At 33.3% G+C, this 68,452-nt stretch overlaps 4 protein-coding genes across 6 annotated transcripts; 2 read left to right on the plus strand and 2 right to left on the minus strand.

The window, feature by feature from the left end:
* Window positions 1-12,929: 12,929 nt before the first annotated feature.
* Window positions 12,930-28,383, plus strand: LOC108903483 (suppressor of cytokine signaling 2). Of its 3 annotated transcripts, none has more exons than XM_018705689.2 (2): window positions 12,930-13,198; window positions 26,283-28,383. In XM_018705689.2, the coding sequence occupies exon 2, from the start codon at window positions 26,319-26,321 to the stop codon at window positions 27,129-27,131; it is 813 nt and encodes a 270-aa protein (XP_018561205.1). In that variant the 5' UTR covers window positions 12,930-13,198; window positions 26,283-26,318; the 3' UTR covers window positions 27,132-28,383. The 3 variants fall into 3 exon arrangements, with proteins under 3 accessions (XP_018561205.1, XP_018561206.1, XP_018561204.1); XM_018705690.2 differs by lacking the exon at window positions 12,930-13,198 and adding an exon at window positions 15,350-15,484; XM_018705688.2 differs by lacking the exon at window positions 12,930-13,198 and adding an exon at window positions 22,170-22,354.
* A 5,255-nt stretch (window positions 28,384-33,638) lies between these two features.
* Window positions 33,639-39,185, minus strand: LOC108903403 (intraflagellar transport protein 56). The gene is made up of 9 exons (XM_018705568.1): window positions 39,168-39,185; window positions 38,978-39,118; window positions 38,531-38,931; window positions 38,350-38,479; window positions 38,152-38,298; window positions 37,914-38,093; window positions 37,691-37,859; window positions 37,127-37,479; window positions 33,639-33,971 (listed from the first exon to the last, which is right to left on the minus strand). The coding sequence occupies exons 1-9, from the start codon at window positions 39,183-39,185 to the stop codon at window positions 33,831-33,833; spliced, it is 1,680 nt and encodes a 559-aa protein (XP_018561084.1). The 3' UTR covers window positions 33,639-33,830.
* A 540-nt stretch (window positions 39,186-39,725) lies between these two features.
* On the plus strand, window positions 39,726-40,908 carry LOC108903431 (cytosolic Fe-S cluster assembly factor NUBP2 homolog). The gene is made up of 5 exons (XM_018705604.1): window positions 39,726-39,901; window positions 39,950-40,038; window positions 40,087-40,268; window positions 40,339-40,510; window positions 40,617-40,908. The coding sequence occupies exons 1-5, from the start codon at window positions 39,791-39,793 to the stop codon at window positions 40,828-40,830; spliced, it is 768 nt and encodes a 255-aa protein (XP_018561120.1). The 5' UTR covers window positions 39,726-39,790; the 3' UTR covers window positions 40,831-40,908.
* A 4,503-nt stretch (window positions 40,909-45,411) lies between these two features.
* LOC108903448 (actin, cytoplasmic A3a) lies at window positions 45,412-47,478 on the minus strand. Its single transcript, XM_018705642.1, has 2 exons — window positions 47,367-47,478; window positions 45,412-46,809 (listed from the first exon to the last, which is right to left on the minus strand). Exon 2 carries the CDS (start codon window positions 46,792-46,794, stop codon window positions 45,664-45,666), a length of 1,131 nt encoding a protein of 376 aa, XP_018561158.1. The 5' UTR covers window positions 46,795-46,809; window positions 47,367-47,478; the 3' UTR covers window positions 45,412-45,663.
* Between the last annotated feature and the right edge of the window lie 20,974 nt (window positions 47,479-68,452).

The following is a 68,452-nucleotide window of genomic DNA, read 5'->3' on the forward strand; positions in this document are numbered from 1 at the left end:
GGCCGTATTTTTGAGATCTACTTTTTCTCTTATAAACGTGGGTCCGCAAATGCTTAGTTTTCGATATACAAGTTATTAAAGCTTTGTATTTTTTTCGATTTCTTAATTTCGGAATAATTTCTAAACAAATTTGAATTTTGGCATAAAATTTGGGGTACGGGGGATTTTTAGGGTACTAAATTTAAATATGTAATTGCTTTTGACGCTGCTTGTAGAGGGCGACCTATAAGGGTACACTTGAATTAAATTGGTCCTAACTTTTTTGCTACCCTGTATATTGACGTTTCGTATTAGTGTCTTTATTCCCCTATCAATTTTAAGCAGAAAAGATACACTTGGTCGAAATATCTCAGACCAACCGTTTCCGTTTTTGAATTAGTCTGTACATAAACTTGTAACATTATTTTTGCAATTCCTATTCAAATCCGAGAGATTACGCACCATTTCATGGGCACCCTGTATAAATACTTGAGCTATAAAATTTAATCTTATTTTATATTTTTTAATTTTAACCGTAAGGTGTACTTCCTTGAGCCAAAATTGCCAAATTCCAGGACGATATCCTATTCTTATGTGGTCACTCAACATGTACTGTGTATTTTTTTTTATTGTTTTAAATTATATATCTTCTAGTTAGTTCGTGTATCTTCATGAAGGTACACGAACTAACGACAAAAACCAAGCATTTGAATTTGTTTCATGCTTTTCTAAATTTTTTAATTCATTGAAATTCAAGTAGGTAGTATGTATTTTTTAATCAGCTTTCTTTATTTCTCCCCAGATTTAGGGAAATTTTGTGAAATATGGCAACGCTGCTGTTGAAGTTTCTGTTGAAGTGAAAAATTATTTTTCAAAAAATTGTCTTGTTATTAATTTTTGAATGACCTCCCTGTACAGTTTCTATGGATCAGAAATAGATCGATTACTTATGAAGTGGCATGTATCTCCGTTTTCTTTCGGACCACGGGGATTCTTTAGTTCGCGTAGGCATTATTTCTAAATATAAGTCTGCCCACTTCGAAGATGACTCTCGAAGATAAATCGTTTGTCATTAATTATAAGGTATATTTGTATGTTTCAAAACGGATTTTTGAAAACACACGGGAGTGTCGTTAAGAGAGGTCTGGTAGGTTCGACTTGTTCCCAAAATGTATCCTTAACAGCGTTCTCAACCAGCACAGTGATTTTCGTTTATTTCATTCACGTAATCAATTATGTAAGATATCTTCAACTTAGTTAAAAAAACAACAGACAGCTGGCGTTTGTTATGAGATTTTGTTAATATTGCATTTGACATTGTCAATTTTTTTAAGTACATTCTTGGAATGCTCAGAAAATATATATACCACAAATTATTATACGTATAAACTTTATTTAAACAATGATTACGGTAATTAAAGTAATATACATCAGCACAAGAAAAAATATTACAACAGAACATTGTTAGACTTAACTTGAAGGGAATTTTAGAAAAATATTTTAATTTATTTGAATTAGCTTAATTACCTTTATAATAAAGTAAAAAGAGTACAGTCTTGAAATAAAATACAAAAAAACATCTCGGAGTAAGTATAAGTTTTGGAATCGGGAATTCTTGTAATATAATTGAACCTTTGTCTTCTATATCATCGATCGTTATCTTTAGTAGCTCATCTCTTCTCAAAGCTCCACAAACACCAATTATTATTAAAATGACCTGAAAAGTTGTCCGAAATTAGTTAAATCCTCCGATTTATATTAATTTCAATTACTTTTTCTAGTAGAAATCTATTATCAAGTGCTTCTTGTAAAAATCTCTCACTTTCCTGGACTTTTTCGGACAGTTCCAACTGATTTGATTTTCAAATATGGTATTAGTTTTGTAAATTTTCTGATATTTACATTTTTTTTTTGGCATTCAGTGTACTTTTTAACATGGAATGGGTACTAAGGAACTACAACGTAACAGAAATTTTATTGTTTGATATGTTCAATTGACCCTAAAAAATGATAAAACCGCGGAGTGCTACCTTTTAAAGGGGTGCGTTTTTGAGAACGAAGTAAAAAGGTAGGTGGTATTTTCAGTGTTTTCAGTTTTACTCGAAAACTATGCATTTTTTCACTATAGTTGTCACCAGAAAAGTTGTAGCAAATTGAATTTCCTATCGAAATGAGACCTTCTGAAGTAAAAAAAACATATTCTTAACAAAAATGTGCCCAAAAAACGTATAAAAAAAGCGTTTTTTTTTGGTTTTTGGCCCACAACTTTTTTCTGAGAGGAGTTAGGTATAGGCATTGCTTCACAGAAAAAAAAGTTGATGATTTTTCCTTTAAAATAAGCGTTTAAAGTTGACTACTTTTGGGATTTTTGGCCAATTTTTTTGAATTGATATCCACTATTTTAGGAACTTTTGGCTCTATAAAACTGTAATTTTAAGAATTTTTTAATTAAAAGTACAAAAATAATTAAAAGAATTCGAAATTTTACAAGATAAATATGATATAATATAATTGTTGTTTAAATAAATAAATAATAATATCCAATCACCTAGAAACTTATTTTAACTTTCACATTCACAAAAATAAATTTATTAGACAAAGTAATACCGAAAGTAATAAAAATTTTATAAAACTAAGAAAAAGTATCGTTGGTTATATTGACATATCTCGGTTGATTTTAATTGTACAAACTTCTATCAGGCACCATTTTAAAAATCTTGGAACCAGCTTTCATTTGAATATGGCATTACATATAGGTACCTAAATTAACTCAGAAAAAAGTTCTAAGACGAAAATCGTCAAAAAAGGGCAAAAATTGGCCAAAAATCCAAAAAGTAGTCAACTTTGATACAATGTATCTCGCTTTCTATTAGTCGCAGGTACTTTTATAAACGCTTATTTTAAAGGAAATAACATCAACTTTTTTTTCTGTGAAGCAATGCCTATACCTAACTCCCCCAGAAAAAAGTTGTGGGCCAAAAACCAAAAAGAAAACGCATATTTTCGGGTTTTTTTACTCTTTTTTTGAGCATATTTTTGTAAAAAATATTTTTTTTGACTTCAGAAGGTCTAATTTCGATGGGAAATTCAATTTGCTACAACTTTTTTGTTGACAACTATAGTGAAAAAATGCATAGTTTTCGAGTAAAACTCAAAAAACTGAAAATACCACCTTTTTACTTCGTTCTCAAAAACGCACCCCTTTAAAAGGTAGCACTCCGCGGTTTTATCATTTTTTAGGGTCAACTGAACATATCAAACAATAAAATTTCTGTTACGTTATAGTTCCTATCTAAAGTACATAGTCAATAGCCTATTAATACCGCTTGAGATACTTTTTTAATTTTCTTCCAACTACACCACCCTTTGGATTCGTTGTAGGCAATCTTGACGATTTTTTGGGGATTAATTGTGAAACAGCACTTTGTGCTTGATCCAATGCATCCCCTTGTAAATGCTCGTCTTCACTTTCCGAGCTCATTTTGAATTAAACACTTAGAATATCAATTACAATATATAATTCTCACACTACTACTTTTCAGACAAATAATTTTTATTGTTTACTAGGTTGCTATCATTATGATAGTTGCCGCGCCTAAACCCTCTTAATTCAAACACTGTTCAAACGATTTTTTATTTCATTTTTCTCGACACCGTGAGTGTATTTTTTCCTAAATGTTTCTGTAAAAAAATAGGTTTAATATTACTTTGTGCTCCTAACAATATACTTTTCAAACAACGTGCGACAGAAAAAAATATGCTAAAGTAGAATAATAAATCCATTTAAGGTTTTGTGAAGTTTCAGTTTATTTTAAGCAATGTATTTATTTGCTCCGTTTCAAGAAAGAAAAAGAAAAAACAATTGAAAATGAAACGGATTTTCTAAAAACCTTTTTTCAATAGAAATATATTTTTGAGAAACCTGATACACTCACCCAACCTTGATTTTAAAACTTGTTTAGTTTTTCTGATAATTTAACAAACAAAATTCTTCCAAGAAATCCCGCTTAATTTAATCAAACATATAATTATGCACAAGATTACATTTTTTGCGTTTTATTAAAAAAAAACTTCGAAGATAACTCGACATTTGAGTGAATAATCGTAATACTTTTAAAAAATTTAAAATGAACATTCCCACAATAACCCTCTCCCAGTTACGCCTCTGTCTGCAAGACCATCCCCATCGCTTTCGTAATGTCAACTTTTCTTTTCTTTGTTACAGGCACATCCTGTCGAATTCGCTGCCCAAGTCGATGTCGTCCGATGAAATCTGATTCCAGGTAAGGCGCACAGATATGATCGGCGAAATGCAAATTCGAAATCAGATACCGACGCCGAATTTTATATTTCCTCGAATGCCAATTAATATTAGCCACTGGTTGCCGGCGTAGATAAGGTTTCACTTTCTAAAAATAAGCAACGGAAAATAATTACCCGAATCGAGGTTGCTTCGACGTGGAAGGCTTCTGAAGGAGGCTAACGCAAAGATTGCGCATGTCGTTCCTTCTGGGAACTCGGGAGAAAGTCTATGGGACGTTGAAAATATGTATATCGATAAATCAAATGGTAGGTTTAACTATTTCTGATTGGTTTTGGGTTTTTAGCCCACTACATTGTCGAAAGGTTTACAAGAATTAACTCATAAATGAACTAGGCATAGGATTCTCTCTCTTTATCTCCTTCAAAAACTATGAGACAAGAATAAAGATAGCAATCTGAACACCAGCAGTGATTTTCGCAAGTTCCTTCGATAAATTTCATCCATATTTTGTATTGATACCGATTGAAAACGAAATAACGAGCGTTCAAATAAAAACGTGGTCGAAGTTGGCTGACACATTGGACGTAGGGAGTAGCTTATAGCGACCAACTTAACCTCATTTCTCAACGAGCTGTATAGCAGCTGTCAGTTTCAATAACGTTAATGACTATATAACTTTATTTTAAAAAATAATCGTGATAACAATAACAAACAATTAAAGGAGCTGCGGAAAGTGTCCCCCTCCTTGTTATAACAATAAATTAAAGCAGCTGCTGAAAGTATCCCCCTCCTTGTTCCAAGCACTTTTCACACCTGTTCCTCAAAGAATTAAAGACATTTTCTAAGATACTCGGGGTATTGTTAATTTCACGAATCTTGTCTATAAGTCGAGCCTGCAGATGGTTTAAATCAGGAATAGGCAGTTCAAAAATAGTGTTTTTAAGGTAAGGCCACAAAAAGAAATCACACGGCGTAATATCACATGACCTCGGTGGAAATTCATGTTCAGCATTGAGACTTATTACTTAGTCGATTTTGGAAAACTTCCCTCAACATATTCATCGTCTCGCCTGCCGTATGTGCCCTTGCGCCATCTTGTTGAAAGTAAAAGTTTGTAATTTCGTTTTCTTCCAGCTGGTTAACAAAAGGAGCGATAATTTCTTCTCTATACCTTTGCCCAGTAAGAGTAGGTACCATTAAAAAAAATAGGTCCATAAATCCTCCTTCGATTGAGAGCACACCAAACTCCAATTTTTTGAGCGTGTAGAGGGCCCTCGACAAAAAAGTTATCTGGTTTTTCAGAAGACCACATTCTCATATTCTGTGAGTTTACGTAACCACTTAAATGAAACCAGGCTTCATCAGAAAAAAAGGTGATATTATGAAGTTCACCGTAGTTGTTTAAAAACCATTCACAAAATACAGCCCGTCGCGGAAAACGGAAAATCAACTTCATGAAGTTCTTGCTGACAAGTTAAACGATAGGAGAACAAACGCAAATCTTTTTTTAACACTGTGTGGCAGGTACCGACTGATACTCCCACCATTTGTGATAAAACACGTACAGAAGTTCTTGGCGCATTTTCCATTATTTGTTGGACATTTTCTTTTAATTCTTCAGTCCGCTTTTTAGGTCGGCCGCTTCTTTTCTTGTTATACTGCCCGTTTCACGAAAAACATTAACACAACGCTGAACTGCACTTTGAAAAATTTTGTACTCAACAACGCCGGGAAATTGATTTTGAAATTCTATGAAACATTCCTCAATAGAATACTTCCATATTCCATCAATCTTGCGTCCATTTCTAAAGTAGGACTCTATGATAAACACTTTTTGTTGTTGAGAAAACACCATTTTAAACGCCTTTTAAAACGAAAATATTCAAATTGATAGCGGCGATATAGCGCTTTGACAGATGACGTTTAAGTTCATTTGCTATACGCTACGCCCTACGTCCAAATTTTCAGAACCAACTTGACCACGTTTTTATTTGAACGCTCGTTATATACATCTTTCTCCAACTCACAAAACTATGACATTTCTTGACTGTCAGAAGTCTCTAAGGTTGACATTTTCAACCCAGAGTGTGCCATTGTTACTGAAAACACTTGGAAAATCGATAAACTCGCTTTACAGCAATGACAGCAAATCTGCTAAATAAGTAATGACACTTGGTGACATTTAAATGTTTTTCCACAGCCAACCTACAGCTAACTGTCGGATTATATTCGTCTCTGTACTTATGTTCAAATATCTCAAAATCGGTGGGATTTAGGTATAGGAAATGCTTATACCAATGGAAAGAGAATTAACAGGTGCATCTACTGGCATTATAAAACACAGGGTGTTCTATTTAAAATAAGCGAGTTATTAAACTTTCAATTTGACACAATTGGAACGAGTTCTTTAGCCGCCCTGTGTAACATGCACCAACTTTCGTATATTCCAGATATTTGGACACATTTTGGTATTGACCATCTAAAATTTCAGCTTCCTATCATAACAATTGGAGGAAATAGAACCGATTAAGTGTAGGTAAGTTTGTTTTTTTCAAAAATTTTGAAACAGTCAAAATATTTCAAAAACTATTGAGTTTAAGGATAAAGTAAGGTTATGAAACTTAGCTTAAAAATCGATGTAGAATCCAAAAATTAAATAAAAAATTGTATATTCCATTTGAAATAAGCGAGTTGACGTCTACTTCCGGTAGAACCGGAAGTTCCACGGCGACGCCAATATTTTCAATCGATAGAACATTAGGAGAAACCCCCGTACATAAATTTTCAGAATTCCAGTACGCGTAGTTTTCCAGAAACGTCTAATTGAAGGTCTATCTGGAACACCCTGTATACAAAGATCTAAATGATTCAATATTTTTGTTTGGCCTAAATTTTCCTAAAATTGGGCTCATTTTGCAGGGAATTGTAAGGGCTACGTAAACTGTTGAGTTGATCTTTTTTAAGCCCTTCATTTTTAAGTTTGAAAGGTTGAAAGGTCTCGAAAAGGGTGGTTCTCTCATTCATATGATAACTTAAAATGGCGATATCTCGATTAATATTAATTTTTGAGGAATAAAAAAATAAAGCAAAATCTTCAGCAGAAATAAAGCAATTTTTTTTACTCTTGTATCTTTTTCGTACACCCTTTAATTTTTAAGTTACAGCGTAAAAATCGATTTTTTTCAAAAATTTGAAAAATTAACATTTTCAAAAATTAAGTTTTTTTTCGAAATCATGCTTTGTAAGTGAGCCAAAGACTCAAAACATACTCTTAGAACATAAATGAAGAAATCTGTAAATGGATTGCATTTAATTTTAATTCTGTCGCCAAAGGCACTGATTTGTTATTACTTTTTTCTTAAAAAAAAATAAGAGTATCATGTTATTCGATCATATTTCCGATAAATTTGATTCTAGACATTTAAAACAGCTCATTTTAAAGGTTTACTTTAAAAAAGGTTCAAATAGTTTTTTTCCTAATATTTATGGTTTTGGCGTTATTTAACGTTAACTGGTTCCAATTTAGTTTTTAGCTAACATATAATAATGTTTAAAATGCCATAACTCGGTTTTTTATATAATTAGAGAAAAACAAAATAATACCATTAGATTTGTTTTTTATTACCTACCTTTCTTTTTGTTCATTGCAACTTTTTCGTTAAATCCAATGGTTTCAGAGTTATTTGCAAAACGGTCCGAAAACAAGCACTTTTTTAGTAAAAAATCAACATTTTCAATGACGAATTACTCGAAAAGTATTGGATTATCCAAAAAACTTTATATGACATTTGTTACTTAAAATTGACTCCTATATCGATTCCTGTGGTTATTTTGGGCGTAAAAATTTCCACCCGCAAGAAGGGGTGGGAACCGCCCCCGGGGCAAAAGCACACTTCGGCACTATATAAGTTTTGTTCCTTGAGGCATTCCCCACATTCAGTCAAAATTTCACGTCAATCGGTTCAGTTATAAAGAATTCGGAGGTAAAAACCCTGAGTAACTGGACTATATGCATTATTTTCAGACGTGAAATCAGAAATGACAACGGTGCTTGGTTTATCATTACCACTGTCAACTTTTAGTATCTTTTTCACAATATTTTCTTTATTCTAAAATGAGTCTACATCGATATATCGAACTTACCTACTTTGTTTTATTATACAAATCGGTTTGAATAATTTCAAAGCACAAATTAATAATTAAATGGGGGATTTCAATTGGAGAAGAAATGGCATGTTTTATTCGGATTAAGTGTCTTTTTTGTCTCACAATTTTTTTGTAGTTTTTTTAATGAGGATATATTTTCTATGCGAGATACCATTGCGCGTAAAAAAATAAAATTAAAATTTGACTTTAAAAACAACCTTGACGCTTATATTTCTAAACATTGCGACACTCCGAAGTTTCAAATTAATCTCTATCGCGTTCCACGTGCGTTTCGAGAACAAACAAAAATGTTTTTAGTGTTCTAAGTAAGCGATAACGACACTATTCTAGTCCAGCCTCTTTCCAGTGTCAACAGGGCGATACTTTTCGTAAGCGAATTCTCGAAAAAGTGAAGACATCGTTTTAAGTAAACGACTAAATCTGTCATGGTCAGAAATACTCTAAGGATATCTGTTATCAGTTATTCACAACATGATACGCAGGTTGATAAACTGCGTTGTTCTTCACTTCCTTAATCAAAAATAAAGCTTGTCAACAGATAAGCTGGGAATTTATATCGATACAAAATAAAATTACCACTAAAATTTTTTGGTAGGTACTTTGTTTTCAGTTTAGTAATATGCAAAAAATAAAAAAATCCAGTACGCGAGTTTTTGTATCATAAAATTTAACATTTTTTTAAATTATTTTTGTAAAGATTATCTTAATATGCAGTTTATTTTTTTTAGTTCTGATTTCGTGATATTTAAAAGTATTTTATTATTAAAAGTAACAAATAAAGTAACAACTATAAAATATGAGAAAGAACAAGTAGTATTTCTTCCAGAATATTAGAGTATTAGATAAAACGTAACACAAAAATAAACTTTCTATACTCGCTTCTAAAAATTTAACAAAAAAAGGCTACATTGAAGACTCACTTTTGAATAAAGAAAATATTGCGAAAAAAATACTGAAAGTTGATAGTGGTATTGATAAACCAAACACCGTTGTCATTTGTGATTTCATAACATCTGAAAATAATATAACTTTTAATGAAAACGTGTGGGATTGGTTTGAGAATTGCTCCAAGAATGAGGGTAGTGACGGTTTCAGTGGTTTATTTAATTTTAATACTTGTTCAAACTGTGATACCATTTTTTTTCTCGGTAAGGCCTTTAACTTCTGACAATCAAAGAACGTCATAGTTTTGTGACGGAGAAAAACAACTTTTTCTTTTACTATTGTTCTAAAACAATATTAAACAATTTTTTGAAAAAAGAAAATACTTGTACTCATCAGATAATTGCGAATTATTGTTACAATAGGGTACAACAGATGTTACTTAAAAATATCTTATCTGAGGAATGCAACAGTCAAAGTCATTAAAAATATATATCTATATGATCATTTACTAATAATTTTATCAAAGAAACAAGTGATTCACCGGCTGATAGTTCCTTAAACTATTTTTTTATTTAACCAAGTGTTGCAATAACTCTAGAACCTTTAAAATGATTGATGTCATTTGTTCAACAGATTGATGGAAGTGTATAATTGTCGTCTGTGATTTTCCAGAGTTTCAGTCTTTACTCATTTTTTTCCTTCATAAAATTTTATCGAAATAACTGATTCTACATACCTATCTTTTAATATTTACCGTTCGAAAGGTCATTTCATAGATTTTAGCGTATATTGCGTTTCTTCCGAAGCCGGTGGAGTAGCCACTTCCTTTATAAACAGTGGCGTTATAGGCGCCAATTGTATCGCCACTATCGAAGTTTTATCACCATTCCGATGAATTTAAGCAAGTCGCTAATTAATTTATCTTACAGTATGTATATTTTTATAAATTGATAAGTGAATAACGACATATGTACTTGCTTGTTGTAATTATTGTCAATGATTTATTGCGAGTTTTTAAACTCGTAAAAACCCATCGTTGTTTACGCTTTTTTCACTCTGGGGCAGCGTGCTTTTCAAGTCGACGCTTTTCACATTGTTGTTCTTTGCGTTCCTAAAGCCTAAAAGATGTTTTTCTATGGTTTAATTAAGTCACAGAAAAGTTAGCTACTCACCAATTTTACCGAAAGCTACATCTCCTCGAAGTAACATATGCTATTTTATATTTGCCCGTGCGAAGCCGGGGCGGGTTGCTAGTAAAGTATATTCGAGAAATGCTTTGTTAAGGAAATACAAGGTGTTCAAGATTGGTTAAAAAAATCAAATTTATTAAATATTGCCAAACGACTACAGATATTTCAATGAAATTTTGTAGACTTTAACTACCATCGAGGGAGCATGTTTTGCAATGAAAAACATTATTTTGAGTTTTGTCAATGGCATCCGTACTAGCACGTTACTGGATAATAATGTTTTTGATTGCAAGTTTCCTCATCGGAAAGTGGACCGCCCTGTATTTGCATAAGCTTCATCAAAATCAAAATTATTCCGCTAAAAAATGAACAGCGCTTACATTTGATACATTCGCGATTATTTTAAGTAATTAATTCTCGGAATTTGATTTATTTAACCAAGTAAATATAAGATATGATATAACCGGACCTGATACTGAGGATTTGTTTGTCATGTTTCTTAAAATTAATCGCCAACATTGAACCCGAACGAAATTTTTAGAGACGCGGTTTCTAAGCGTATTTTTCAGAATTTTTAACACTTAAGCTTACACCGGAATTAATAACAAAGTAACGACCGCCGTATTATCAATTTTCTGCGGTATAGATTTTGACTAATTGCTTTCACGTTACCACTATGATTAAGTTTCTCCGAACCGGCTGATTTTCCGAATAAAAAAATTATCGGAGAACATTCCTAAATTGTGACAATTGGATATGAATAACATGCGCCTTGACTTAGCACTTCAATTGTTAAATGATATTGTGGCGTCCCACCGCCACCCGAGATAGAATACCTATGCCTTTTTGGGTTACCTTGGATGGACAGGCGCTGATCAGAGCCGTAATAAGAATTTTAACGGACTTTTTGGACTGAAATAAGTTGGGCTACATCGCATTACATATTTTCTCGTCCGGAACCTACTCTTGCTTTGTGTCCCATTAATTTCGAGGCGCCCTGTATATTGAAGCAAACTACTACATAATTAGACTACAATAGAGATGGTTTGATTTTACAATACAGCAAGCAGTCTGGAAAATGTTTGGAATTCCAGCAATGTTGTACACTATCAGAAACGAATATTACATTTCCCATTATTTCCTCACTCTCAGTTTTCCAGCAAAACGACAAATCATGAAAGTTTCCGCTTAATATCTACCGTGAAAATAAATTGACGCACGGAAAGGATATTTTCTTATTGCGAACTGTGATGAGCTGGATGCGGTAAGATTCGCGTAATAATTCCCGTAATTAGCACGAAATAGAAATGGTAAATATAAGTCAAAAACATGTTGAATGCGATTTAATTGAAACCTTAACAATTGTGCACGTATTGAAGACAAAGTTAATCCTAAGGAATCATTTTACTAAAAAAAAAATGTTAATCGTTTACTTTGAGAGTAATTAGCCTTGAAAGTTTGTCGTAACCTGCTGTTGCTCACCTGTATTTCTCACGAACAGAAAACGGACAGGAACTGTCCAGTTTTTACAGTTAATCAGTCTTTCCCGATAAAAGAGAAATGGTTTCTTCAACTAACAATGCAATCATCCAAGTCTTAGAAAGCGGGACACTATTGATTTGTAGAATAGTAAATATGTAAGCCAGTGGTTTTGAATTTCAGGTACACTTTCCGGGAAGGTCTATTTACAAAACGCTCTTTTATAGTTTAAGGCTAAATAATAACAAATATTCCCAGTATTATTTCCGTAAAAACAAGTAATTAGTTCCTTTAAATATTTAATCAGTAACTAAGAACTACCGACTTGGAAAATTCTGTGAAGTTTTAAATATTTTGATAGTTTTATAAATACCTAGCAGAGTAGATAGATTTTTAATCATATTTCGAAAGAGATTTAACGTGTTATATTTCGAAGGATATCGAAATTAATCGTGGAAGAATATCTAATCGCATTAAAAGTTAATTTATCCCACAATAAGCTTTCCGAGAAAGTAAGCACAAAAGAATCCTGCCACGGGAACGCGCTCCACAAAATAGAATGCCACTTCCATTGAATGCAGATGGCCCTCCGTTTCTGTTTCAGATGTTCAGTTCAACGCCTCCTCTCTGCCACTGTAACATTTTTTATCCCCTACCCCGCGCTAATCAAATCAATCCGTCTTGTTCAATTATGTAAATAGTCCCATTCATGACACATTTTTAGAAGCACTGGGTTTACATACATACGTATTGCAGTGGGCCTAACTTGGGTCTATATATACTTGCCTTCCAAGAACAAGGATTCCCGGTACTACTCAACTCAGCCGTACCCCCCACCATGGAACCTTCTTAACGTGAAATGAAAACACGTTCTATCGTTCCCAGAAAGTTACAATAGCGGTTTCTTTGTCTGGCGCAAGGCAGGCGTAGCGTTTCGCTCTCTGTCCCAGCGTCATCTAGACAACCGATACAAGCTCGTCGGGCAGCATTCGGTATGCGACCGCTTGGAAGTACAGTTCTCATAAAATCGATAGAATTATGATATAACCTCAAAAACTACAAAGTTACACACCCATTCTCGTAAAGAAAATCATGTGCTATAGTGCTTTCTGCCGGACTAGTGATATATCTTAGTTGTTAGTGTCTACTGTAGTGCCTATATTTGGGATTAAGTGCTCTTACTGTCAAAATGTTTGGTTGTTTGAGAAGCCGCGGCCCGCTACGAATTAGATAGGTGAGTTGTTGAACCGTGAAGAATTTCCCGTTCTCGTTTCACTATTTCAAATGAGAGTCAAAAAACAGCCCGTAGCGTTTTGCTAAACTTTCTAAAAAGCTCGTAAATCTACCAGCACGCAAACCGACTCGCTTGACTGACTGACTGTTATGAAACGAACGCAGATACTTGAGTACACGAAATATTGACCTAAATTTTTACAAGTTCATTAAACTATCCTTTGGCCTTCCGAGAGGAGCCGCAGATCTACTCTGAGAGAATTTTAAAAGTTAATGCGATCGCGTCCAAAACATGAATGTCACGGAACCACCAGATTAAGCAAAGCTTTTATCTGAATGGAATACGAAATTAGTTTTAATTTGAATGTGTTTTTTAAATGAACAGTTATGGGAACGTTGGCAATAAAAATGTTCTGTTCAATTAAGGCAGTTTGCATTCACAGATCTAAAAAATTAAGGTTACGGTTTTTTTTGTGGTACGTTTATGTTTCTCGGTACTGCTAGATATGCGTATGTAAATTTAATCAATTAATAGCCAATAAAAATATTTATGCCAATATTATCGCCAGAGGAAAGTAACGAACGACGGACGTAACGCCAGGAATATATATTTAAAACAGATAATGACGGTATATAAAATGTATTAGAAGTCGTACCGAGAAATCTGAGATAATGAATTCCGTTTAAAAAAAAATCTCAAGAACGTTTATACGCTATTCAGGGTCGTTTACATTAAAGTTTAAACAGAATTACTGAATTGCACACACATGTCGCTTTGTATTCCGCTCGTTCCGATTCCTAGCGGCTGTGGTCGCCGTAGAAAAGGAATTTTAATGTATTTTACGTTTATATTTAATGTGATATTATCGTCTATTATGGGCTAACATTCTTTTTGGCCTGGAATAGCATTGTTGGCACTGATTAAAATGTCCCTATTTACAATTATAATGAAATCTCGTACACGTTCGAAAACCAATTCGCTAAATTTAGTCGCACGAAAATAGAGGAATAATTATAATGCCCTCACGAAATGTGTAACAAACGCAAAGCTGCGAGTTTTGTAAGGCTGACGTAGGTTTCTCGGAAGTTTCGACATAATCGGGCCGCTCCAACTTCCAATGAAAATCGGCACTGGAAATTCTGTTAACCGCAGAAATAAATTCGCTCGAACTGCAAAAATTCACGCTACCCAACGGGCCGCGTGAAAATCCGAGTTTTTCATTGAAAAAATAAGCGTAACGCGTGACTAATTTGCTAACGCTTGTTTTCCAGGTTGAAAATTCTGTGAAAATACGCATTTAAAGCTATTTCAAACGTAACAATTATTGTACATTCTAAAGATCTGGTTCGTAGCATTTTTTTTCAGCCGCTCAAACGTTCGGGCTCTCGAGCAGCAATTAACATAATTATTAATTATGTCATTTACGTAATAAATGAGTTCGTAATTATTGTAAAAATGTCACGTAAAGATATTTAAAGTTAAATGGCCGTTTATCGAATGTATTTTTACCTAAAACAAGAAAGAAAACGATAATTAACCAGTTGTTTTCTAGAAAATTCACGATTGCAGTAATTATCAATTTAATGTGTTTTTTTTTCGAGTCGTGCAATAAGTATGTTTCGCGGGAATTCAAAAAATGATCCCCTGATTGGTAAGTACATCGGGCACAGTTTAATATTTTTGTACGTCATTCAGAACTGACCGTCAGTTCACAGTTCATCGACACTTCCGTGTAAAGATTACGAAACTCGCTTTAATACTTGCCGTAACAGGAAGTGGGACTTTGGAATAAGTTATGGCTGTCGAATGTTGCGTCTGTTACTTCCGGTATTGGGCACGTGAACGGGTCGACACATTGACATTTCCACGAACCCAAATTTTACTCTGACACAATGTAAAAAATTACGTTTCTTTCACCACCTCTGTGATAATTCTTTCAAAGTTGTAGGTATTGTTTTGTCTGGATGCAGCGTCATAAAAGTAGTCATCTGACGCAATTGTCATTATCTAGAGGGTGTGGGGAGGAGGTCCATTGTTTTTAGCGCTCTAATTCGTCGAGTTGAACAGCAGAAGAGGGGAGTATTTACTTCTGTCGGTTATTAGCTGGTGGGGATTAAATCGGCCAATAAAATTACATATTGCCCTCACGCGGTCAGTTTACTGTTAAACCCAACGCTGACGACAACGAAGGTATCAAGTGTAGACGCGGCTTAAGGAGGGAATCGAAACTTAGGACCAGTTTATGACCGAAGGCGATTGGGTGACTGTTTCGTGGAAACCACGCGGGTATGACTGTTTAAATTTCTAACAATAGCTTGTGAGACTAAAAACTCCTTAAAAGATTAAGCCGCGTTTCGTAAATTATGACCAGCGTAGCGTCTTTTTATAGTTGCGGCTACTGGAATTATTCTTGGAAGTCCAATACAGGGTTCAGCACTTTGTTCACGGAATAAAGTCTGGCTACGGAAAAGGAAATGTAGCACCAGCGAGGAGGTTACATCATCGGGCCCATTGCTTATTTAAATCGAACGCTCCAGCCTCGCAAATTTGAATATTTAACTATGCTTATTATAAATTATAATTGTGTTAACATTTCAATAATTTCAGTATATTTTTTAGAATATTTTTGGCTGCAACAACATCGTACCACAGTATAATATCAAATTGTATTGTACTTTCATGAATGCAATCGCTTTAAACGCTTGTCTTATAAGGGACATTTGTATTCACAGAAGTGGATCATGCTACTTATACATGTAATTAAATCATTTTTAAACTTTTCCACGCAATCCCTCGGTGATCAAAGTTTGTAGATAATCTAAATAAAACACGTAAAAATTATTGATGCTCTTGTACCGTGTGCGGAGGTCTGGCTCTATAGTGTGCTCTTCAACAGCTTTTTTCCTGCATTTGCTATTTTCTAATTCTCAAGCACTCGTACTTTCTTTTGGTCACAAATTTTCTTTTCTACCACTGTGCGCGCGGTCAGATAACATAATGTATATCTATATCCTCCTTAAAAGCAGCAAAAAGGAGAAATTGATTGTTTTAATTGTAATATTTGTTGTTTATCGATTACATTGCTCTAACTTGTAATTAGCTAGTTGTTATCGACGATTATAACATTATAATTATAACATTACAAAATTGTTTCTGATTAAAAATGAAGTCGCAGTTTTGTTACATTAGCAAAACATGCTCCTTCAGAAACGCATTAAAACTTATTCAACGCGGATAAAAGTACAAAAAAACTTGATTTTGAATTGAATGAAAAGCGCATACTTTGTCGAGTGATTCGATTAACCGAACGAAATCCAGTAACAGATAAGCCCTAGCCGCTGTGTCTGTCTCAAGTGGTGTGGGCGTTAAAACTAGCATTATTTAGAAAGTGGTATATCCCTGGAATGACTAACGGCCAGCCCAGCCCAGTACCTGTCGCTGTCGAGAATAAATAGACCCGTGTTCAATTTCACTTTAACAAGAAATACCTACAGATGTATCTGCGATCGTGATGTCACCTGAAAGCAGATATTTGCCTAAAAAATCTATGAATCACGCATCTTTAGAACCGGTGTAGGATGCGGTCCGCTTTTAGTCTTAATACGACCGTAAAAAACGGGTAAGATTGGGAAAGGCCGAAACTTCAACGAAGCTACACATGCTAAATAAAAATAATTTCCGATTACATCATTAAAGTCCTGGTTAGAATCTCTCGAGATACTTGCGTGTGACCGTAAAAAAATGTCAAGGTCTCGAGTTGATTTGGTGAAATATAAAAAGTAATTAAATGTAAATTTAAAATAAATCACACGTGATTCTTTAAACAGTGGGCTTTGAAGGAATGAAAACAATTGTGACTGTACCGATAATGTTAGTAAACTAACAATAGTGGGACGCCGTGACGGAATTCGGTTGTTTTCAAAGCACGCCGAGTTTTAATAATTCATATTTATCGCAGTAAACGGTAAACGTAAAAGTGAAAGCAAACCTTTAGATTTCTTCTTCCACTTTGGCGTCCTAGAAATTAAACGAGGCTTATGCAAGCTTTCAAGACATCTCTCTGTCTATTCTAAGTACCACGAATTCCATGGTAGAGAGAGTTTTAGTGGAAACGATTGTATAAACCACTTAGACACAACTAGTCGCTGGAATACTGCACCTCAGGTATTTTTTGTCACACAAGATTGAATTGCATTGGGTTTGTTGTGATTTTCTCACGGCCCGATCGCGGTTGCTTTCAAAAATACCCCGTTTCTGCTTACCTTTAAGCTGTGTCTAGTATCAACATTGCCAATTGAAAGGAAATGTTTACTCGATGTTGTAATCTAGGAGTAACTAGGCTATAACAGCGATTATCTAACATTTCTAAATTTAGCGGTTTGTTGTCGACGAATATTACTTTATAAATATCTGCGATTAAAACATCCTGTTATTGTTTTCCAAACACGGAAGGGCACCGATAGTCGTTGTGGTTGTGCAACGAACGAGTGTCGCGTTCAAAAACCTTCAAAATAAAAATTTCTGGCTAGTGCGGTATAAAATTGGAAATGGCACAGTCGGCACATCTTCAAAGTGCCTCGTAAAACTTTAAAATGTCATTAAATTTCCAGGAACAGATGAAATACAGTGTGTAATTCATTATTTATGTAAATTGAATTTTATTACTGTTAATAAAGAGAAGTGCATTTGTCGGAGATCGCGTCGGTTGTTTTCCTCCACGTACAAGACTTGCCGGGCTTATGGTTGGTTTGTAAAAAAGTATTAGTCCTAAATTAGCCGTTACTTAACCTTAATCTTAGCCCTAAAAAGTTAAATGTATAGAATGTAATGTATAGGTCGAGGGGCGATCCGCTAAGGAAAAAACGTACGAAGATTACAAAATTTCTGAAATCTCTTGTAATGTATCTGCAGATTTCAATATCGATTAAAAAAAAATTACAAATTTCATATAAATAATCAAGATTACAATATCTTTCAACCGATTACAAAACATTTCAGGAGATTTCAGAGTTATTTTAGTAGATTTCAATGATTATTTAAGATTTCAATAGGATTATTCGAAATTAAAAGAAGATTTCAAAATTTCTTAATAATATTTCAAGGAATACGGGAAGATTACAATAAGTTTTGAATGTCCATTTGAACAAAAATAATTGAATTAACTTCAACTGTCATTCATTTCATTCATTAACAGTAGTGCTTTGATTAAGAATTTCCAGTATCATTTTTACGCAAAAATTGTAACATTCTGATTAAGTTTTTGTTCGAATGAACGTTAAAAACTTTTTGTCATGACAAAAATGATAACGCCATTTTGAAAGTAGGTAAGTATATATTTTTATTGAAAGATAAAAATATAATAATCCAATAAACTAATAAAAATAAAAAAATAGAAGTAACATAAAATAAACATTTTCCCAAAAAATAAATAATAAGAAATATTTTAAGCTTTTATTAACACTTGTATTTAATACTTTACCTGTATACAGTGTATTTAAAAAAGACGCGGCAATATTTAAGGGGGCGATTGCCCAGATCATTTTTAAAAAAAAAGTTCCTATAAACATACGTCCGCAAACGCTTCGTTACCGATCTACAGAATGTTGAAATTTCATTAAAAAAACAGTAAAAATTAAATTTCTCCAAAACCTCTTGATATTATAATGAAATTTTAGGCCTGTCAATAGCTATGGCAGACGCGTACTTTGCAATACAAAACGATTTTTTAGTCTTACCAGTGACTAGCTATTTTTAATGAAAAAAATAGGACCCCGCTGGTTTTTCTAAAAATATAATTTTTTAATTCCTTGTTCAATTATGAAGAAGAAAGCTTTCCTCAGATTATACGCACCGTACGTCACACCGTTATTGAGTAAAAAAATAAAAAACATTTTATTGCGCACCTAAACCCAATGTTGTTTTAATTGAGAAATTTAAATTATTGAACAAAGAAATTCAAATTATCAAATTTGATTGATTTTTGAAATGTGGTACATACTGTTGTTTGTAGTAGGTAATAATAAGGGGCTGCGTTTTAGAGAAATTTAATTTTTACTGTTTTTTAATGAAATTTCACATTCTGTAGATCGGTAACGAAGCGTTTGCGGACCTATGTTTATAGGACTTTTTTTATAAACTGACCTGAGCAATCACTCCCTTAAATATTGCCGCGTCTTTTTTAAACACACTGTATACAAGTAAAGTATTAAATGCAAGTATTAATAAAAGCTTAATATATTTTTTATTTATTAGTTTTTGGGAAAATACTTACCTACTTTCAAAATAGCATTATCATTTTTGTCATGACAAAATGTTTTTAACGTTCATTCGAACAAAAAACTTAATCAGAATGTTACAATTTTTGCCCAAAAAATGCCTGATACTGGAAATTCTTAATCAAAGTACTACTGTTAATGAATGAAATGAATGACATTTGAAGTTAATTCAATTATTTTTGTTCAAATGGACATTCAAAACTTATTGTAATCTTCCCGTATTCCTTGAAACCATATTAAGAAATTTTGAAATCTTCTTTTAATTGCTAATAATCCTATTGAAATCTTAAATAATCATTGAAATCTACTAAAATAACTCTGAAATCTCCTGAAATGTTTTGTAATCGGTTGAAAGATATTGTAATCTTGATTATTTATATGAAATTTGTAATATATATTGAAATCATATTAAAATCTACAGATACATTACAAGAGATTTCAGAAATTTTGTAATCTTCGTCTGTTTTTTCCTTGGCGGATTGCCCTTCGGAACACACCAATCGCACCATATTTCTGTCGAGGTTTCTGTGGCATTCTTTGGAAAATGAGGAAGGGGGGGGGGGGCGTTGTACAACGACTACATCGACGAAATTCATTAGCTGATTACATAGATTACAGCGAGGATTACAGATAAGATTACGTGGATTACAGATAGATACATAGATTACAGATAAGATTACGTAGATTACATAAAGATTTCAGGACAAACGTACGAAGATTACATCAGCGGATCGCCCCTCGGTATAGGTTTATAAAAATCTTAACCTTGTCCTAGTTCTATACATTACATTTTGTACGTTTAACTTTTTAGGTCTAAGATTAAGGTTAAGTTACGGCTAAGTAAGGACTAATACTTTTTTATAAACTAGCCATTAAGAGGGACATTCAAAGTATTTGAAAATGTTGACCAATTCACAAGGATAGTTTTCGTCGTCAGCATAACTTTTTATAGGCCAGGAAAATAAGCTGGGAAATTACCATTTCATAAAAATATATATCCTGGGCTATTTAGACAATTTTAACTACATTTATTCAGTGGTAGGAATAAGAGTAAATAAAATCAAAGAAACGTATACTCCAGGTGCTTGGTATTGCGTGTTCGTTTAAACATTCAAAATGTTAAGCTTTTTAACTAAAATTTACAGAAAAATGTGTTCTAAAAAAGCGTTAAATTGGTAGATCCAGCAGCACTAGCGTTATCTAATCGTTACTAGAGCAACTGGCTTTTAATTCAATGGTACTGAATGGAAACTGCGTGGAACGCTTTAAAATTTATTCAGAATAAATGCAAAAATATACCCTTGACGTAAAAATAAATATATTCAACATAGGTTCTTCGATAAATAAGCTTCTTCGACGATTTTTGCCATTCATTTGCGATTTTATCGATCCTAGTTCATAATCAAGTAACCAAAGCTACTATAATTTGTTCGCAACCACCAGCCGTCTAGATTTCTTACAATAAACGTAGTTGTGATCCGTCATCCCGGCGTACCTGCCTTTCGGCTTTCGAACTTCCCGGTATTCCTAGAACCCGGTCCGCAGGTGTACGGCGGTCGCGCCCCTCCTCGTCCAGCTCCGAGCGAAAGAAAAAGGACGCTGCAAAGATCCGCCTGTTGTACCGGCTCGAGGTCGGTTCCTGGAAGTCTGATTGCAGCCGCTTCGGGGAAGACGCACAATGTGCCGCGGCTCTCTGCCTCTCTCGCCGGTTGTGCGGCGGATTTTTTTTGTAAGCGCGCGACAGAAGGTCGTGGACACCGAGAGAAGAGGTTAATTGCGTCCGGAGGTGGGCGCATATTTCCACCGAGCCGTGGGTTCGCGGGTTGATGGGATTTTGTTGGTGTTGCCTTCAGAGCGTCTAAACTCCGGTGGTGCCAGATGTGCGGATTTTTCCGTAGTTCTGGGGGAAAATATTGAAAGTTCGTGAAACTAATTCGATATTCCTAAATGTAGATTATTTAGTAATAATTGTTTGAACAAAACTTTCTTCTAAGTGTCATTGTAAAGAATCCTGTTGGCTATTTCATTTTTGTTACTTAAACTGTCAGGAATATAACTTTCTGCAATTGTGGCTCATTTCCACCCACCATGTCTCTTCTAATACATCAAGTAAAAATTTACCAGTCTCGGACTCAATTGCCAGCCCTCGCTCCGCTCGGGCACAAAATCGACTGGTAAATAATACTTACCTACTTTATGGTGTAAATAACTATTTCGTTCCATCGACGACATTTTCGGAAAAATGTATGCAAAATTCTTTTTTACACACACACTGTATACTTTTTTTAATAGTCTGACGCATATTTAGATCCAATATCTAACGCTTTTTAACTGATTAACAAAATGATTACAAGGAGAGCGTGCGGTCAGACTTAAAAATACTTTTTTTTATCAAACTCCGATTTGTTAGTCAACTCCTGCAGATATCGGGGCTCCTCCAAATTTGGGCCTGAATTCTACCTGGCCTGGCCCCTCTACAGCGACGCGATGATTTTGTAATATTCCCAGAAGTTTATCTGACGCAATACGTTTCATGAATTATCGGCCTGTTGTTTTTTTTTATAACAATAGATCGTTGTAAATTATTATTAATAGATAATAAAATTAGTGTTGGTAGTACGGGCTGATAAAAAAGTCGTTACCTTGATTTGGAGTACCCGAAGGCTCGGAGATACCGTGTGCACCATATTTCGTCATGTTTGGCCGAACAGTCGTGGCCCTCGTTTCACCAAAATCAGATTCCCGGGCATCTTCGAAAATGATACGGTCGATAGTCCGGGCGAGTGTTTCTTTCGAAATTAAAGTGAAGCTTGCAGGCGGCGATATTTTGCTTTAATATTTCCTAAATAAGTGGGGCTCGCAATATTTTAAGAACAGTATGGTACGTTATAGAAATTAGACGTTTATTTACCGATTTTTGAACCAATAAGTTGATAATTTTTTACCAATTTTTGTGCTTTCAATGACCTTCAATGTTAATTCAATAGCACTAATTTTAGTTACATTCTACAACTTTAACACCTGTTTTAAGTTTTAAAAGAATTGGTTACATGACTGTTATCCATTAATTTATTGATTTCTATTATAAAAGTACTTAGACATAAATTTGATCAACTGATTCTAAAGTGTAAAGGTACAATTTCTTGAACAACTCATTGGGTTAAAAATTGGTAAATGTGAAACGGGTTTTATTATACCCAAAATATTATTTCTATAGCTGGAAATATTAACAATATCTAAACAGGTATTACAACTGTCTTCCGAACAATTTTAATTGACGGGTATTTTTAATGTGCTGCTGATTTTAATTTTAGAAACATTCCAAGTCCTATTTTAATATTAATCGGGTGGATCAAAATAATAAAATACGTGGATATCATTATAAGGATTTTATTTCAAAAGCATTATGAAATTTTAAAATTTTACGAGAACAAATGTAGTTTGTAAAGGTCTTTAATGAAATTTGCATTGTTAAGAAAATAAAACGTAAAAATCCAAAATTGATTTTCACTCGATTGATTTTTAAAAACTAGATAAAATTTTAATCATTGTTGTTTTTAGTGATAATACACTTAAAATCGTTCATAAGGATCAACTACATTGTTTTTTTTATCTATACAGGATGTAAATAAAACTCGAATAAATTTTAATGGTCAGTTGTACGTTACAAATTAACAATAATAAAAAAAATTATGACAATTGTTCAAAATAAAACAGTTTATTCGCAATTAAAAAGAAAACAGTTGCGTAGTCACGTGAACAATATTTTTTCATTCACAGATAATGTGATTATTTTATTTAATCCACCGTCATGAAATTGAAATAAAATATTAGTTATTTTTTTACGCTATAATATTCTGAAATAATATTTAAAAATCAAATATTTCGTAAATATCGTTATTATCTAATGGAAAAACTAGCGACACCATGGATACAAATAATTGCCGCCATCATCTAGAAAATTAACTAAAAGTCGTTCGCTGTTTTTGAGAGCCATTCGAGTGTGCTGTGTCGCCACGCCACAATCAGCCCTATTCTGTAACTTGCATCGAAATGCTCAGATCGAGTCGAAATGTTCGCAATTTGTAAAGTTCAATATCTATCGCGTCGATCGTTTCCTAAAATTGGTATTCTGTAATTCAAATCGTGGAAGTTACGAATCGTAGAGAAAGATCTCGATTCGATGCTGGTTTAGCGTAATGGCAACAATGCATTGCTCTGCGATTATAGACTTTAATAATCAAGTGACATTTAGAGAGGTTAGAAATTTCAAAATATGAAATATGCAAATTAGCTGTAAAAATAAGATAAATGTGTCTTTTACAAGATTTAGCGCAGGTATAAAAAGTGGAATTTACGCACAGTTGTGTTTTAATAGGATATCCCATATTCGGTCAATTTAATTGTACCTACCTACTAGATTGTATAGTTTTGTTTAAAAATACATTCATTTTGCTGTAATATTTCGAGAAGGTCAGTACTGAAAAATATTAAGTATGTCAGTTCCGACTCCAATAAAGAAAAAAACTTCTATAGAGCAGCTGAACTACATGGTAGATTTCATTACGCTGCACAAAATTTTGCTTCATGGTAAAACTAAGCCATTTGATAGAGAATATTATAAACCATGCACAAATTAGATAATTAAATAAAAAATATACCTATACACGTATAGACGTACAAATATTTTATAATTCTGTGATTTAAAACACGAAAAGGAAAAAAGATTAGTTGTGTTGCGAGATTATGCTTAACTCAAACTGACAGTACTGGCACATCTAACACAACAACGCATGCGTGACCCGATCTCGATATTAGTCCAAGCATTCTGTCACGGATTAATGTTAAATTTGCAGAAATTATTACCTGGACAAAAAAAAATTGACCGTATAGAAAATTAAATTTTAAATTGACTTTCTTGTTCTTTAAACTCGATCCAATATGGCGAACATGGTTAAAAAAAATCGCAAAGTTGAAAAAAACGGTTTTTCTAAAATAACTAAAAAAGATCTATCGACTGATTTTTTGAAAGTATCGATTGCTTTGTTACTTTTCGAGATATATCGAAAAAACCGTTAAAAATCTTCTCTTTTCTCTTCTTCTATAACTCGTTTACATTTACGTGCCCATATTTGATATTTACTGCAAGCATAGCCCGCGGCAAGCCAAAAAAGTACATTTTTGAAAAATTTAAAAATATTAATTATTTTTCGAGATATATCGATTTTTTGAAAAAAAGGCGCTCTCGAAAATTGGCTAGATCTTCTCAGCGGATAGCCCTACAGTAACGATTTTCGGTTTATTTTCTTCGTAAAGAGTTATATTATCATGCTGTTAAAAAATGTTGACGATTTTATTAATTTTAAGGATCAAAAAATGACTGAAAAAGTTGCACTTTTTTTGGGTATGTTTTTTTCAAATAACTATTTCAATTTTTATTATTTTTTTGTACTTAATCTGGGGTAGCTAAACACGAATATTATAGCATTTTCGCCTTAGAAGCAAAATAGACCCGTAAATGTTTAGTTTTCTTTCTTTAAAAGTCATTTTCATAAAATAAAAATTGAAATAGTAATTTGAAAAAAACATACCCAAAAAAGTGCAACTTATTCAAAGTCATTTTTTGATCCTTAAAATTAATAAAATCGTCAACATTTTTTAACAGCATGATAATATAACTCTTTACGAAGAAAATAAACCGAAAATCGTTACTGTAGGGCTATCCGCTGAGAAGATCTAGCCAATTTTCGAGAGCGCCTTTTTTTCAAAAAATCGATATATCTCGAAAAATAATTAATATTTTTAAATTTTTCAAAAATGTACTTTTTTGGCTTGCCGCGGGCTATGCTTGCAGTAAATAGCAAATATGGGCACGTAAATGTAAACGAGTTATAGAAGAAGAGAAAAGAGAAGATTTTTAACGGTTTTTTCGATATATCTCGAAAAGTAACAAAGCAATCGATACTTTCAAAAAATCAGTCGATAGATCTTTTTAAAACCTGCAACTTTCTCATTTAAAATTTTTCGATCCGTGCTATATTTTTTTAGTTATTTTAGAAAAACCGTTCTTTTTTCAACTTTGCGATTTTTTTTAACCAATTTCGCCATATTGGATCGAGTTTAAAGAACAAGAAACTCAATTTAAAATTTAATTTTCTATACGGTCATATTGTTTTTGTCCAGGTAATAATTTCTGTAAGCATTTCTCTATAATGCTTGGACTATATCTAAAACTACCACTTCGACAAAGTTTGACCGATCAACGTCGATTTCTACCAACAACTTCGATAGTAGACGTCGAAACAAGTTATAGAATACCGATGTTGCCCAATTCCGATTTGATGGGTTGATCTCGATTCGATTTTATACATTTCTATTCGATTAGGAGTTACAGAATAGGGCTGAATGTCGATAAATTGCCACATCTGGCAACTCTGTCCTCATACATGGATTATTAACGTAGAACAGTAAGTAACTATAGACACGCACGCGTACTTTATAATGTTTCAAAAAGCCACCACCAGAGTGCGGTAGAAATCAGGCGGGAATTTTAAATATCAATACTAAATACATTATTATTATTATCCGTACTCGAGACAAAACGAAAGCTAATCCTATATTTGATGACCTATAAATGTATTTAAATTTATTTATATGTATTTATCATTTATTGGCTTGTATTTAATAATATTTATATTTTTCATGTACATAAAAGTATTTTTCAATACATTATCCCATTCCTTATATTCTACCATACTTTATTTTACAAATAAAGGGCTTAAAATAACGGCGTCCGCTCTTTGTTTCAGACTGAATTCTTCAACTGGGCATGGCACTCGCCTGCAATGTTAGGCTGTAACACGATATGTCCCAACTGCAAGCACCAGTTCCAGTGCTGCTCACCGTTCCAGGCATGCTGCAACGTGCGTCGCTCTCTGCACGTGCTCAGCGGCGGCGGGTTGGTGGCGGCGCTGACGCCGCCGGCGAACGCCTACCCCTCGCCCCAGGTGTCGCCGAGCATGCCGCTAGCCTTCATCCTGCCCCCCTTCGCCTCGCCCCTGCACTCCGGCCCGTCGTTCCTCGACGGCAAGACAGTGTCGGACCTAAAAGTCCTCTCGGATACCGTACAGGTTCTGCGCCAATCCGGCTGGTACTACGAGGGCATCAGCTACCAGCACGGGCATGAACTGTTGAAGGACACCGCCATCGGTACGTTCCTAGTGCGCGACTCCTCCGACCCCAGGTTCCTGTTCTCGTTGAGTGTGCAGACTGAGCGCGGTCCCACCTCGGTGCGGATCTTCTACTTGAACGGCTTCTTCAGGCTGGACGCCCAGCCTCACCTCCAATCCGCCATGCCCGTATTCCCCTCCATCATCGATCTGGTGCAGCACTACATCCGACAGAGTAAGCTGTACAAAGAAAATGCTCAAGTGTGGGTAGACCCGCAAGGCAAGTGGTACTCCTCCATCCTGCTGAAGAAGCCGCTGAGGAAGATGCCGGAGCCGCCGAGCCTCAAGCACTTCGCCAGACTCACCATACACCGGGCCCTGGAGGCCTCGGCCGTGCCCAAGCTGGCCATGCTGCCGCCGCCACATACTCAACTGGAACTACCCACTTCACTTACTGCGTACTTGTCGGAGTACTCTTACTCCTTCTGAGTAGCACCAAAGACTGGTTGGTACCTATACATACCGACATCAGGGAACACCATTAAAGTATTCTAAATGCGCCTGACGGGCGCTTAGTTAGATAGGATAACAAATTACCAATATCTCTTCTGTTTGTTAATCTGAGATTTCGACCCGGTAGTTCATATGAATCGGTTAGGTCGCGCGTGCGCGCGTAACCTCAAAAAATAACGACAGTCGCAGTTCAGTCACGTACGCAGTTCCGCTAAAATGAATCTCAACAGCCAGGGGAACTTGCTAAACTCTGTTGAAACGAAGGAGCAACTCAGATGGTGGTTACCAAAGATTTATTATTATTTAACGTATGGTCAACTTACCAACTTCATATCGTTTAACGTTCATCCCTCTTCCATTAATTTGTGATCCGTGATCCTACTATGTTACATGTTGATGCTTGAAGGTTCCTTTAGTTAGTATAGAGTTACCAGTTTTGGAAAAGCCTAGAGTCTAATTGTTCACATCGTCCTAGTTTAATTAATGTCCCGTTCACGTAGACCGTTCATATGAAATCCAGTGTTGCCAGCGCTCTCAAACGTACAGTGCTGCATTTACATTTAGTAGATTTTTTCAATTGTCGAGACTAAAAACTCTCGATCCGTGCAGTTGTGACTTTCCGGCTCTGGCAGCATTGCAGAAATCGAGCTAGATTGTAATAAAGTAGAATAATACTTGCGAATCGTAAGCCACATTGGCTACAGTTGGGAAATTGCATGTCTCGTTGTCTAAATGTCCTGTACTATATTTTGTATTCGTAGTGATGAGGCAGGTTAAAATTTGTATGGTATCTTAAAAGTTAATATTAAGTCTTGTTCTCATTTATTTATTAGCCGTTATTTGTAGGTATGTGCCAAATTTGTGGTCGTTATTAATAATTACTGTTAATCTAAAATCGAATAAGGTAAATTCGGCATGTGCTGCCAGTGAAATTTCATGTTCATGTAAATTGGGGAAACAGCCTTGATTATATTTTTTTAATTTTATAGAGTTCAATTTTCTGGAATGAAATTTCTAGTCCGATGGATATTTTCGTGTTAGTTTTAAATAAATAAATGGATGATTTATCGTGCAGTTTAGATAAATGCCCGTCGAGATTAACAAACAGAATAAAAAGTATAATCGTGAATGTATTTATATACTGTAAACTTTGCGTGAATGAGATTGTGTGTCTGTCTTAGTTAAAATGTATTTATTACTAGGAAAATATTAAATTATTTATTATTAACTGCTTTTGTCTTCTTTCCAACCTCCACAATAAATCATAAATTAAAAGGGATTAGGTATCAGTTAAAAAAATTGTTTTTATCGATTTCCAGAAATGCATGATACAAATGTGTGGCTAGAGCTCATAAAACGAGAGTTAAAAAAAATAAAGCAATGAATTCACATGAAATCAAATATATAAAATAAATAAAAATTCTATATTCAAATGTTTGTTTAACACCCCTTGAACGTTGATGGTTATTTTTCTAACCTAAAAAAAAACAGGTCAATTAAGGTCAGATATCGCGAATTTTCAGAAAATAATAGATTTGCGCCAAATTTATTATAAAGGGGTTTTCAGGGTAGCTGATCACGGATCCGATGTTAATTTTGCAAAATTCAAGATGGCCGACCAAATTTAAAAAAAACATTCGCGCCAAATTTGGTATACGAGGGTTTTCGGGGTCGCTGATTACGAATTCGAGGTTAGAATTGCGAAATGCATGTTGTTTACTTTATAACCTGAGTACCCAATCATGTTTTACCCTTCTTAAGGGAATTGATTAAATTTTTAAAAACGAATTCTGTAAATCTGATCTCGGATTCGTGATCAGTGACCCCGAAAACCCCCGTGTACCAAATTTGGCGGGAATGTTATTTTTTGAAAATTTGGTCGGCCATCTTGCCTCCGCCATCTTGAATTTTGCAAAATTGACCCCGGATCCATGATCAGCGACCCTGAAAACCCCTGTATACCAAATTTGGCGTTAATCTGTTATTTTTTGAAAATTCGTGATATCTGACCTTAATTGACCCGTTTTTTTAGGTTAGAAAAAGAACCATCAATTCTAACCGCGGATTCACGTTCGACGGGGCCTTAACTATATAAATAAACATTATTATATAGAAAAAAACAAATTTTGTACTTTTCCTAGCACTTTTTCCTGAATTTTTGCTATTTTTGACCTGTTCTTTGAGGTTAGGAAATTCCTGTGATGTGATAGCTCAATTCTGAAACCGGATTCGTGATCCTACGGATTAACATATGTCGCATGAAAAGTACACACAACTTTTTTTTTGTGTGGTAGTGTTATAAATATATCATCATATACCACCAAGCAAAGCATCAAACTCACATACGCACAAATGACAATGAAACGCACGTTCAACGACCCTCAGTAAAAAAACCTGGATTGTTCAGCAGCATGAAAGAACAGGTGAATAAATTGATCGATGCAAAGCTTCAGATCAGAGGTGGACTTGTACATGTTATTGTACAATGACGCAGATAGTGGGATTAATAATTACTAAAATTTGAAGTAATTGATGCAACTTTGACTATTTTAGATATGTGCCTGTGACCACGGTAAATGTTGAACGGTCATTTTTGTTTTTGAAATGGGTATTTACTGATCGCTGGAGACGATTAACCGTGGAATATTTAGGACAACTGTTGATTATTTTTTACAATCGGTTTCCTCATTAGTAAGAAATTATTATTTTGTTAACTTTCGGTGGTACCTTCTTATTATTATGTACGATGCTTATAACGGGTGTTTTAGCTTTTTTTATTAATAATAATAATAATAAATTGTCTTTATTTCCAAACAAGAAAAATTTAATACATAGTGTCGATAAATAGGGCCAAAGTGTCAGTTTCTGAATTTAATGACTGAACATTTTACACAAAACCAAACTAAAATTAAGTAGATCAACTATGTCGAAACAGTGGACAATAATTACAAAAATAATAAAAATAAAAAACATAATAAACTCAATTTTTAAAAAAAGTTAACAGCCTGTATCTCGGAAACAAAGCACTTGCAGACTCATGTTTATATGAACTTTTCTACATATTTTGCTGAGTGGAATCTCCCCTACGCATTTGTCACTCGAACTCTGAAACACCGGGATATTTTATGGTAAGTTCCATCTAAAACGTTTATCTGACATTCTTCAACAATTCGCCGACGAAGCTCCTTAAGTGAGACATGTTTCCATCCAGATCTCCCGGTGGGAAGAAAGGCCCTATGAGGTGTCTCCCAGTATGCCCGCCCAAACATTAAATTTTCTCGAATGCTGCATTTATTGAGAAATGCTTCGAAATGTTCCTTCGGACGTGGAGCAAAGATTCTATTATTGTATGGAGACGGAGAGAAACCAATTTGAACATTTAATAAAATAACATTCTTTCATTAATTGAAATTTTGTGTTATTCTTTAAGTGGTGACTTTATTGTCATATCCAAACCAAAATTTTTAAAAGTCGAATGTCATCGTGAGCAGAATTGAAAAAGCTTTAAAATGAGGTGCCGCTCAACATGGTGCCATTTAAAGTTTAAGGGTATTTTATGCCAATGCCCAAGGGGAAGCTTCCCAGACAGAACTTACGCCATCACATGTCGCCCTTGGAAAGAAAATCGATGTGTCTCTAGTTTTTTTTAACTCCGATATTTTCCAGATGGGAAGTTTTAATTTGAACACCCTGTATATATTCTTATAATGTAAAGAGTGCAGTTACAAGAAGACATCGACTGTGTCTGTTCTGCAACCGCCCTAACATTTGCGATATCTTTATTACTTATAAAATCATACTTAAAAAAAATATGGTCGCATACACATGAAATAAAATATGTGTATCTGTTATACGATTTTAAGTAAATGGTAATACAGAACCCTAATAATAGTTATGACATCCCATGTTTTATAAATATTCAATTTTTTGCCTGCCAGATAATCATTATAAATATTTCATTAGCTAATACATTGCAAAACTACGATGATAACACCTTTACAATAATAAATGGGTAAGATACTAGATGTTTCCTAAACATGTTGTGAATATATTATCAGTAACGATTTGTTTGTGTATGGAGCTAAATCGAACTACAGTTAACTTGCCGATTGATGAGACTTACTCATTCATAAAAGTCCCATTCTATTTCTCAGGAGAAAATTGTACAACATGAAAACTAGTTACTTCGTTAAAATTAGAACTGAAAACTTTTGACTTTTTACTTGTAAAAAATTAAGAGGATATTTAATTAATATTAATAACGTGTTATTAGTGATCTCATACCGATCATTATTTCATCGATAAAAATGTTTTAATATGTAACGAGTATCGATATTCCCAGTCTAGTCTTATTTTTATCCGTTATGGAATTTATCGGACACAACAGCAGAAAATACTTATTGAATAGAATTTGCATAGGCTTTCAATAAATATATTTAAGATAAGTCCCGGCTCAGATAACGATTTGGGAAAACCGTATATATCGCTTATCTGCTTTATCAGGAATACAATAAAAAAAAGAAACGTCATAAATAATGATCTAAAAATATGTGTTATTTATCTGGACAGTAGCAAAACCCATAAATTGACAGCGTGCATCCTCTCCATCGATATCTGATACATATTTGAAATAAGTATGTACTTCCTTTTACAAGAACTTTATCTAGAAGAAAGCTTGTTCTTGCAAATTCTGATCGTCGTCGGATAAAATCAAGCATTTTCTATTACTATACCGTTGTATCTCCAAGGAATCAGGTTTGTTTAAGATAAAATGTTTCACAAAAATGTACTCGTGACTATTTTTTACACAAAGGATGTAACTAAATTACTTACCGAAACTTTTACGGTAGATTCTGCCACAAATTAACAAAAAAAAAGTTTTTTGATACACATGGTGTCCAAAATTGAACGAAGCCAAGCAAATTACACTTCATTTATCATAAACGTGATTACTTGGATAATAATTATTTTTATATTGAAGATAATTTGATGATTTCACACTTCTAGCAATATGGTGTAATATTTTATTTATTTCTATATCAAGCAACGTGTGGCAAAAATACAATTTTATTGTACAGCCTTCATTAGTCATAATAGAGTCGAATTTGAAATAGCTTAAAAAAACAATGGCAGTGAAAATTTTTGGAAATCCTTATAGTTTCTGGGAAAAACATTATTGAAGTTATAGTATTTTCAACCTTTACATTGCTGGGCTACTGTAGTCTAGCGTCATTCGCTCACGTGTCCCCAAGCGATTCCGACTACTGAAATTCGAGTTTAGTATTATCGTTGTTGTGTTGTTGTGATAGTGTTTACATTAGTTTTTCAAGTACCAAAAGTGGCTTACGTGTATAGCAACTCGGATTTTACTTAGGATTATTTAATCAGGTAGCCTCCTTACAAATGTGATTAATAAATATCAAAACCAAAATTTTCAGAAAAATTTAAATTTTCAAATGATACTGTTACAAATGTCAATATTTGTCCTTTTTACTAAATTTAATTAAATTGTTTAAAAAGCGTGTATTCTATTAGGTCTTATATTTTTACTCCATTGTAAAGGCATTAATCTAATTCAAACTAATTCAGAAACTGTTTGACTACAAATGGCGAGATTAAAAAAATTGTTTGATTTAACCTAATACCTTAACAATGGAGTAAAAATAGGAGAGAAAGGGCAAATATTAGTTAAGAAAAAAAAAACAATTGACACTAAACCAGTCATGTTTAACACCTCTGATATTGTCGTTTCACAAGGTGTATTGTCGAGGTACGATTCAATGCTTGTTGGGGCATGTGGCCCACAGAATAGTCGGTTCCTGCAATATCAACACTTTGAAATCTTCTCTATGCGGTTAGATATCTAAATTCCTGGTATCGGAAACCATTGCTCGGATTTATCATAAGATTTTGTAGAAAAATTTTTGAATTTGTTCAAATTAAAATTAAAATTTTAGTTACAGGGTGATTCACAAACAGTGACCAAAAATGAAACCTCGTATTCTTTGTTGAATTTTCTATAAAGTTTTTATCTAGGACGCTTCGTTGAAAAGATACAGGGTGTTAAAATTCAAAAAATATTTTTAATTTCTTTAAATAATTTAAAAACTACACAACCCTGTATCTTTTTAATGAAACGTCCTAGATAAAAACTTTATAGGAAAGACTCCCATTAAAATTCACCAAAGAATTGGAGGTTTAATTTTTGGTCACCATTTGCGAATCACCCTGTAGTTATTAAATCGCTGAATAAACCCATAACGAAAATAGTCGTATTTTATTTCGATTTCGACATATTTCAACATTTCAAGTAACAAACAGTTTATCTGTTACTTGCATTTTAGGTCCGGATACCGTTAAATATCACAACCCGTCATAAAAAATTTTGTAAAAAATTTATACGACGCACGCATAATTTCCAAATACAAAAATCCTTTAGTAAGAAAACAGGCGATAAAAGGATTATGCAAATAAAAATCCATCTAACTCCAAAATATATTTACTCTCTACTTCAAGGTTTATTGCACAGAATACAATTCAAGGAATCAGATTAGATCCAACGTTACTAATAACATAATTACGATAAAGTTTCAGGAAATGATAAGCTTTCGTTGTTGTAGTGTGCGTTATCTCGTTTGTGGAGTGGTGGTGGATCGTGCAATGCCCATTGTTCGACTACGATATGCTTAGTCTTTGTTCTTTGGCCCATTTTCTTATTACCTTCGCTATTTGGTCGGCCTGGTTCGATGTGCTGCTCCTCAGCAGCTGCAGCACATCGCCTAGCGTGTCCACGGGGAATTTCTTCGCGATCACTCCCTTCAATTAATAACATTTTTATGTTTTAAGGCCAATGATGCTTTAAAACATCAGAAAGAACTCTTTTCGAGAGCGGGACACAGCGTATGAGGTCAAAATAGGGCGATTGAAAAAATTGCACGGTTTTTTGATATACAGGATGTTAAATTTAAAAAAAAAAGTTCAAATTTTCAGCTGTTTGTCTTTTAAGGCAAAAGTTTAGGCTGATATTGAAATAGTTTTAGTAAAAATAGTAAATTCGTTAAAAAAAGGAATTTCTTGTATTAAATAATACTACTATTGAAATTTTCTTTTAAATTCTGACATTTTATCTAGACCGATCGAAATAACTCATTTAGACGGGAAAAAAGTTGTTACCTGGACTTTTATAAGTGGAAATGGTAAAGGGGCTTATAAGCGTAAAAAAAATTAATGCGTTAGCAGGAGTAGCGGAGGGTTGATTTGGGGGTTGAAAAGTTGTGAAAAATTGTATCAATGGAATTTCTGGCGAAAGTTGGCATCAAACAAAAAAGTATCCAATACAAAAGTTGTAGATCATGCAAAAATCTACAACTTTTGTCGAGGTCACTTTTTCAGATAACCTCAAAATTTCCGAGGAAAATGGGAAAAACGTGTTTTTTCTTATATTTCGTTTTTTATTTCTCATTTCCGCAAAAATAATTTAATTTTGATGAAACTTGGTGAAAGTATACCTTTCTGCGTCTTAAATAACCATAAATTTTTTTAGATAAATAAATCAAGAAGTTTCCGAGATATTAATTTTTTAACTTAGAAAAATCATTGTACAGAGTTCTGCCGGTAATAATTTTTTTCGTTTTTACATACTTTTTGGTGAAATAAATATATCTGTAATTAATGTTCAAAAACATGCTCAAAAATGCAAAAAAAAATTAAAAGTGACTTGCAACAATGAACTTTTCAGTAGTAATTGTTGATAATTTGTTTCAATTTAAAAAAAATTCAAAAACTGAGCACCGTCCAATTGTACAGAAAAAAAAAACATTGTTTGACCCAAAACTTTATAATCATTTTTTTCTGTAGAATCAATTAGTGTACTCATTATTTTAAAATTTTGATGAATTCATAAATATATAAGCGATTTTTTAATGAAATTATTTACAATTCCGATGTTTGCTTTCAAAATTTTTTACTTTTTGGTAACTTTTTAACTTGATCTTTATCGTCCGATCCTTCATTAGACTGGGTTTCTTCCTGATCTTCAAACGTTTCTTCGATATCACTCAATTCTTCGGTTAATTGATTTTTCGGGTTCAAGCAAAGACTTGGCTGTTCGATTTCATGTGAAATGTCTTCGGACTCACTGAAATTTTCCGAAATTTCAAACTATTGTCCGAACCATGTTATTTTGTACATAAATCTGTACATCGCAGTCCATGTTTTCGACACCCGCATCTATTACTGTCACAACTGATTTCGCAGCTGCAAGAGATTGTTTTTAATAAATCTTCAGGCATGACTGAAACTTCTGTACAGATCTATGTACAAAATGTCATGGTTCGGACAATTGTTTGAACGTTGACAAAATTTCGGAAAATTTCAGTGAGTCAGAAGACATTTCACATGAAGTCGAGCAGCGAAGTCTTTGCTTGAACACAGAAAATCAATTAACAGAAGAATTAAGTGATATTGAAGAATCGTTTGAAGATCAGGAGGAAACCCAGTCTAATGAAGGATCGGAAGATGAAGATCAAGTTAAAAAATTGACAAAATGACCAAGATTTGCCTAGTATTATTTAATTGTAAATATCCATTGTAAAAATTTTGAAAAATTTATAATTTTGAAAGCAAAAATCGAAATTTTAAATAATTTAATTAAAAAATCATCAAAATTAAAAAAAAATAAGTACACTAATTGATCCTACGAAAAACAAAATTATTTATTTTATATTTTCACTATTCGACTTGGATGTTTATTGCAATACTGTACAAAAATAAAGTTTTGGGTCAAACAATGACAGTTTTTTTTTTATTTCTTTCGTAGAATTGAATCAGTTTTTGAATTTTTTTTTTAATTTAAACAAGTTATCAACAGTTACCGAAAAACCAAATTAGTTGTTTTTTTTTTTTTTTTTTGCATTTTTGAGCATGTTTTTGAACTGTGATAACAGATTTTTATTTCACCAAAAAGGATGTCAAAACAAAGAAAATTATTATCGGTAGAACTCTGTACGATGATTTTTCTAAGTAGAATTTTTCTTTGAAAAACAAGTGTTTCAGACCGGAAAAAAATAATATTTCGGAAACTTCTTGATTTTTTTTATCTAAAAATATTTGTGGTTATTTAAAACACAGAATACTTTCACCAAGTTCCGTCAAAATGAAATGATATTTGCGAAAATGAGAAATAAAAAACGAAAAATAAAAAAAAAACAGTTTTTTCCATTTTTCTCGGAAATTTTGAGGTTAAAAATCTTAAAAAGTGACCTCTACAAAAGTTGTAGATTTTTGCAGGATCTACAACTTTTGTATTAGATACTTTTTTGTTTGTCGTCAACTTTCGCCAGAAATTCCAATGATACAATTTTTCACAACTTTTCAACCCCCCAAATCAACCCTCCGCCACCCGTGCTCACGCATTTATTTTTTTACGTTTATTATAAGCCCCTTTATCATTTCCACATATAAAAGACCAGGTAACATTTTTTTTTTTCTGTAACTGTAATTTGGTTGGACTAATCGCCCTATTTTGACCTAAGCGAACTCTCATTAAGCCAAGTCTTATTCTTAGTGAAACATTCTTTATAGTAAAAAAACTAGACAAAAATAAAATAGTTTGATTTTCAAAACATGAATATTCCCAAACAAGTAAATTAAAGCTGAATTTTTTGATATTATGTAACCATCATCGAGAAACTTAAAAAAAAATCAGGAAATAGACTAGGAATTACATTTTACCACAGATTTTAATTTGTTTAAACGCTTTTGATCGATATCTTATGAGAAAACTGCTCTTTTTGGGCATATAACAAGGAAAAATTGACCTAAACGTAATTTTTCAGCTATTTCTACAGCAAAAAGTCACTTTAGCAGGTTCGCCCCCACAGAGCTTAGCCCGAGAACAACATGGACAGGTTAAAAATTCATTGCAAAGGCTAGTAATAAAAAAATATATATATGATTATGAGCGAAATCACCTGAAAAACGCCGACGATGGCCCCCCTCTTCCCCTCCCAGAACTCGGGGTTGGGTTCCAGCCTGTCCAAGGTATCGAACGCCTTGGCAGCATACCAAAATTCGCCCATCCTGTAGCAGTCGTTTGCTATGAGGAGGAGCAGGTTGAAGCTCTCGGCGCCGTTGTCCATCTTCAGGTACAACTCCCATGCCTGCTGCGGTTTCTTGTTCATGACGTAGCACCGCGCCAGATTCGACACGTATATGTAGTCATTCTTTATGTGGGCGTCCTGTATTAGCAGGAAAGTCTCTTCAGCTTCCTTGAACTGGTTGCAGGCCGTTTTGGCCTGGGCAAAATTGAAGTTGAAGGTGTCGTCTGCAAAGCCAGTATATTTGTTACTATATTTTTAAAGCACTGTGTTTAGTTCATGAATTTCAGTTTCAATAACCTCTAACATTGAAAGAGTTAAAGCGAATTGCATTACAACAATCAATCTGATGGGATATGACAACACGACGCTAGGCAGGCAAAAAACAAACAATCAGTTGACAAAGCAAAAATGACCAAATACGTCATCGTTATATACCTGAATGTAGATAACTTTTAATTGAAGTCAAATACACCAAGACCTCCTCGAATTGCCCAGCGAGAAAGAACGCCGCAGCCATACACTGTCTCCCGTGTATCGTGTCGCATTCGCTGGTAGAACTTCCGACTAAATGAAAACATTCTTCGGCGTTTTTAATGTGTTCGGGCTACAAGAATGCAATATAACTTCATCATATCACGATACGAATGCTGAACCTTACCGAATTTAAATCTTGACCCAACGCTGCATTGACAACGCCTTTCAAGATGTACTCCTGAGGGACGGCCGGTTGTAGATCTTTTAACAGCTCGTACGCTTCTTTCGTATCATTGTTTTTAAGGTAGTGGATCACCAAGTTTAGTCTCGCTTCCGGTACGACATCGACCAAAGATGGAAAAACCTTAAGTAAGTCAAATTATAAAAATATTTTAAAAAACTTTCTTCTGTCGATGTCTCACCTGCATCGAGCCTTCACCGTCCTGAAAAACAACTAAGTTGTGTTTGACCAAATCGTATCCAAAGCCGGCATTAGCGCTCTGATCGATGATAGATCTCAACTCGTTCTCCGCAACTGCCCCGTTGTATAAACGGAACGTATTACACGCCTTCAAACACCAAATATTATCATCAAACATAACACAATTCTCAATTTTTACCTTTAAATTGGTTGCGATCACGGAATCTGGATAACGGTTTAGATACAACCCTAAAACCTCTTGGGACACGTCGTAATAATCTAATTTGTAATAGCAGAGGGCTACATAAACGTTTAACGCTAGATTTTCCCTAAAACACGTTTTATTGTAACTAGATTTCGTAACGTTACTGGAAAATTACCGGTTTTGTAATAACAAACGTTTATAGATATCGATAGCTTCTTGGTAGTGGGCCCGCAAATAGTGGATAGCAGCCAAGCTCAGCTGATCCTCTAGAACATCTTGGAGTTGTTGGTGATATTCCATTAACGCGCCTTCGTCCCTTAATTTGTGTGATAAATGAAAGTTCAGCCTCGTTTTAAGCCTGCTTGTTGGCGATTTCTGTAAAAATTCCTTAGACTCCTCGTACATACCTAAATAGAAATAGCAGCATGCTACGTTTACAGTTAAGTTATCCGACTCTGGATTTTTCTTAAACAATTGTTGATATATCTGTAAGGCCTTCTTATAATCGCCTCTGTGAAACGAGCAGTAAGCTACCCATAGTTCCACGTTGTCAAGTTGATCATTGTGTTGTTTAAACTGAAATCGGCAATGTATCTTAGAAGAAATTTATCGACCAACTTACTTCCAGCAAGGTAATAGCTCCAGTGTAATCCCTTTTCTTCAAGTAATCCTCAATCTGAGATATGTTCTTGAGAGGGGCACTTCGCTTAGAATTTGCGGAATCATTGGTAGATGGCAAAGCGGGTTTTGATCTGCTCAAAATCTAAAAACAATAAATATTAAAAAAAGTATAGCATTAGTAAAGTTATTACCATTGTAGTACTTAACATACACAATGTTTGTGTTGTAATAGGATGTAATTATTGTAGGTTTCCATAGAAACCTACGTCAAAGAAAACAGACTTACCTTCGCATTAATGTTTACGCAATTATTATAATCCCTTATTAATTATTGTAATAATACAAAAAAGTGAAATATACATATTCCAAAAACTCTTTTAAGCTAAACTTTTTAAGCTAAAGGCTAAACTAAAAAAAATTCAAAATGTGCTTCTTCTACTTCTTCTTTATGAGTATCATTTCAACTTTTTTTTTACAAATGGTACAAGTTAGGTGACTCTTCAAACTTGTAGTGCATTAGATATAGCATTTTCTATCTCATAAATACCTATTAACCATCGACATTTTCCGATGATTTTTGTATCTCCATATTATTTTTATCATATTTATAAAAAAAAGTGAAATTTGCATTTTACTGTATATGTGGCGCCCCTGAAAAGCGATTGATTATTGTAGTTCTCACGTCTAGTAGATATTTAATACATAGTACATAAGTCTGAACGTCTGAACTAATTTTGACATTTTGTAATTTGAGGTTATGTAAAGTACCTGTAGAGATTTTGAAAATTTTATATACTATCTATTTTTTTCCAAAATGTTGGACGGCGTGAAACACATTATTTTGGTTCTCTCTGGTAAAGGAGGGGTTGGAAAATCTACCGTTAGCACACAGTTAGCATTAACTTTAAAAGAAAGAGGCTACAAAGTAATGATAAAACAGTTCATTATTTCACATATAAATATTTTATTTTAGGTCGGTTTATTAGACGTAGATTTATGTGGACCAAGTATACCTTATCTGTTGCAACTGGAAGGCAAAGATGTACATCAGGCCGATGGAGGGTAAGTTCTAGTTTTGAGAAGGCGAGATTATGTTTCAAATTTTTTCAGATGGGTTCCTGTTTACGCCGGAGATGATCAAAACTTGGCAGTCATGTCTATCGGATTTCTGTTAAACAATAGAAATAGCGCTGTGGTTTGGAGGGGTCCGAAAAAAACGGCAATGGTTAAACAGTTTCTTACAGATGTATGCTGGGGAGACTTGGACTATTTGATAATAGATACACCACCAGGTTTGTAGACAAATTTGGGCATATTTTCAGTAAAAAATTCGAACAATTAAATAAATTAATAATATTCCAGGGACGTCAGATGAGCACATAACAGTAATGGAGAATTTAAAAACGGTAAAATGTGACGGTGCAGTAATAGTAACAACTCCACAACAAGTATCGATAGAGGATGTCAGGAAGGAAATAACTTTTTGCAGAAAGACGGGAATTCATATCTTAGGATTGATTGAAAATATGAGCGGGTAGGTAATTTACCACAGTGTTAGTATCGAGCATAGTTTTTAGCAACTTACGATAAGTTTTTTCTGTTCAGTTCAACTATTGAAACTTACATATTTAACGTTTCAGGTTTGTTTGCCCTCATTGTACGGAGTGTACGAATATCTTCAGTAAAGGAGGCGGCGAGTCTTTGGCGGAGTTGGCAAAAATACCTTTATTAGGATCACTTCCGATTGATCCCAGGGTTGGACAGCTGCTGGAGAAAACGTGCGTTAAAGAAATTCCTGACTCTCCCTCTGCGAAAGCATTCAACGGTATTGTAGATAAATTAATTATTACTTAAGATGCAAATTAATTATTATGGAATCTTTATATTTTTATTGATATCAGTTGTGTATATATAATACATATACCTATTTTAGCAAAACGTACATTAATACCTTACATTTTCCCCCCTCACCATTTTTTTGATAAAGCAGTTTATTTATTCGTCCAAATCTAATTTGCCCTTAAAGGTCTCAGTTTTGTGATACAAGATGTTAAATTTTCCCAAAAAAAAGTATTATGGCTCTAAATATCATCTGAGCAACCCAGATATTGAAACGAAATTTTGAAAAAGGGTAATTTGAATAAAAAACGTAAGAAATTATTATTATTGAGAGAAAATAATTAAAAAATAGTTTTATTCTTATCACGAAAGCTGAAATAATTTTCCATTTTTTTAATTCTAAACCATAAGTAAGTCGATCTTAAATAGAGATGTTGTCTATAAAAATAATAACATACTCCGCTTTCGCTTTAGTACCACATATAATTTAGATTAAAGTAACAAAATTTTAGACGTTATATATTTGAAGAAACTACTAAAAAAGAACCCTTTTCAGTTCTCTTTTTTATTTAAAGTCATTTCATATCAGTTCATAAGTAACGTTTATAAATTAGTCTCTGTATATGGAGAATTTTAAATTAAATGATCTTCCCTTATTCTTCACCTATTTTCTGCTAACTTCAAACAGCTTATGTAAACTAATGCAAAAAATTAAAGGGTAAAAAGAATTTCCGAAATTTTTCCGTGATTTTTGACAGACTATATTTAGATAAAAAATGGTCATATCGTGAATTAAAAAAATGCATTTTGAAGCTCTAAGATTCTAATTTTTAGAAATTCCGGGCGAAATTTGTTAGGATTTATTTTAAGATATAGCGTGACAAAAAAAAATTTTTTCTGTCCGCTGACTTGGAAAATATTTTTTCAGTGAAACTGCATGGACCAGATAGATTGTTTATTCAGCTTCAATTTCCTTTTTTTTAAATTTCGATACGACCATTTTTTATTGAAATATCGAACTTTTAATGGAAAAGGATCCTTTTGTATTCAATCATCGATATCTGGGCGACAAAAATGGTCGTCCAGAGAACTGAAGGGCAGTTTCGAAAACTGGAATAAATTTCCTATAACATGCTACCGCAACTTTTCGGAAATTTTTTTTTTTATTTTCTTTTCAGAAGAAAGAGGGTAGTTTTGAAAAAAAACTGTTTTTTAAGTAATTACAGACTGCACAAAAATTAATTAGAAATTGTCTCAAAAAACGGTATGAATCGGGGTTGAAACCTCAAAAAAAAATTGCAAAATTTTTTGTCACACTATTTCCAGAATTGCGTGATAACCGTAGCTCCTAAAAAATTTTGACCGAAAGATCTAAAAAGTAGAATTTTAGATTTTCAAAATGCTTTTTTTTAATTCCCGATATCAAGGAAAAATTTTGAAAATTCTTTTGACCCTTTAATTTTTTGCATTGGTTTATTAGATTATCTCGAAAAACATTTTTTTAAGTATGATTTTCAATATGTTCAAAACAACATAATTTTGATAAAAAGTTATTAGCAATTATTAATTTCCTAATAGTATCGAGGCAGTGAAATTTTAGTCTTTAAAGAACCCGTCAAATTTCGAAATTTTAGAAAATGTTAAAACAAAACAAGAAGATTAAATTTAGGTATGTACCTATTTTATATAAATTCTTGAAATTAAGTGGTTATTTTTTAAATTATAATGGCTCGTTATATTAGATTTAAAAAATATATACCTATATATTTTTAATATATTAAAATTTTTAGTTACTCGAAAAAATTTCAGTAGGAAATTTATGAAAATTTGATGCATTACAAATATTTCTGAAATTTTATCCAAAATTTTAAAAATTTCAATGAAAAATTGTAGATTCATGAAATTTAATTAAAAATTAAAAATTTAATTTAAAGTTTTTGTTATTTAATGTTAGCAGTTAGAGGAATCCCATTTTTACAGCATTTTATTTTTATTAATATGATAGTTTTTTAATTTTTTAAATTTGTTATAATATTCTACAAGTGTCAAGACATTTGTAGATACTGATGTGATATAAAAAATAACATCACACGTTGTCTAGGATAAAATAACAGAATTTACGTTTTAAATATTTCTAAATTTTATGCAAAATTGAAAAATTCCTTTGAAAAAATTTATAGATTTCGTGAAATTTAATGCTATTTCCAAATCACTTGTAGATGAATTTTAATGTTTGAAGCTAACATTTTGAAGAACCCCAAAAAATAAGCAAATGCCTGGTTTATAAATGTTTATGATACATATTTTTATTTATTATACGATACCATAAATATCAAGCCATTCTTAGACACTGCTGTGATCTATAAGAATTACAAAAAAAAAAAACTTCTTGTTTTTTTGGTTCTGTTTTATTTAAAGCTGGTTCACATTAGTTGATCCGTATTATTTATAACTTGTTTGCTCGTATATTTGGGAAATTGTAATTCAATAAGCTTCATTTATTCATCATCTAGCTTGTGCTAATTTCTAGAACAGCCTATATACAGGGCGATTCACAAACGGTGACCAAAAATGAAACCTCGTATTCTTTGGTGAATTTTAAGGGGTCTTTCGTATACAATTTTTATCTAGGACGCTTCGTTAAAAAGATAAACTTAAAAATTGTTTCTAATTTTTTTAAATAATTTAAAAACTGGTAAGTGAAATAATTTGAAATTAGGCACACGTATTTATGTAAACATTGTCAAAACTTAAAAAACTAACTGAAAACACCGGATCTCAACCCACTGGATTTTTTTTTGTGAAGTGCTGTTAAACAGCTGGTATACAGTGAACAAATTAATACACCTGAGCAGTTAGAAAAAATAATAAATAATCGTTTTCATCAGATTCAAGCAACAATAAATTTCGAACAAATTATATTTTCTTTAATAAAAAGATGTAACACCCGTGTTCGTGGAAATGGAGGTATTTTAGAGCATTTCCTCAAATAGAATCATTAAAATGATGACTAATATTAATTTCTTTATTCAACTAAATAACCGAATGATTAGTGTTTTCACGTCATTTACGTAAGTGTTTTCAGTTCGTTTTTTAAGTTTTACTCGAAAATCAGGCTTTTTTCAAAAAACGTGAAAGTAGTACTATTTGTAAAAAATCGAGACGAATCCAAAAACATTATGATTGTTACCGTAAAGCAAAGGCGTACCATTTTATTTAGAAAAATATGGTACCGATACCCGCCACTGAGGCCTGAAAATTTTAGAAAAAGGTCTCAACTTTTTAATTACTTAAAAAATACTTTTTTAAGTTTACCACCCTGTATCTTTGTAACGAAGCGTCCTAGATAAAATTTTATACAAAAGACCCCTTTAAATTCACCAAATACGAGGTTTAATTTTTGGTCACCATTTGTGAATCACCCTGTATGTCTCAAAAAAAAACATTTTTCTAAGTGTTTTTGTTTTAAACAATTTAGATAAAACTTTGTAACTAAGATTTTTATTTTGCAAGTAGCAGCATCATGTCGGGAAATTTTTATCTAGGACGGTTCGTTAAAAAGATAAACTTAAAAAATGTTTCTAATTTTTTTAAATAATTTAAAAACTGGTAAGTGAAATAATTTGAAATTAGGCACACGTATTTATGTAAACATTGTCAAAACTTAAAAAACGAACTGAAAACACCGGATCTCAACCCACTGGATTTTTTTTGTGAGGTGCTGTTAAACGGCTGGTATACAGTGAACAAATTAATACACCTGAGCAGTTAGAAAAAATAATAAATAATCGTTTTCATCAGATTCAAGCAACAATAAATTTCGAACAAATTATATTTTCTTTAATAAAAAGATGTCACACCCGTGTTCGTGGAAATGGAGGTATTTTAGAGCATTTCCTCAAATAGAATCATTAAAATGATGACTAATATTAATTTCTTTATTCAACTAAATAACCGAATGATTAGTGTTTTCACGTCATTTACGTAAGTGTTTTCAGTTCGTTTTTTAAGTTTTACTCGAAAATCAGGCTTTTTTCAAAAAACGTGAAGTAGTACTATTTGTAAAAAATCGAGACGAATCCAAAAACATTATGATTGTTACCGTAAAGCAAAGGCGTACCATTTTATTTAGAAAAATATGGTACCGATACCCGCCACTGAGGCCTGAAAATTTTAGAAAAAGGTCTCAACTTTTTAATTACTTAAAAAATACTTTTTTAAGTTTACCACCCTGTATCTTTGTAACGAAGCGTCCTAGATAAAATTTTATACAAAAGACCCCTTTAAATTCACCAAATACGAGGTTTAATTTTTGGTCACCATTTGTGAATCACCCTGTATGTCTCAAAAAAAAACATTTTTCTAAGTGTTTTTGTTTTAAACAATTTAGATAAAACTTTGTAACTAAGATTTTTATTTTGCAAGTAGCAGCATCATATCGGAAAATTTTTTTAAGTATTTTTCACATTTTATAGGAATTCTCAAGTTTACAAATTTTTTTAATCCGAAAAAAATAATCAAGTGCGGTGTATAAATTTTTATAGTATTTTATTTTTATTACAAAAAAAGGTGAAATAAATTAAACATAAGAACAAATAAAGTTTTACAATTTTTTTATTTATTATCCCATAAGTATTAGCCTAAAAGTAATAATAATATTATATTACTTGCCGATGCAGGATCGAGCGACCGCACAAAATTAAGATAGTAATACTTTGGCGTAGTGTACCGTCGCTCGGTCCCGTACCGACATGGCAGTTCAGCGCCCGGGGGCAGCGTTTCGCATTATAATACAAAGAAGTGGAACGCATCGAATAATTGGAATGCAGGCGTAAAGAAAAATTAAACTTAGAAGCACTTCCTGTGGACGATTGAGGGGCCGGACTCGTCGTACTCCTGCTTTGAGATCCACATCTGCTGGAAGGTGGAGAGCGACGCGAGGATTGAACCGCCGATCCATACGGAGTATTTCCTCTCTGGTGGCGCGATGATTTTGATCTTCATGGTGGATGGGGCGAGGCCGGTGATCTCCTTCTGCATGCGGTCGGCGATGCCGGGGTACATGGTGGTGCCTCCTGACAGGACGGTGTTGGCGTACAAGTCCTTACGGATGTCCACGTCGCACTTCATGATGGAGTTGTAGGTGGTTTCGTGGATGCCGGACGCTTCCATGCCCAAGAACGAGGGCTGGAACAACGCCTCTGGGCAACGGAACCTCTCGTTGCCGATGGTGATGACCTGTCCGTCGGGTAGTTCGTAGCTCTTCTCCAGGGAGCTGGAGCTGGCGGCCGTGGCCATTTCCTGTTCGAAATCGAGCGCTACGTAGCAGAGTTTCTCCTTGATGTCGCGGACAATTTCCCTCTCGGCGGTGGTGGTGAACGAGTAGCCGCGTTCAGTCAGGATCTTCATGAGATAGTCAGTCAAGTCGCGGCCAGCCAAGTCCAGACGGAGGATGGCGTGGGGGAGGGCATAACCCTCATAGATGGGTACCGTGTGGGATACACCATCACCTGAATCCAATACGATACCAGTGGTACGACCGGAGGCGTACAGGGAGAGTACGGCTTGGATGGCTACGTACATAGCGGGGGTGTTGAAGGTCTCAAACATGATCTGCGTCATCTTCTCACGATTGGCTTTGGGGTTCAAGGGGGCTTCTGTCAGGAGAACTGGGTGTTCTTCTGGGGCAACTCGGAGTTCATTGTAGAAAGTGTGATGCCAGATTTTCTCCATATCGTCCCAGTTGGTGACGATACCGTGTTCAATGGGGTATTTCAAGGTAAGGATACCTCTCTTGCTCTGTGCCTCATCTCCTACATAGGAATCTTTCTGTCCCATGCCAACCATGACACCTTGATGTCTTGGACGGCCCACGATGGATGGGAATACGGCACGTGGGGCGTCGTCCCCAGCGAAACCGGCCTTGCACATACCGGAGCCATTGTCGACTACTAATGCGGCTACTTCTTCGTCACACATGTTGAGTAGTTAGTACTGTAACAAAAATATTTTATTAGTAAAGAAATTGGCATACCAAACCCATTCGAGGCCTTAAGGCAGTGCTGCCTGCATTCCAGGACTCGAATGAAATTTGTCCAATGGTATGTATTGCTAAAATTCGTTTCCTGAATGAACTCGAATGAAACAAACGCGCATACGGGAAAAAGTTAACCAAAATCCGTTACGAAAACCGGTATTACTGCTGAACGAGTTATGCCTGTTACATATTTCATGAATTTTGCAAATGAAGAAACTAGCCCGATTCATGAAACGGAATAAACGGTTTCTTCGCGTTTTCCGTTGCCTTGCGGCAAACTAATCCCACGTAACCACTTGTTAAAACGCCGGCCAAATACGAAATTACCACTTTACAATAGAATCTCGAACCGAAATGTTAAAAGAGAATATTCACTATTACTATTAATCACTATCCAAAAGAATTCAACGGCAACTTTGTCCACGATCACGGCCACACCCCAAATTTAAAAAAAATCACACTACACCAGCTTTTTCCCGTAAATGAAAAAAATATATTTTAAACTTCAACTTACTTTGGTTTCTAGTAAAAAAGTATAAATATGTATAAATTAATTTATCAAGCACAGACTAAAACGCTGTACTCTACTGAATATCACAAGACGGGAATGTCTGAAATTCAAAAGTTCTACACCATATATTTATTATTTGCCCCTCTCCCTGCTCTCGGAGACACGATCGCGCAGTATCACAGCTAGGCTGAACCAATAGCAGCAACATTACCATATAAGGCATTGCATTGCATCGATTTTTCCCCGCTCCCCCCTACTTTAAAAATCGTGGAGCTGAACTGACACACTTCTATGCGACTTACGTATTTTTAAATAAGCCTATACTGTACTAAAAATTATAACAGTTCCTCGAAAAAAACGTTACTATTTTACCTAATTTGGAATTAATTGAGCGCTGCCTATAAAGTAAACACGCTGTCCAAGAATAATTACTTCTGTTTTGACAGGAGATCGGACAGGTTAAAAATACATTACATTCATTTTAACATCGCGCTGGTTATTTTTAATGCAACCACTTGCTCTTGGGGTAAAAATAGACCGGTATAAAATCGGCTACGAGAGCGGTCTCAAAATCATAACAGGTGCTACGCCCCAAACAGCCGGTCGACCAAGAGTTCGCCGGCGAGGGATTTAAAGGGAATTCTTGGAAAATTATACGCATTTCAATCGTACCATTAACATAGCCGATAAATAAAGATGCCAACTACCCAATAAAACAATTAAACAATCAAGTAATAATTGGAATAGGGAAATCTTACCGTTTAAACAAGACACGTCACAAAACAACAGCGAACAACTAACGAATGGAAAGATGCCGGTTGCGATTTCAAGGAAGTGACGCTCGCAACCTGGAAGGTGAAGCCGGAAGATTTTTCAAATCTTAATTTTAGGGATATCGCCTTTGGACCCTTCAGATTGATATTCCTTAAAACTTTGACGTTTATTAATGACTATTTACTTGTCAAATATAAACAATTCCTAGAAAACAAAAGAAAAAGGCATATCTGAATCAGTGGCCTCCCCTACGATAACAGCGCTTGGACTCGTCCGCCCCACCAGCTCATTCACAAACGTTACCATATATGGTCATAAAAGGAATTCGGAGACGCTATTGGTCGCCGGGCAGCGGTTATGGCCTAACCTAACTCCAAGGCTCGAAAGCAGACGGGACGGTTAAGTGTTATGTAGCCATGCCATGCCGGCCGGCGGGCCTTCTTTCCGATTCATCTCTTCGGGGTCTTGGCCTCCTTCCTCGACCTTGAAAACTTATGTCACAGCATCCTATGGTGCATTCTTGGGGTTAATTTTTTTTGTACGGGTTAAGATTGGTTTACTAATTAAATCGGGCGATTATGATGTGAATGTTACAAATGCGTGTCAGTCACAGTCTAATCGTCAAATAAGTTCACCAATTCTCGACCGGTAGGCACCAGAATTAAAGTATTAATAGTCCTTCCCTTAGATTATTGCGATTTATTGCTAAAAGTATTTAACTAAACTACAAATACAAATTTCATTAGTGCGCTGACTCATTGATTATCCAAGTTGTCGTGGGGCGAATCGAAAACTACCTACAAAAATTTCCACTTTTTGTGGATAGAGCTGGAACAACCGTTGCTTTTAGCTTCGCGTAGATAGATACGTAGGCCTACGACGAGTTTGCCATAAACGGGGTAAACATCTGGCAGATAGAATTATGCACAAATCTGTTATGGTAACTGTTCACGATATCATTAAATTCCTATGCCTATTCAGTTCAAGAATCCCAACGTGAATTGGAAATATGTACAGTTCCAGTTTTACCGAATAATCGACGTAAAGAGATTTAGGTAGGTACCTTAATTTCAAATTTAATGGGTAATGTAAGTGATAATCAATATCTAGGTAGGTATCTACCAAACAGAATGACTAAACGATTGATGTACATTGTATGTACATATTAGATAAGTGATAAGCAGTTGTAGATAAATAAGTACCTATATAGGTACTTTGTAGAAACGTTTTAGTAGGTACGCAACTACGTAGGTACTTTGAAATTTTAGGAATGCGATATAGAATATGGACGCGTGAGTAATTTTCTCGATATCCGAATTATAAATTGTTTTTACGTGTCGCATCTGAGTGGTCACACGTGAATAGGTATTTTACGCTGCATTATTTAACGCCTACCACCCAGTGTTCATAATTTAATTAGTGGACTACAGGATACAGTATGTTTTATTTTGTATCCTAGTTATTTCATACAATTAAAGTTAAAATTACAAATTTTGCTACATTTAGATAGGTGCTCTAATACTCCAGTCAAATTATTAAAGTTTGAACGTGAAAAAATTATTAGTAGACATTTTATTGAAGTGTAAGATGTAGAATGATAATATCGAAAAAGTAACTCGAAAGAAGTGACGCAAGTTGGCAAAATGCAAATAAGTTGCAGCTTTTTCTGGGCTGTTTTTTACGACATGTGCCTTATATTGTATTTTTTATATGGCGATATTGCAAGAATGTGATTATAACGAATTATATTTGACTTGCTGAATCGAAAAAGCAAAATATGATATAGGCATTATTTTTGATATTAAAATAATCCAAGGAACAACTTTCCAGCGATCACCGCAACTTAAAAAACACCCTGTACATCGAAATAAGGAAAATCGTGTTAAATATTAATCGAAAAACGATGTGACGACCCCGTCACCGGGTAAAAATAACTCGTAGGGCTTGAAAAACAAGAGATAGGGGGCATCAGTCGGATAAGAAGAACATTGTCTCGTTATCTTCCAACTGCAGGCCGACCTAATCGAAAGTTCGTCGCCAGCTCGTATTTAAATAAATAAAAATAACCATCCGTCTCCATGAATAATGTCGCTTTACATAGAAAAGAGGGCGTGGCGTCTCCATCAAATCGCCCAGAAGGAACGGAAGGAATAATAATGATATCCTTTATCTTGTAATCGTTCCCCAGACGCAGTCACCATATAAGCATCATCTCGGATAATCATCGCTGTCAGGAATCGTAAAAAAACTAATTTTAAAGTTTTGGCCACATGTTCGATGTTTATGCTACCCTCAAATTATCTCTCGCAAAGTTTTTAAAATTATTGAAAGATCTTTACTCATTTATTAATCCTCATTTCTCGGTAGAATGTAATCAAAGACTTTAATTTCGTATATAAAAAAGATCACTATTTTAGAATACTCAGTGTTGTTTCAATTAGCTTATGACTGAATGTTTCCAAAATACATATTACCGCCCCAAAACTCCCAAAAGATCCCAAGTTCCTAGATTAAAAAGATGGCATTACAAAATCATGATCGCAAAAGAAGTGTTTTCCATTTAACTAATCTACCTTAAGTGATCAGATCACTTGGCTGTAACATGAAAATTGACAATTGGTCGTATACTAGGCAAGGACCACTATATTTTCGCGGATATAGATTAAAAAAAAGGAGTGTCATTGGCACAATTTGGGCGCTCCTTCGATTTTACAACAATAATTGCATCGTAGTACGCGTTTCATTTTCATTATCCCAGCGTAACAATAATTGCCCATGATTGTGGGTCACACACATTGTGATGTCGGTTCCCATCGCACAAACTAATAAAACACATAAAACGCGATATAATAGAACAAATGAATTAAATAGTACCGCTTCCCTCACAGGCCATTACTTTGTTTTGGACGAAAATAATATAGAGAGATCCATAGTCCTTAATTACATTACAACTAATGATTCCTTATAATGAAATGTGGTCATTTACATTTTTTATACTACGAAATTTATTATTTAACTCCAAAAATTGATACAAACTGTCTACTGATTTCAAAAAACCAAATAATAAAGTTGGAGATCTATTACTTTCAGGTTTCCACAAGTAAATACTGAATTCGTAGACAGGAAGCTTTTGGTTATCCTAATCTGTAAGTCTATTTATTTAATGACGGTTTCCTGATGTGATTGAAATAGGAAAATCTTAAACACCGGCAATTTTTGTTGGATATTTATAATGACTCAAGTTTCTTGTTATTACAATTTCTACGCACATCTTGCAAAGTACTATAAAAATCGCTGATACTGTCGTAAATAAATATTCAAAACATCCAGAATTTCCGTATCACCTGATATGCAATCAGTTTTGTTGTTTACTTTCAAACATCCTACTTGTACTCTACTAGACATATATTTTTTCCTGCGATTCTTGTCTCAAGTCATCAAATCCCTTTTTTTAATGTTAATTTATTTTCCCTCCAGCAAAAAAATTATAAAAAATATTTCCTTATAAATACAGCAACTATAACGGTCAATAAAAGTAGATTTATAAATATTTGTGCACCCGTTTCGTAAACATTTGACATTAATTATGTGAAATTTACTAATACACTGTTCACAGCACGTGGAAATTAATTAAAATGTAACCGTCTGCTAATCCTTATCTCCTAGATATTCACGTTTGTCCATTAGCAAGTTTTGAAATACCGTAATTAGTGTAACAATTAAAGTAACACACAAACATGCGTACAAAAGAAATCATTATTTTTTTTGTAGAATTTTTTCGACAATAGTAATTATTTTTTCCATATTAGATATAACGTGAGTAGAATTTGTCACCCTTCTTCTATAATAATATCCGTGCCTATTATTTGCTTTGCATTTGCAAAAATGAAAATCGCATCGCCTGTCGTTCGTCTTTTGTCTTTTGTTCGTACCCACAAAATTCGGTGCCATTTTAAATGCGTGAGTTTTGTGAAACTACCCAAATTGTTCGCAAGAAAATGATTCGGCATCGTTATTTTCGTTAAAATCAAATGCAGGTCGATCGGTTAGCCGACAATGCGGTGCCAGAAGCCTCTAAAGGCGTCGAAGCTTCTAAGCCAAGGCAGTCTAGATGAAAAAAAGATTTGTCAAGTTTGAATTGAACACATTTAACAGAGCTTTGTTTGTTAAAATTTTAAATGCTAAGATGAATTTGTGATATAAATGCAACAAGATATAATTCTTTTCGCTATTTCGTTATTTCGGGAAAAATTTTCAGGCAACATTTTGCTCTTTTGCGTTGTTTCGTTTATTATTCTGGTATAATACCTGTAAACTCCTAACAGCTACTTTGTAGGACTTACAATGACATAAAAGATATGCTCGCTGTTAGATGCTTACGAAGAGCAGCTGTTGCAACACTAAACGTGTATTTTTTTAGTATATCTTCACAATAAACATTAAAAATGCGTTATTATATGGTGTCTTGTATACCTTGTACGACCAACTCACCGTTTTGTTTCGTTTATGGATTGAAGTATTTCTTCATATTATAATCATAATCAATCACCTTTGTTTTTATTCAGCCAGTTATATAGGCTTGTAGATGCTTCAAATGCTTGCTGTATACATGTATGATCAAAGAGAAAAGCGTGTTTTTTTAAGGAATACACTTTCTTTTGCGACTTCTGTTATCTGCATCATTAGGAACTTAATTTTCTTATATCTCAATGCTCAATAGTTGACTTTTACCATCTTTATGTTTTGGTCATGATTTTCTTATATTTATTTACAGGGTGTTATTAAATACTTGTACAAACTTTAAAGGGTGAATCCTTGACTAATTTTAAGATAAAAAATTTATATGAACATGGGTCTTCAACGGCTTGGTTCTTGAGATGCAGGGGCGTCCAAAAAAATTGGAAGTTCGTGCGAGGATGCCACAACCTTTTTTAATAAAAAAATGGTACGCCACTGACTTTTTTCAATTTTGATATTTTTTTAGAAATCCGCCATCAATTCTGAATGAAATTAGTCTTCAATTTTTTTCGTAGGATGCACCGTTTTTGAGAAAAAAATAAGTTGTGTACATATTTTTTAATTTCTATTGATACATTATCTAGTAGGTTGCTGACAATATTTCTAAACAAAATACAACCATCAAATTTGGAGTCAATATCTTTAAAACCTTTTGAAATAATTAATAAAAATAAATAAAAAATTAAAATTTAAACACTCTTTATCTCGGAAACGAAGCATATTTCGACCTAGGTTTATACGAGCTTTTTTTCACAAAATAACTTCGGCAACTACCCCTTAAAATATTTCGCCCTTATTTACAAACACCCTATATAGGGTGTAACAAAAATGTCGGGAGATACATAGGAATAAAATATATTGTGTCAAAATTGGAGAAATCTTTCTGAGGACGCCTGTCCCAATTTTTTTGGTTTCCGAAAGTTTATATTTCATAAAAAAATATGTGTTATTTTTTACAAGAATAACGTTATTTTCTCGAGAAAATATCTGACAAGATCGAATTGTAGAAAGGCAAACGTTTGAAGCAAAATTTATCGGATCATTTGTAGGAGCGAGATACTTTTTTTTAGAAACCAAACTGGAAACTAAGTGCACTTACTCGCAAAACAGTCAGGAGTGCTGAAATTTTCAATTTGTGAATTTTTGTTTTTATTTGATAAATATTATCCTAAGTTTCCTCTATCTACACCAAACATCTTCAGATTTATTCGAATAAATATATTTCCTATAAATTTGAACACCCAGTATCTCGAAACCAACCATTTTCCGACCCATGTTTAGGAGGGACTTATTTCGTATTTTGAGGAGTTCTATCACCAGGTTGACGTATGCCCAAACTTTTTTCTCCAATTTTTTAAACAATTTTTGAGTCTCTGTTACTTAAAATACATTGAAGAGCCTCCGAACGGGGCTCCTAAACTCTAGAAAGACACAAGAACCGGAAGCGTGACTCACAGAAATCCATTAAACATGAATACTTAAATAAATAAGACATACCAGTCTAGAGTGCCGTACAGTGTTGCCAGATGCGTCATTTTTACGTGGATCTCATGTTTCTGCTACATCAACACTGTTCTTATGTTTTTGGAGCCTCAGAATTCGACGCTACTGACTTTTCCGCAAACTTGATTGATGTTTTTTTATTACCGATGAAATTTCTAAGGAAAAAAGATCCCTTGCAATTTTTAAATACAACTTAGTTACCTATGTTAAATGTTCAAAAAATAATTATCCCTCTAGAAAATTGATTATTTACATTCATTTGTTCAGTGTTTGTATTTACACCGTTTTCTCGTGTTTTTTTGTAGAATTCTAATGTTTTTCGTTGCATGTCGCTGGCAACGCTGGTGCCATGCCATCGCCATCAGTAGATTAGCATACTCCCAGGCGATCTCCGGCTATTTACGTAACTAGTATCTAGAGGAAAAGTAATATGGCTAATACACATATCAAAACAAACGTGAATCACCGACCAAGTTCTCTAAGTAATTATTTGGAATTCGATGGAAGTGCTGGGGTGAGTCTGGCCACGTCATTCCCAGTGAATCACGCTGTAATAGCATTGGGGTAGGCCTTCGGGTATGCAGGGGCCATGGGCGGTACGTTGGGGTCAGCGTTTTATTATTAGTGTATAAATTTTTCTAGTACTGTCGTGAAATGTTGTCTTTTGTGTTAAGGGGGGTGCACCAAAAAAAAAAAAGAAAGAAATGGTGAAATATATAGAACACAATTAAGATTTTTGAAAAATGAAAAATGCGAATACATATTTCGAAATACGTTCTACAAAATTTTATAAAATTTGAGTTGTCGACACAGCTAAATAAATTAGTATCAACTATTTTGGCAAATACCTACATATTAAGGACACACTGTGACTGAGAACTAACAGGGGATGTTTATTCCAGCACAATATATTTTAATAAATACATATTTTTCAAATATTTCTATTTCGGGGTTCTTTTTTTACAACTCTTGCCAATTTCTTTGCTTCGAAAAATAGAAGAAGTAAACTAATCCAACTTTTCTGTTTGTCCCGAATTTAAACAGCAAAAAAATTAAAGTAACAGAAAAATTTCCAAATTTTTTTTGGAAGGCTGTAACTTTGTGAATAATGGTCGTATCGAGAAAAAAAAGAAGCATCTTGAATGAAAAATTTTTTCATTCAAAATACAAAATTGTTTGAACGTCACTCGTCGCAATCAAAAGAAATAATGCAAAACAAAAATTTTACAATTTTTATTTTCAAAACCACATGCTCAGATTTTTTTTTTCTGGCTTAATCAATGCCAAGATCATTTAGCCTGATTCTTCGGCTTCAATTTGCTTTTTTTTATTATTTTCTGTACGATTATTTCTCATTGAGAGATATCGGCTATCGAGTGAAGTCATCTTTTTTTTAATCAATGGTCTTTTGGTATGTTTGAGAAAACAATTTTTCATACTCAATTTGAAAAAGTTGAAAAATGACTATTTCTGCTGTTTTGGAAAAACAACGACTACTTTGCCAATATTGCGAAAAGTACTAATGTTTGTAGGTTTTTTTTAGCTCAATACATGCTCATAAGGCCTGTAAATTTTGAAATCGATGGGTCGCACCGTTTTCTTTTCCTGAATCGTCAGTTTTATAAAAAAATAAAAGCAGATTTATTGCTCCTTGAACATCAATGATTAACGATCAAGGTGAAACTAATTTCTTTGCGTTACTTTTCTCGCTTTTTCGCGTTAAATACTCATTAAATATTGAAAAAAAATCTGAATTTTGAAAATTTGGAAATTTTTCTGCTCGTCTAATTTGTTTGTTGAGTGTGTTAAATCTAGAAAATTCCAGCGCTGCTAAGTTTTTTTTTGAAAAAATCTATTTGATTTGTAATTATTGTACAACTAAAAATACAACTTTTTATCTCTTGAACTTTTTTCTTACCGTGCTTCCTTTCTGGAGAAAAAAAAAAAAAATTACTTTATTACGTGTCCCTGGTACAAAATAATAAAAAATTAAAACTACCAAACTATCAAAAACTGAGGTGTACCTACCTGTTATTTTTTCCATATCAATAGTATCTTCTAGCCTTAGAAATTGTTAAAAAAATAGATGCTAGCTAAAAAAAATTTGTATTTTGCTAATAATTATTAAAAAAATTTTTTTTGTCAATAAAGTGATTTTTTTTGTACAAAAAGGGAGCAAGATACGAAAAATATTCAAGGGACAAAAAAGTTGTATATTTAGTTGTTTAATGCGAAAAAAAATGATAAAAGTTTTAAAATGTCAGTGGCGCGCATTTTTTTTGTCAAAAATATTGGTTAAGGTGCCACCGGGACGCCACTGGATTTAATAATTTTAATCTAGTTGGGGCTAAATTAGCCCCTTTTCACCATAAATAACATTGCCAAATTTCAATAAAATCCCCAAAAGGATTGTTAAGATTTTTACGAAAAAACGGTTTTTTTTTAAAAGTTTGACAACCTGTATCTTGAAAAAACTAAAATACGTCTTATTCAAGTATATTTTTTAAATAATACGAACATAATTACAACAATTAAGCTAAAAAAATTAAACAAAGCAATATGATGAAGATATCAAATTTAAAAAACGACACCTCCTTACTGAACACATTTTTTTAATTGCTTCCTTAAATATCTGAAGGAATTTCTGATTTCTTTCTGGGTACTCTGATTAGAGGTGTGCTATAGAACACTTAATTAAATTTTTGATAACGTGATTCTTATTCATTTTTCAAGCAAAAACTTTAATCAAGAATGCCTTTTCTTCGTATCTTACAAAATAAGGTATGTTTTCTCTTACTCAAAATAACATTTTTGTGTTTTTTACCCACCCTGTACAACAAAATTGAATTTCGTCATGGTGATTCGTATTTTCTAAACATAATCTAGGAGCCAGATAGGGATCCGCTACCAATCAGAGTGCCACGGCTGCAAACAACTTATTATTAAGTATTTTGAGCTGCTGAATCCAAAAAACTTGATCGCAAAACCTGAAAGTGGTTAGTTTAATTGTTATTAACAAATTAAATGGCAGCAAAAAGTTTATTTTTATAGCTAGTACAATTTTTTATGCGTTAATAGTTACGTTTTCTCATAATAAACATATTTTTTTGAAAATTAAAAAAGATTAACTTTAACCAAAGTTATTGCTTTAGTGAAAATATATTACATTTGTCGTCTCCGCGCGCACCAATTTTACCATATTTCTAATCTTTTTAATTTTCAAAAAAATATGTTTGTTATGAGAAAACGTAACGCATAAAAAATTGTACTAGTTGTAAAAATAAACTTTTAAACCATTTAAATATTTAAATTGTTAATAACAATTAAACTGACCATTTTCAGGCTTCGCGCCCAAGTTTTTTGGATTCAGGAGGTCAAAATACTTATGAAATAAGTTGTTTGCAGTCGTGGCACTCTGACTGGCCACGGAACCCTATCTGGCTCCTAGACTAACAAGCAAAGCTTTTATAAGGAATGTCTTTTTTCTTATCTTTCACTCTTTGGTCCATTTGTCCTCTTGTAAACTTAATCCAATATCTGTAAGTATAGGGTGTTCCATTTAAAATAACGAAGTTGGCAACTACTTCTAGTATAACCGTAAGAGACCACCCCGACCACCCCCGAACACCCCAAAGCCCAAATTTTCAAAATTGAAATTGAAGCATTCTCTGAAAAATTCCAGTGGGCCGTCACCGCAAGACAGCCTGTGTGTCCTGCGTACATGCTTGATTGTATGCGGATTTTAATTATTGAGGTTTTAATAGCATTATTAGTCACTGTCTGTGCCGTACTCCTATCGATGACTTATCACCGCCGGCATATGACCAGTCCGCTGCAATGACCAAAACCGAAATTGTTTTTAAAATGGGACAGGGTCGACTATGTATTCTATAACGGTAAACGAGAACTAGATGGGCAGTTGCAATTTTTGAAACAATACGCTTTCATCATTCGATCCGTTCCAAATGCCTGAAGATATTTCGCAAATAATTCATGTCGTGTTTTCTCTACTCTAAATAACGACCCATTAAATCTTTTATTATCTTTAATATCGGTATTAATGTATTCATGATTTGTTCACTAGCTGCCGGTTGTTTAGTATACCAACTTTTACTTGCCCACGCGAAGTAGTAAGACGTTCGTTGGACATGATACGCTGCCTCGATATATAAATAAAACTTTTAGAATCAGTAGTTAAAGTGATTAAATAAATATTAAAATAGGTAGTACATATTAAATATTTTAATTAGAACTTGAAAAAAATCGATTAAAACGTAACAAAATTCTCGATTATCAAACAGGATTAGAGGCTGGATATTATTTTATTAAGAGATCAAATTAAATGTTACAAAATTAAGCTCTAAATCTCTAGCTCTGCGCTTCAAAAGTTCGTTTAAAATGGAGAACAGCTAATTGCCAAATAATTTAAAAATACGAGTCAATATCTGCTTATAGTCCAGGCACTCAAGATTTTGGCTACCAATTTTTTCGGATGGAATGGATTGACGTGAAATTTGAACTGTAATTAGGGAATAGCCCAAGAAACAAAAGTTATATAGTGCCGATGTGTGCTTTTACCCTAGGGGTGGATGCCACCCCTTCTGGAGGGTGGGAACTTTTTTATTAAAAACGTCACGATTCGATAGAGGGACGAATTCTAAACAAAAATGTTCTATAAGAATTTTTTGTACAGACAATACTTTTTTAGTTATTTGCGCCTAAACATGTTCGTTTTTAGCCCAAAAAATGCATGTTTTTCAGCCATTTTTCGCGAATATCTAAAAAACTACAAGTTTTATATAAAAAAATGATCATAAGCAAAAATGAAGATAATTTAAAAGCAAAGAGATTGCTTTTATTATTTTTGTAGATGGTATAGAACCCGAGTTATGACTCCCAGAAGTTGAAGTCAATTTCGAAGACTATAATCGAAACGTTCAACGTCCTATAGCGGAAAAATTAAAGGTTTTTCGAGAAAAACTTATATAACACCTATTAAAGTTACCTTTAAATTGAGTGGTGGTAGAAGTCGTTAGCATGAAAACTAATGAAGTTACAATCGAAATAAAATGAGTGTCTTGATTTTTGGGAAAAAAAATCGGTATTAAAATTAATGACGACGGAAAAAAATTTAAACGTATTCCTTCTGCTATTTACTTTATTTATGTATTAACAGTAGATTCTGGAAATTTGAACGATTTTAGAAGCCTAAATTTAAAAAAAATTTCATTTACATTTGAATAAAATGTTTCTATTTTTTAAAAAATCGCCTTTTTTTTCAAAATATTTCAAAAACTAACAAAAGTTATAAAAAAATGATAGAATAAGAAATTGTCGATTTTTTCTTACTGAACAATTTGCTTTTTTTAAATTTTTGTAGGACAGTGCAGTTTTTTTGAGTCCTTCGTTTTTTAGATTTGTAAACTAAAAGGGTTCAGGAAAGGCAGTCTTGGAGCTTAGTTTTGAGCTTCTAACGGTCATAACAGTCAAATTTTCTCCTACAAAAATTAAAAAAAAACAAATTGGTTAGTAAGAAAAAACCTACAATTTCTTATTCAATAATTTTTTTTATAACTGTTGTTAGTTTCTAAAATATTTAAAAAAAGGCGAATGTTTTAAAAATTGAAAAATTTTATTCAAGAGTAGGTAAATGATTTTTTTTTTAATTTAGGCTTCTAAAATCGTTCAAATTTCCAGAATCTACTGTTAATACATAAATAAAGTAAATTGCACAAGGAATACGTTTAATTTTTTTTCCTTCAATTCATTGATTTTAATACCGATTTTTTTTTTCTCAAATATCAACACAATCATTTTAATTTGATTGTAACTTCATTAGTTTTCATGCTAACGACTTCTACCACCACTCAATTTAAAGGTCTTTTCAAGAACTTTAATAAGTGTTATATAAGTTTTCCTCGAAAAACCTTTAATTTTTCCGCTACAGGACGTTGAACGTTTCGATTATAGCTATCTTCGAAATTGACTTCAACTTCTGGGAGTCATAACTCGGGTTCTATACCACCTACAAAAATAAAAAAGCAATCTCTTTGCTATTTAATTACCTTCATTTTTGCTTATGATCATTTTTTTGATAAAACTTGTAGTTTTTGAGATATTCGCGAAAAATGGCTCAAAACCATGCATTTTTTGGGCTAAAAACGAACATGTTTAGGCGCAAATAACTCAAAAAGTATTGACTGTACAAAAAATTCTTATAGAACATTTTTTGCTTAGAAATCGTCCCTCTATCGAATCGTGTGGTTATTTTTAATAAAAAAATTTCCAGCCTCCAGAAGGGGGTGGCATCCACCCTTAGAGTAAAGGCACACATCGGCACTATATAACTTTTGTTTCTTGGGCTATTCCCCAGCTACAGTTCAAATATCACGTCAATCCATTCAATCCGAAAAAAATGGTAGCCAAAATGCTTCAATGACTGGACTATAGTTCGAGTATCGCATTTTTCAGGGAAGTTTTTAATTTTCGAAACCTTAAACTCTGCAGCGCGTTATGGGTGGCTGCTCTATCGACAGCATAGGCTTTCGGTGGTATCATCTGCTGCGGCTCCTAGTTTCATAAAGAACTTTGGCGGAAATTTTCTAAAAATAGTGAAAAATGAATTTTCCGCGCAGCGCTTTCTATTTCTCGTGACGGGTAGTTTGGGCTGTGGTTTGGGTTTCTACGTTGGCCGGGATTGACCGTGTGCGGTGTATATAACTGAAGTCGTAATTCCAATTGGAAAATTCAGTGAAAATTTGAAATAGGTACCTTATAAAAGTCCTTAAAGAAGAGACTGATTGTCAACTATGTTTAAAACAAGGACTTCATAAAACAACAAGTAATAAATAAATAAATTTTTTTCGTAATAGACTGTTTTATCTTCTATCTGCCATAAATGCCAGTTTACGAGTACGTTACTGCACACCGCGTCGAGCACCACCATACCCATAAACTCCACGTCTTTGTGCCTCTAACGAGATGCGGTCCGTAAAGCATTAAAATGCAAAGCAACGTCGAATTCTCCGACTCGCCGGTCGGTGAACATTTGTTCAGGCAATTATCTCGAAGCGTCTCTTGCGCGCGACTTTCATTACTCCCTTATTAACACACAAACGGAAGATCTGTACGCCGTTTCACCCGTTCTAGTTTTTGCTAGAAGCGGCCGTTATTATATTTACCGAGAAAGGAGAGTAGAAAGGCTTCGCGATGCTAAATTTATAAACTCTAGACGGTGCAGCGGGAAGCCCCTCACCGACGTTAAGGCCACCGTACACGCAAGGATAACGTTTCAGATTCGAAGGAACTTCTCCACGTGTATGGATACCTTTAGTAAATATATGTATGAGCATCTTTAGAGGTAAAATTGAACAACAAGCAGGCTGTTCATTAAAAAGAAATAGAATGATTGTCTACAAAAATAAATCGATATTCCTTTGCTTATGATCTGTCAAGTGACATTTGTCGCATTATTATTATCATTTTGACTTACTTAACTAAATTCTAGTTTCTCACCTCTTTGGATTTAGATCTTTGGAAAAAGAACTTAATAATTCCAGAAATTCGGGACAGGTCACTTAGATCACTTTTTTAATTTTTTTAAAGGACAGTCACTTTTGTGCAAAAAAATAGCCAAAAATCAGATTCAGTCCACTTTTCAAGATACAGTGTAGAAAAACGCAATGTTCATTTAAGATAAGGAAAAGTTTTTGATAATTAAAATTATATGCATATGCGAAATTTGGCTACAATTAGTTCTCATTTTGAAATGCAACGGTAATTAACTGATTCTGTTAAAAATTATCAGAAACTTCTTTTAATAGAATTTTTCAATATCTTACACGAAAATAGGGGTACTTTATCGACGCAGAAAAAACATTTTTTTTTATTCCTGACAAGGCCTACTTAAGTTTTAAGTAAGTAAAAAATTGTTACAATTTTTAATAAATTAGGATCTTTTCCAAATTATTAAATTTGAACCCAAAAATGTTTTTGTTAACAACTCCTATGGCTTAAACGGTCCGGAAACATCCTATACATTTTAAATGTTTTGAACAAAAAATTAGCGATGTGTGTTTCTTATCTGGCATAGTGTATTATGGAGTTCTAAGGTCCTATATTTCGAATAATTTATTAGCAGGAGCACCCTGTATATGTTGGTTCATTTAAAATTACATATGTACTTATTTGTAAATAAAAATTTTTAACAAAGATTATTTTTTTCCATAAAAAGAGTCGGAATTCACATTGCATGAATATTTTCATTTCGTGCCTATCAATCGCAGCTAAATTTTGTTGCTATGTTGTTTTGGATTGATTTAAGATGTCTAATACCGATTCAAAGGAAGAAGTGGCTGGATAAGAAAAAAAGGAGAAATGTTACCTTATTTTGTTTCAAATTTTATCTTTTTAAAATAGTTTTAATTTTATGTTCACCCCGTGCGACTATCTGTAATTGTTTACTTCGTTGGAATATGTAAAGTGACCGTAGTATAGTTTACCCAAGCTAGGTCAATGCTAGAGGTCATTGACAAAGAAATTCACTAATTAAATAGTACTGTAAATAAATGGTAACAATTTTTATTAAAAGGACAAAAGTAATTATTTGATTGATTTTACTTGCAAGTATCGACCACATTGAAAACCTCTGAGAATTTTTTCAAATTTTTTCAACCAACTCAAAAAAGTTTTTCTTAAAATAACTAACTTTTTCAAAAATTGAGATATCGTGACGTTTTTTTTAAAATTTCTGTTTATAAATGTACCTTTTGAAAAAAATAGATCAAAATTATCTAGAATTATCAGTTATTTTTTCAATTTTCGAAAAAAAAAACGAAAATTTCTCGATGATTACCATTTTTGATTTTTCGTTTTCTATTATTTTTACTGATTGAAAAATGTTTTTTTTTCAAATTTAGCCATTTTGAAAATTTTGGAAAATTATAGAATCCCAAAATTGAAAAAAATTATTCTATGCAGCGATTGATGACAATTTCAAAAAATCAAAAGAGGATGGTTTTAAAATGATTTATTTGAGTTCAAATGCGTTGCATGTCTTTTTTTAAAGCCCACTGATTGTCCAAAAATGGACCAAATAACAACTTTTTTTAATTTGCTTTGTTTTTGGATGTAGTTCTCGAAATAAAATACAAAAAATTTATACTATTTTTTCAAAAAAAAAATCGCAATTTTTTCATATTTACCACTTTCAATTATTTCTTTCATATATATTTTTTTCCAACTTTGGGATTCTATATACATTTTCAAAATGGTGTTATGTGAAATAAGCTAAATTCGAAAAAAAAAATTTCAATAAAAAAATAGAAAACGAAAAAACCAGTGAAAAAATTTGAGTATTATAGAAAATGTCAGTTTTTTATAAGAAAAAAATAAACATTTTCAGAAATGGCAATCATCGAGACATTTTCGTATTTTTTTCGAAAATTGAAAAAACAATGGATGGTCAAGATAATTTTGATCTATTTTTTTTTTCAAAAAGTATACTTAAAAACAAAAATTTTGAAAAAATAAACGACCCGATAATTCAATTTTTGAAAAAGTTATGGTTATTTTAAAAAAACGCAATTTTTTTCAAAAATTCATCTTTTTCGAGTTGGGTGAAAAAATTTGAAAAAATTCTCAATGGTTTTCAATGGGGTAGAAAACAATAAAAAAGTTTCAGCCAAATCGAAAGCGGTCAGGGTTAAAAGTGGTCGATATGGCGTGGAATGCCCCATATGTATTCGTCAATATTTAATGAATCAGGCAAAATTAATGTTAGGCGTTTCGTCGCTATCGACAAGACATAAAAAAATATGTAATCCATTAGTTTCTTATAGTTGTTTTAAAAATGACATAGCAGCCAAAGAAATAATGAAAACAAACTAAAGCTATGCCATAAAAAAATAAGTTCGGATAGTTTCTTAAAAATGTAACAATTGGCAACACTGATAAAACTTCGATACGGGAGCCGCCCAGTAGCGGCGTAGACAAAATTGTAAGTGCAGTTTAAACAACGAATTATAACTACGATATATTTAAGACTAATCTGAAATTATTATTTTTTTAAAATAACAATTTCAGATTAGTGTCCAAAAGAAACTGACCCCACTCCATGTATTAAAAAAGTCACTATTGAGTCATTTATTTAATTTTTTTTCTTTTTTAGTATTTTGAATTGAAAATTATTCAACAAATTCTGTCAAAATCACTCAAAGCTGTCCCACCCTATGTAGTGTATGGTCAGCTTTAGAATTTTTTATAGATTATCCTAGGAACCAGCCTACTTTAACATACCTTCAAAATTATGTTAAGTGCGTGAGACAACAGCACTACCTCTTATTAAACTCAAGTATAGACAGCTTTCGAATGTTTCAAATTTCAAAAATATCGCAGCGCGATTCATGGGTACAGTACCGAATATGGTAAAAGTGCCCGCTCCCAATCGCACGTAAGGTTTCTAATCTGGGCTGGCAAAAATAAGCCCATTAGCGTTTAATAAAATGTTTGCATAAACGTAAACTTGAACGGTCTTTAGGAGGCCATGGTCGACAGTTATTTGTGCTCTCCTTATACCAACAAGGCATCCCGCCCAAACAATTGCCACCCGCGAGGCCACCTCGATCGCTTTGTGTCTTTCGCGAGCGATACCGTCGATCGTGTAACGGGTGGATGGAAAATCTGTCCTCGGCTGTAAAAATATTTACCCCGAATAGGCAATTTCTATACTTATTCTATCAATTCTTATTTGTACATTTGAACACAAGCAGAACATTTTAACAAGAATGACTTTTTTCAATAAAAAGATACGTTTTCATAAGAACAGGAATTTACATCACATAAAAATTTTCATTTCGTGCGTATCATTCGCGGTTAATTTCGTTGCCTTTTTGTGTTGTTTTGAATTGGTTTAAGATGCCTACCACCGATTCAGCTGAAACAAAAATTGAAATATTTTCTTCCCAATCCTGAATTAATGTTGAAGAGAATCTTAGAGATTTTTTCAGCTACTTTGTCGCTTTTGCGGAAGTGTTAATATCCGGAGCATCTTCTAAAAATTTTTTAACGTTTTTAGAAGAACGATTTAAAAAATTCATGTATTGAGATCTTTCAAAGATTAGCGAATTCTTTTCGAAACGTAGGCGAATTTCGAACATTATTTGGGACTCCTTATATAACACTGAGGCTGAATATGTTTACATTGAGCATTGTAGGTCAATACGAAACAGCGTGGCCTCAGAGCGTATGCAGAAATTATGGTCATGTTCGTGTTGAGCACCGACGAAAGTTACGGCAGAAATTGTTGACAATTTAGCGGGACTGACTTTTACAAACACAGAAGGTTTCGGCCAATGACAGGAATGTGAAGTAAAATAGGCGAAACGCTTGAAATTTTTTAATACGTGTCTTGTATAAGCAAACAGTAGCAAATATTATTTGAGTGGTGTCTCACCAAGAAAATCAGTCCCGGACATTGAAGAAAACAAAATCCAATTATTTCCAGCACGATTCCGCTTTTTCGTCCTATGCTTCTATTCATCAACTTTTAATAAAATTAAAATTAAAGTTGATGACCCAAACCAGATTTCGACCCCGATTCATACCGTTGAGGGTTGCTTTCGCTGTACAAAGAAAAGAAAAAAATTAAAACAAAAAGTTTTTTGAAAATTGTTTTATAACAATAGTCGCAATAGTAAAAAAAAATGTTCTTTTTATTTATCCGCGGCTTCCATCTTATTTTGAACTGTCAATTTAAAAATTAATTACAAAAAGTTGTATACAGTCTGTGTGATTATAAAGGCCCTGAGCTATAACTGAGTACCCATTTTTTAACACCCTGTAAAGTACATATATTTTTCAATGGGGGTATTTTTTTCTTTATACTGACGCACAATTTTTTTTTTCGTCGCACTTTAGATGAATGGAGACGCCATCGATGGTTTTTTAAATGAGATTATATAAATTTTTTTGCATATCTTGATAGATTTGTTATTCTCTTTCCAGCCATATGAAATTTTTCAGAAAAAATGATAGAACTTTCAGCCTGACTTTAGTTTACTGTGCTCTCTTTCTAAATCATATCAAATAGAAGGCGCTGGAAAAACAATTTTGCATACCGCTATATGTCAGTTCTCTAGCGCGCAAGTCATTTCCATGAACTTTAATTAGAAGAAAAAAAACAGCATTTTTCAAAACTAACCCTAAAATCTTTTCTGTATGTTCATAAAAAAAATTACTTGTGTGGTACATTTAGATTTAGAACGTATACATTCATAGGAACTTCATTAATGACTTCATCTAGTGCCGCGTAAATTTCGGTCGTTTATTTAAGAACACCCCGTACAATACTGTAAATGATTATAGTACCAAATTTGATATTTTAAACTGTACCGTCAGTAATATAAGACGTTGTATTTAAAATTCAGATTTATAACCTGACCATCATTTTATATGTTACAATTTTAAATTATTTATAATATTTTATTAAACTATTTTGTGTTCACTTTGTATTTTCATGTATTATACTTTTTTATGTAATCGTTTATTGTTTCTCCTGCCCTTTAATTGGATTTGTATCTGTCTGGGCAGCTGTACTTTAAATAAATAAATAAAGTAAATATAATATTATGTCTGGCGTTTATGAAACGACACTTGTATAATTTGCGTTTTTGGTCGTTGATCTCTTTATTAACGTTAAAAAATGCAATAAATTTCGCACTGAATTGAACAATCGCAATGGTATAACCATCGGAATACCTGGTTTCATAGCCCGCTGGATCTCTTACTTACTGTTATTGTGTTACGGTGCATTAAATGAACATTTTACGAAGATTATGGCCCGTGAAATTTATAAATTAACAACAAAGACCAGGAAAAAAATCCATAATTCCATGGAGATAAAATATAAATGCCACGCAGTGACGGGAATTGCTTGTCCGCATCCTCCTGCGATAATGCGGACTGACCACAGATAACTGGCGCGCTAGATAGCGATTTTTTTTTTAATTTGTTACCATTTTTTAGTCTATTTCAAACCTATTAAGCTAATTCAAACAAATTGAAAAACTATATATTTTGAAAAATCTTATTAAATTAAATCTTCAATTTAAATAAATAGCTTCCTACAATTAAAAAAATGTTCACACTAGCGTCAATACGTAATTTTCATCAACAAATTCGATGGAACATTAGCAAATTTTGTTTTTCCTGAGAAAATAACAATTCCCATGAAACATATTATATGTAAACTAAGTCTTTCTCAAAATTACAGATAACTCATCTAATGTAATTCTCGAAAACATATGTCTCAAGTACCTTACACGTTTAGTTATTGATAAAAACTAGAAAGGGTTTTCCAGTTGCAAAAGTTACAGTGAAAAATTTGAGAGGTATAAATAATACTCGTTTTTTAGCAAACCGCTTCTTTCATATTTTACTCTTGTTATACCTAATTTGTAGAGGTAAAATCAAGAGTAATATTATGTATAAATGTATAGAACAAACTTTGTAAAAACGTGCCAAACGCTTTTTATCTTGTCTCATCCAATTGAAATAATTTTGCTATCATGCTATTTATCGATTGATCTATTTTATTAACATGTGAAATTTTTAGCAAGTTATTTATTGTTACTTATTACTTTCTTGATGTGATTTTATTTATCATAGATAGAAAGTAAATCCTATTATAGTCCAGTCACTGAAAGCGAAAATAAGGTAAAAGCTCCCAGTTTTTTCGGATAGCATGGATTTTCCGGAAAATTTGCATACAAGCTCATCTGACCCCCCCACTTCAAAAGTTATATTGTCTAGATGTGTACTTTTTTCTATTTGGGGGTAAAAACTACCCTTGTGCGAAAAAAATGCGAAAATCGCAGATTTACGTATTTTAAAGATTCAATATACTATGTTCAAATATGTTGGGTAATGTTCCTTTCATGTTTTTTAATATAATTTATGAAATTTAATTACTTTTCAACCCTTAAAAATCCTTAAAAACTAACCTTCCATGGCCAAGAAAATAGAAAAAAAAGTTTTTAACAGTTTAAAATATTCTTTTGTTATTAATTAGAAAGCTTACGACTCATTACAAAGTTGCAACCCTTAAAAAGCATCTCTTATAATAAAATAAAATATTATTGAAAGCTTGAGATGTTTTAATGGTATGCATAGGTATGTTGAATTATAAACTTTTTATTGGTTTTGAAATGATCTATGGTATATTGCAGCTTTTCAGCCACCTAAAAAACCCTTATGGAAGACCTACCCCTCATAAAAAACCCTACCCCTTATAGAAA

This window comes from Anoplophora glabripennis, unplaced genomic scaffold, assembly GCF_000390285.2.
Source record: "Anoplophora glabripennis isolate ALB-LARVAE unplaced genomic scaffold, Agla_2.0 scaffold82, whole genome shotgun sequence".
NCBI lineage: Eukaryota > Metazoa > Arthropoda > Insecta > Coleoptera > Cerambycidae > Anoplophora > Anoplophora glabripennis.

Coding starts and splice junctions, on each gene's coding strand:
- LOC108903448 (XM_018705642.1), bottom strand. CDS start 46,794: ATGTGTGACGAAGAAGTAGCCGCATTAGTAGTCGACAATGGCTCCGGT.
- LOC108903403 (XM_018705568.1), bottom strand. Junction 38,094..38,151: donor ACGGTGAAGGCTCGATGCAG/GTGAGACATCGA, acceptor GACTTACTTAAG/GTTTTTCCATCTTTGGTCGA. Junction 37,860..37,913: donor TGGGTCAAGATTTAAATTCG/GTAAGGTTCAGC, acceptor GCATTCTTGTAG/CCCGAACACATTAAAAACGC.
- LOC108903431 (XM_018705604.1), top strand. CDS start 39,791: ATGTTGGACGGCGTGAAACACATTATTTTGGTTCTCTCTGGTAAAGGA. Junction 40,039..40,086: donor GTACATCAGGCCGATGGAGG/GTAAGTTCTAGT, acceptor AAATTTTTTCAG/ATGGGTTCCTGTTTACGCCG. Junction 40,511..40,616: donor TTGATTGAAAATATGAGCGG/GTAGGTAATTTA, acceptor TTAACGTTTCAG/GTTTGTTTGCCCTCATTGTA.